The sequence below is a fragment of the Physcomitrium patens genome, chromosome 2, assembly GCF_059467195.1.
Source record: "Physcomitrium patens ecotype Gransden chromosome 2, ASM5946719v1, whole genome shotgun sequence".
Taxonomy (NCBI): domain Eukaryota; kingdom Viridiplantae; phylum Streptophyta; class Bryopsida; order Funariales; family Funariaceae; genus Physcomitrium; species Physcomitrium patens.
This window is the reverse complement of record NC_143411.1, coordinates 12,465,818-12,537,906: the sequence shown is the minus strand read 5'-3', so window position 1 is coordinate 12,537,906 and position 72,089 is coordinate 12,465,818. Positions and strand designations below refer to the sequence as shown.

Sequence of the window (72,089 nt, the reverse complement as noted above, 5' to 3'; positions counted from 1 at the left end):
TATGCCCCGATTCCTTACAATTCCTACAAACTGGTACATAATCGTCACTGGCTCTAGGATTGGGACATTCATTGGTATAATGGCCAATCTGTCTACAACAGAAACAACGAATTGGTCTTCTTGTATCCCCATCAGGCATATTAGGTGTCTCCACCGGTATATACCTACTAGGCTTGTTCCATGTAGGGTTAGAAAATGATCTTGGTTGTCCCATTGGAATGCAGGGAACTTGGTTAGATGACGTCGGTGGAGCATATTGTTGATACCTCTGCTGCTCTTTGCCATAGTTTTGGAGATTTGATGCAGACCCTTGATTAAAATTGGAACTTTGAAAGTTATTGAATGCTTGATTTTGTCAATTAGATCGATTTGCATTCCACCCAAACCTATTTTCCAATTGAACTTGATTGACATCCCAGTGGATTGGTGGGATCATGGTTTGATTATTGATCTCTTCTTGCCTTTACAAATTCCAACAATTAGCTGCTAAGTGCTTTCCTTTGCAAAATGTACATTGACCCATCATTTATGAGGGTGAAGGGCATTCTGTTACCAAATGACTGTGGCCCTTACAATTATTGCACCAAACATTGGTTCCAGTATTGGTAGGCTTTTGCCTCTTCTCGTTATCCTTGGCCATATTGACGGCCATTTCTTCCATTTTCTTTGTCAGGTTCAACAATAAGGCTTCATTGGAATCTTTTGGGGCTGGTATTATTGGTAACTTTGTCGCAGTTAACACTTATTATTGATATGGAAAATAGGAAGCATACGCTATTGTCATTTTCGGTGGTATAGCTTGCAATGAGGTGACATTAACTAGCCCCTGAATATTAGCACTGGAATTGGCCTTAATATCTAACATCCGAGGATAAGCACCCACTGATCCGTTCCAAGTCGGATTTTGATAACTACCTTGAACTGGAATCAACGTAGCTCCCGCAGTTAAAAACTGATCATAATGGCATTCCTTCCAAACCTTCGCTCTATTAAGGGATGCAGACACCATAACGGGTTGAGCTTCTTTCATAAACATTTTTAACTTTGGTAGTTGCAAACCATTGATTAATATGGATAAGATAAATGCCTCCGGCATTTGATGATTTGACCACTTATTGAGTATATTAGCCACCCAACCATAATATGATTCCACCGCCTCCCTTAGGATCATTTTGCTATTCATTAACCTCTCTCGAAGACGATCTTCAAAACCGATTGGCCAAAAATGGGTTAAAAATGTATTCTTCAATGCTTCCCAATTCGAAAATTGATCCACTGGTTGGCGGTTGTACCATTTAAACGTTGTGTTCTTTAAGGTTGCTGGCAACCATTGTAACCAAATATCTTTGGTTCTTACATTATTGGCTACACATGTTGTCAAAAATTGAGATAAATATTGATCGAGATCCTGACCCGGAAAGCCTCTTAAAGTAGGTAATAGAGCCACACTCGTTGTGCGGTCGCTCATGTCACCTTTTTGTACTGCTATTGAAACCGCTTGACCACCTGTCACCATTGAAGAGAACAATGTGCCACTTAATCTCTTATTAAAATTACCATTGCCTTTCTTAATTATCTTTTTTAGACTTTTTAACCTCCTTAATTTACTATTATTATCCCTGAATAAGTTTATTGGTTGAATTAGAGGTGAAAACGATGGATTTTGAAATACGCTGAATTGGCCTTTATTGGCAAGCAATTTATGCCATTCTATGGAACCAGTTTTTACATAATCGATAGTTTCTGCTATTGGGAAGGTACCCAATGGAGTACCCAATTCTTTTGTATTTCATCCACTTGCAGTTAACAAGCTCAAGAGATATGCTGGACTCTTGATAAAATTTCTTGCGAGTGCTGTTGGTAATTTTCTTAATGGTATATATGTTTGAAATATTAGAGAACGGTCAGCTTTCGGATATGCTCAGATATGCCGACAGGCATGCAACCATGGCTTAATCCAACTTTGTCGACGCTTCTTTTTTAACTTACGTTCTTGCTTATTTTACAACAATTCTCTTGCTTGCGTTTTCTCTTGTCTTTCTTTTGACTCGCCTGTTTTTTTTACTGTAATGTTCTCATTCTTGATAACCATAATCTTTCAATATATACTACTGAATTTGCTTCCTATTTCTCATCTACTCATCCGGCAGTTAATTCCTAACACTCAATGCTATTGTTAATCTCCAGCAGCGGCGCCAAAAATGTGATTGTCGTTTCACTTATTCTACAATTTTTTCTAAAATAAACATGTATAGGAGAATTCGAATACACGGAGAGACTAAGCGCATGAGTTTCACTTGTTAGAGTCACACAATTAACTGTATTTGGAACCACTAAAACACTAAGAAACACTACAATGCTTCTTCCCAGTAACAATACTCCTTCATCAACTGATAACTACAATGTGCAACCCTGCACTCTCAAAAGTCCACTCAAAACTCAATAAATTCCATTCAACACTAGGAATAACAGACTTCACTCCAACCAATCTGAATTCACAGAATTCCTGTAATCATAGACTTCCTCTGTCAAAACACATACACACAACTTTCAATAAACAACAATCATAATCTTCCATCCATAATCAATCTTCTAATAACTTTTCATATAATTCAATCACTCAATACTCCAATTACATAATCAACAACTCATAAATCAATCTCTGATTTATTCCACAGACTCACTTCTCAATATTCAGAAACTATCCATTATTCTTCAACAACAAAGAAACAAAGAGGAAGCACCAAGCTTAACCCCGGCTCATGACTATCATAGTCTGGTACCCTGACAAACTTCTAAAACTCCTATATAATTGCTACTGATTTCTAAATTCTAACTGTAATCCTATAATAACTGCTTTTAATAACTAAATCAATCATCCATCCTCTTAAACTGACTATTCTATGAACTATTAATCTATTTTACTAATATCTTACAAAAATGAACTAATATCTATTCTACACTCTCATTGGCCTTTTAGTTGTCAAACTATCCTAGTCTTTTATCTCCCACATGCATTATCATGGCATGCCATTAATATAATCAGTACTTCACCAGCCACCACATATTGTCTGAGTAAACCATCTATTCCTCGACAATATAATCATTTTTTATAATAGTAAAATGAGTGCTATTAATTCTAATCTTTTGACATTCATGTTTGAAAATTTTTTTTGAAAATTGATTAGAATTCAAAAAAATTTCAATGTAATTGTACCAAGTAGGATGGGCAGAAATGATAAAAAGGGATTCATCTATCAAGTTCTCATCAATAGGAGTAGGGCTTAATTTTTCTTTTAACCTTGAAAAATGATCAACTTGGTTATATAATTTTCCAAGTTTGTATTCTATCTTGTAGTTAAATTTTCATAGTAATAATATCCATTGAGCTATACAACCACTCAAATTTATTTTATTGATTAGATATTTGAAGGCCATATGGTCAACAAAAAATATGATAGAATTTAATAAAAGGTAATGTTGAAATTTCTTCATAGAAAAAACCATGGCCAAGCACTCTCTTTTTGTGGTACTATAATTTTTTTTTGCCACATTTAACTTTTTGCTAGCAAATGCAATAGGATAATCTTTATGCCTACCTTTCGTTGCTTGACATAATGTACTACTTATTACTATAGATAAAACATCACAATAAATATAGAAAAGAAGATCTCAATTAGATATTTTTAAAATGGAATAGGAGCTTAATATTATTTTTATCTAATCAAAGGCATCTTGACACTCTTTTGTCCATTCAAACTTAATCAACTTTCTTTTGAGGTTGGTAATATGTGAAGTTTTTATGGCATAATTGGAAATTAATTTTCAATACCATCCAAGACATTCTAAGATCTTTTCCACTCCCTTAATATTTATAGAAGGTTGCATTTATAGGAGGTTATATTTTAACTATGACTTCCTTCTTTAGAAACCATATAATCCAACAGAATCTCTTTTTTGACTACCAAGTATATTTTGTCAAGATTTAAAGTAATTTCTATTTTTCTACACCTTTCTAAGGTTTCTTCAATATGTTCTAAATGGTCCATGGCATTGAATTGGGTGCTAAAATCATCTATAAACACTGTCATAGATTTGTAAAGAAAATTTGAAAAGGCAAAGGTTATGGCTTATTGGAAGGCAAAAGGAGCATTACAAAGTCCAATAGGCATGACTAAAAAATGAAAGTACCCCAAGGAGTGGTAAAATCTATTTTATAGTAATCTTTTGGAGCTATAGTAATTTGATTGTAATCCAAATATCCATCTATAAAAGTATAGGTTTCATGACCTGCCATTTCATCTAAGATACTAATAATGAAAGGAAGGAAAATATGATCTTTTTAGGTGTGCTTTTTGAGTTTTCTATAATCTATGCATACTCTTAATTTACTATTTTTTTTTATTTACAAGGACCATAGGAGAGACCTAATCTATTATTTCTACTAACTTAATAAAACCAACTTGTAACAACTCTCTTTGAACAATTAATTGGAGTTGAGGATTCATTCATCTTTTCTTTTGTCTAATTTCCTTGGCACCAAGAATAAATGGAATATGGTGTTAAGCCATCTTAGGTGGTATACCCTTCAAATCCTTGTAGGACCATGCTAAAATGTCTTAGTATTTTATGATCAAATCATGATATCTAGATACCTCTTCTTTATTTAAATGAGCTCTAATTTTAATATTTTTGGACTCTTCTCCTTTATGAAAAATATCTATGAGTTTCCATTCAGATTCTTACATTGGAAAGTATTTCAAAGAATTCCTATACTAATCACTAGGTATAGGAGGATAGTTGACAACTCCATTGCTAACTAAAATTCCGGATGAAATATTTTGAAATCTAAGAGGTGGTACTAAGTCATCATCTCTTTTAAGGACCTTGGTTTCTTCTTCTAATGTTCTATCTATGTTAATACTAAGAGCATGGATTTCCTTGATTTTTACAATCTCCAACATACCTTCTAAAAAATTAATTGATTTACAAAAAATTAGAATTCGGATCTAGATGATTGTTTAGCCATTGTTTAAATTGTCCATCATCCTTCCAATGATATAAGTTGGAACCAAGAATTTTGATTTTCTTTGAATCCTAGTCAATTGAATTAATTACCTTTATTAATTTACCTTACTTTTTAGATTATTGAGTATCTTTTAACAAATGATTGGAATTAATTTTTCCATGATCAAGGATAGGTCATATAGAGATTTTGGTTCTATTCTCTTATAGGCCAAAAGTAATGTGGAGCTTGTCTCTCCTTCAATTGACTAAGGCTTTTGAATCCCTCAACCATGGTCTATCAAGCAATAAAATAAAGAAATCCTTTGATGTATGCATTTGAATGACATGATATATCAAGGTTTATTCTTCTCTCTTTATCCAAGTTTTATAATTTTTAATTTGGCCCATTGGAATAGATGGACTTTGATTTATCATCTTGATAACAAAAAAAAATAGGCTAGTGATATTTAGTCCTAGTTTTTCTATGGTTTAGAAAGGCATGATATTCAAACCACTACCACCATCTATAATGGTATAGGAAATTATTTTGTCGACAATAGAAACTTTAATTTTTATTGCCTTCACCTTAGTTTGTTTAACATAGGTATCTATTTTTGCCGTCACCTTAACCTTAGGCCTTCTATGGTTTGTCATAGAAATGTGAGTCTTTAGTGCCTTTTTAACCATTGAAAAAATATCCAATAATTCAAAAAATATGATATTAGTCCTTAACTTGCTAAGATCATCCTATAAATTGTATTCTTGTACATTGGATTCTTTTACATCTTTGTATTGTTGAAAAACTCGAAACATTGGAATTTTGAAATCCTTCCAACTATAGTTGTTTGGATTAACACTTGACTTGTGTTTAATTCCAAGATTTTGAAAAGATAATTCTTCTATCAAAGGATCAAATTTCACAGATTTAGTCATGTTGGTTTGAGTTCCCTAAATTGTATCCTTTGTGATTCATTTTAAATCCGAGAAACAAGGTAGATTCTCTGAGATACTATTCTTCTCTTTTTGATGGATAAGTAAAGATGTGGCTCTAGATCTAGTCATTACTCATAGAACTGATACCATAAGTAGGTTCTTTTTCTTTGATTGATTTTTTTTCAAAGCTTATTAAATTTAATTTGAAAAGAAAAGATTGATTGGTATTAGGTTGGACAGAATCTTAAATAGGTTTCAACTTTCCTATAGGCTGAGGCACAAATCTCACTCCTGAGACCCTTAATCATATTTAAGTTGATTAGAAGAATTTTGACCTTGATTAGAATTTAATAGAATATATCAAAAAGTTATTTGAAGCCTACTAGGTACATTTTGATTTTGTTGATTTTTCTCATAGTCATAATATAAATTTGAAGGCATCAAGTTATTATCTATTGGAGGTTGTTTTCGTTCTTTATGATTGTCAAATGACTATTGAGGATAATAACCAGGTGGAGGTTGTAAAGGAACTACTTCATTTGGTTTTCTATAAAACTCCGTGGGATGGTTACCACTACAATTTCCACACTCCACTTGGTTTTCAATCTAGTATTGATCAATAGATGTTTTTTTCCACAAAATATGTAGAATTCTATCTATTATCTTGCTTGATTTATAAGACCTTGGTTCCCAGTATTAAATCTTTATTGTTTCAAATTATATCTTTGAAAGATATAATTTTTGTGTGGAGAGGCATATGGTTGGAAATGTTGGTCTTATGGAAGAATAGAATTATAAAATTAGGCCAAATGCCCTGATTGCGCACATTGAGTAGACCATAATTCCATTGTATGTCTTATTGATTCAATGGAAGGTGCGAGAGGATTGGAATTGGAATTTCTAGCTAGTCCAATTACTTGTTCTGTCATCAATTTTATTTGATGAGAGATTTGGATTTGGAATTCTAATTGGTATGCCCTCATCTCTTTTTGTAAATCTTCTTTTTACCTATTATCTTCAATAGGATAAATTAAACTCAATGAAGGAGGTGGAGGCCTACTATTTAATAGTAAAAGATAGGCTCCTATGATTATAGAAATAAGTGGCGGTTAGTCATGCAATTGAAAGATTAATACATAATGATTTTTAGCATAGATGGGTATGAAGCAAGAAATATTGTGGTCTTTTTTATACTCTTTGTTGATTTGTTCTACTTCCTTTCCTACATATTTGGCCACTATGGGGTCCTTAAGACATTGTCACAGACATACATAGGTACTTTAGTAAATACCTATATGATTAGGTAGAAATAGATAAAATTAAATAAAAGTAGATTAATTTCATAAGACCTTTTAGACAAGCTTCTTAGAAGATTTATAGAAGCTTCATAGATGTTGTTTTGACTTTACATATGTTTCTAGTAGATTGATAGGTTAGAAAATTGGTCAACAAGTTAACCATATATTTGTAGCTTGTGGAACAAGCTAACTATGTGGCGCACATATAAAAAACTTACTTTGCAAGTTAAGATATGAGTACTACAAATTCAACACATTTTGGAGGTCCTATAAAATATTGCCACACAACTCTTAGTTAAGAGTATATATGGAGGCAAGAGTGGAGTCTTCTTTACTATTATCAATGCCTTTTTAGTCCTTAGTCTTATTTCAAGACTTTCTAGTCTTCTTATTTTTTGCAATAGGCATTCTAATTCAATATTATATCATCTTTGATTAACTTTCTAGTTCTTTTTAATGATACATGAGTGTATTAAGGATTTTTTTTTCTTGAAATTCATATCCTTGATAATTTAACGAGAGTGCTAATCTATTGTTTCTATCTTGTTTTAGAAGTGAATGGATTATCTCACTTTTATTGTTGTATTTTGAAGATTTTAGAGTATCCACCTTTAAATTAAAAAAAAATCTTAACACTGATCTTTTCTTTTAAGAGAGTGGATTATCTTTTTTTGTAGAAATTTTTATTAGAGGTTGTGGATTACTCTCATCTAATTTAATTTTTTGAATTTATTTGAATTATCTATAGAAGGATAAATTATGGATGCTATTATTAGTGGAAGTGAGAATAGATTTATAACTATTATAAATCTTTATGAACTTATTAATTCTCTAAGAGTAAAAATCTTATGTATTTTTAATGTGAATCATGGAAGTATTATACCTACGCCTATGAAAGAAGTTCAAAGTCTACAGTAAGAAGTTGTGTAATTGAAGGAAGCAAGTAGATCAACCTTACAATCAAATCTAGAGAGTTTTGTTTCTACAAATATGATAGCGACAAGGATTAATATGCCTCGGAAGTTTAATGGAATAAGATCAAAATTTTGAAAATTTTTGCAACAAGTCAAATTCTATATAAGATTGTATCCTTTCTAATATCTAGATGGATTTACTTAAGTTGAATTCATATGCACACTTCTATCAAGAAGTGCTCTTTTTTGGTTTATACTTTTAATGAAAAAAGATTCACGACTCCTTTGTAATTTGAATTCATTCCTAGAAGTATTCATGGCTACATTTAGAGAAAGTGATTGAAAAAGAATAGCAAAGAACAAGTTCTTATTTTTATGATAAGGATCATAATCAGCCACCATATATGCTACTGAATTCTAAAACCTTGCTTGCAACGTGGACTGGAATGATAAAGCCCTTATCAATGAATTTTAATATGAGTTGAAGGATAGTGTCATAGAATTGTTATTAACAATACTAAAGAAAAAATCTTTAGAAAAATTCATCACTCAAGGCATTATATGTGACAGTCAATTATTTAAAAGATATCAAGAACAAAGATTTAGCTAAAAAAGAACAAATCAAATAATGACGATAGCTCCTAAATTTTTATAAATTTATTCATTAAAGCCAAAATTAATATAAATTGATTCGGTATATTTTAAATCTTTCATAGAGCAAGAAAAGATTCAATGACATCAAGAAGGCTTATACTTATATTGTGGAGAAACTAAACATACTTCTCAACATTATCCAAAGAAATAACTCAATTATAAAATGAAAAGCACAATTGCCAAAGAAGACAATATGTGAGAAAACGAATTACTCTAGTTACAATAGAGAACATGCGGTTAAAATCATGTGCAATATCTAGTAAAGGTCTTATTCTCTCCTCAAATCCCTCACCTTTTTTCACAATAGAAGTCTATTTAGGACCAAAAAATCACAAAGTCTTAGCCTTATTGGATTCAAGAGCCTCATCTTGTTTTATAAATGAATACTTTGTCAAAAAACAAGATATATCTTTAGTTAGGAAAATCAAACCTATGCATATAGAAGTAATAGATAGACGTTCATTGTCTTTTGGAGATATTATACATGAAACTATTCCTATAGAAGTAGCAACTAGTGGTCACAATAGTTTAGTAATATTTAATGTAATTAAATCTCCTTCTAATCTAATTATTTTAGGATTATCATGGCTAGAAAGATATAACCATCAACTACACTAGATTTCTTGCAATCTTAATTTTTTCCACAATTTAGCTCAAGGTCTTGCTAGGTAAGTAGAAATCCATAAGTCTAGTACATTCAAACTATTATTGGTAGGTACAAGAGCTTTCATGCATGTCACAAATGAAGGGCTAAATTTTGCTATATATGCCATGTCTATTGGTAATAATGAGAAGGTATCAAGTAATATTCCTAACTAGTATTAAAATTTCTAGGATGTTTTTGAAAAGAAAAATACAGATATTCTTCTAGAGCATCATCTTTATGATTGTTCCATTGATCTTCAAGAAAGAACTCAACCACTATTTGGACCAATCTATAGCCTATCTCAAAATGAGTTGGCTGCACTCTAAGAGTATATTGATGAGAACTTGGCTAAGAACTTTATATGCAATTCTAAATCTCCAACTAGGACTCTTATCTTATTTGTAAAGAAAAAAGATGGATCTCTGTAGATATTTGTGGACTATCAAGGACTTAATAAGATCACCATCAAGAATAAGTGTTCTCTATATTTGATTTTAAAACTTCTTAATTAACTAAATCAAGTAAAGATATACAAAAATAGATATACAAAGAGCATATAACATGGTCCGCATCAAAGAGAGAGATGAGTAGAAGACTTCTTTTTGAACTAAGTATAGACATTTTGAATATAATATCATGCCTTTTGGATTCAGAAATGCACCAATTGTAAATATAAAATTCATTTATTAATCTAATTACAAGATGGCTTTAATTAAGAGTTCTTTGTAATACGTGGTATGAAGTGAAAGTAGCAAGAATAAAAATAAAAGAAGCAAAAAACAAAACAAGTGGAACAAGTGCAATCAAGTAATTGTATACTATAAAACTAATCTCAGTTTGTTTATTAAGTTTTTACCTAGTAAAAAATAAAAAAATAAAAATAAATAATATATTTTTAGAAATTTAATTTTTATCTTTTCAATGGTATAAAAAATATATAAATCCGAGTTACTATGATTAAGCTATGAAGGTTTGAAAAATAATAAGTAAATAAATAAAAAGTTAAGTAAATAATTTTTATGTCAAAGATAACTTGTTTGAAAGATCAAGAATTCAACCTCACCAAGGCTCATAAGTGGTATATATGGGTTTTCTAAAGAGGCCTTGAGGCCTTAGTCTTATCTTCCTACCTATATCTAAGGTGTTACAACCTATATGAGATTTGTACACCTCCCTTCCTACAAGGATTAGACTAGCTACTAGTCCTCCTATTTTCTACTAGTAAAACTCATTTTTTTGCATTTTTGACTTGACCATGGTGTTTAAAAACATCTAATTAGCCTAGAAACCTTCCAAGGCCTTTAATTCTTGCTCCAATTCTTCATAATGGCTCCCAAAGTAATAAAACTTATTTTTACCAAATTCTTGGAAATTTCTCTAAAAATTCCTAAAAAATTCTAAATAAATTCTAAATAAATTCTAAATTTTTTATAATGGTTCTACAGTATTAATATTAGTTTAAGGCTATAATTTCCTATCTTGATGATTTTTATAGTAATAAAATTAATTTAAATCTATTATAAATCCTATTTCTATATAACTAACTAAAAAGATATGAGATTCTTTTCCATGATTCTTTTAACTACTAACTAAAATTTATATTTTTTCTTATAAATAATACATATAGATAAAATTCCAATATAAATATTGAACTTAGTAAATATTCCTCAATATTCAATAATAAATAAAAAAATACTAAATCAACTAAGATAATTGCCTCTAAGACTTACTAAGACTCCATTTCTTCTCTACTAATACTATTTTCCTTTATTTAACATCCTCTAAGCACATCTTCATCTAAAAAATATAATTTTGTCACTCTACATTTATTCTTTTGTCCTAAACCAATTAGTGAGTTAATTTGATTATTCCCACTAATTATTTTTTAACATCTAATAAATGATGTCTTTTTTGAGTTTCTTGATGATTTTATCATTTGTTATTTAGACAATATTTTAATCTATTCTAAGAATACAAAAAAGCATGAAGTTCATATTCATTGTGTATTATAAAAACTAAAAGATATAGGATTAAATGTAAAGATGGAAAAGTGTGTATTGTATACTACTGAAGTTGAATTTTTAGGATACATCATTTCCAATAAAGGCCTTGTGATGGATCCAAAGAAAGTCCAAACTATCATAGATTGGAAGATTCCAAGAACAATAAGAGATGTACAATGCTTTTTAAGCTTTGTTAATTAATATTGAATCTTTATAAAGAACTTTTTTCAAGTTGCAGCTCTACTTATACATTTCACTTGTAAAAAAAAACTTGAGTAAAATAAAGAAGCTGAAGCATCGTTTGTTGCTTTAAAGAAGGAATTTTTTTTTGTACCAACTTTGTATCGCATCAACTTTTTTAAAGGATTCTTTATAAAACAGATATATCACACTTTGCTTTGGATGCAATATTATCATAAATAAAAATAGATAATAAATTCCATCCATTAGTATTCTATTTTAAGAAATTTTCAATAGTCAAGATTAGTTATGGGATCCACGACAAAGAAATTCTTGTAATTATGGATTCATTCTAAGAATGGCATCATTATCTAGCAGGCACTTCAAGTCTAGCCATAGTACATATATATTACAAGAACCTCGAGTATTTTATGCCAACACATATTTTGAATTGTCGCCAAGCCCGTTGGAGTATGTCTTTATCAAGATTTGATTTCAAGATCACATATCAATCTAAAAAATAATAAAGTTTATCACATGCCCTTTCTAAATACTCTTATCTTATATCAAAAGAAAGTGACATATCTTTTGTTCAATAAAGAAAAATCTTCTTAAAGATAGAGCATTTTCATCTTCAAGCAATGAAATCAACATTGATTGTGGATTTGACCTTTATTAAATAAATTCAATCAAGTATGTCCTTTGATCCTCTTCTTCAAGATATCAAAAATCTTTCTTCTAACTATCATAATATTTCAAAGTTTGAGTTTAAAAACAACCTACTCTATTTCAAATGACACTTATATGTTCCAAAAGGAGAAGCATGTTCACGTGTTCTTTAAGCACATTATGACTTTTCAACAAGACATTTTAGATACAACAAGACTTTAGAGCTTATATCAAAAGATTTTTGGTGGTCGCAAATAAAGAAGGCAATAAAAGACTTTGTCTAGTCATGTGACATTTGTTTAAGATCAAAAATTCCTTGTCATTGATTCTATGGACTTCTCCAACTATTACCTATATTTAAACAACCATGATCACTCATTTCTATAGATTTTATTACAAATCTTTTAGGTTCATATTCATATGACTCTATATTTGTAATTATAGATTACTTCACTAAAATGGTACATTATACAAAATCATATACAAAATCTATTTCATGTGAAGAAATAGTTAAGCTTTTTATTCACAATATCTATGGCTATCATGGATTACCAAAGGATATTATATCATATAAAGAGATTCAATTTGTATCAAGATTCTAAAGGTGGATATAAAGCTCTCTTTTGCTTTTTATCTTCAAATTGATGGACAAATAAAATAGATGACTCAAGTTCTATAGTATTTGAGGTGCGCCAACAACTATCATCAAGATGATTGGACAATTCTTTTGTCATTTGTAAAGTTTTCATACAATAATTCAATACATTCTTCTTTTTAACAAACATCTTTTTTTGCCAATTATGGTTATCATCTAAAACTTGATACTTTTGATTTTTTAAAAGTGGATAATCTTGCAAAAAAATATTTAGTAAATCATTTGTCAAAGCTACATGCAAAAATGAAGATATAATTATTAGAAGCTTAAGAATAACAAAAGATCAATTTGGATGCCTATCATAAAGAGTATCCACAATTCAATGTAAATGAGAAGGTATAGTTACTTTGTTGTAATATCAAGACTACTTGTTCTTATGATAAGTTGGACTATTGTAAGTTGAGATTTTTTCCTATTTGTGAACAAGTCAATTCTGTTGCTTATTGATTACATCTATCGCGGTCTATAAAGATCCATCCTATATTTTATGTGTCTCTTCTTGAGCGATATAAGACAATAAATATCTCAAGAAGAAGACAAATGCCACCTTTTCCTACAAGAGTGAATAATAATCAAAAGTTTGAAGTTGAAGAAGTCTTAGATTTAAGGTGGCACCAAAATAGATTAGAATAATTTATTCATTTGTATAGATATGATATTAGTGAACATACATGGGAGCTAGTAAAGAATCTTGTAAATACACCAAAGAGAGTTGAAGCTTTTTATTGACAACATCTATCTAAATTAAGATAAAAAAATAAAAAATCTTTGCTATAAAAGAAATAAGATCAAAGGAAGATAACATTTTAATTTCTAGCTTCCTTTGTAACTTTTATGTATTTGTGGCCCTAAGAAGATGGAGAACCAATAACCAACAAATTCATCTCAATCGAGATGAAGATCCTCAAGAACAACATATCATTCTTTAAATAAATGGCGAGATACGACATGTTTGGTATCACAACCTTAGAAGAGAGTTTCAATGTTTGGTGATTTTATTAGAGATAGGAACAACTCTTAATGTTGTTTCAAATATTTTATTTGAAGGAAGTTACAAAGGTTGCAACAACAATCAAATAACATGGTAGTCTTTTTGTCCTTGTATGAAATACCATCAATAGTTGAAAGGACCTATTAACTATCTTCAAAGAGAAGAAAGATTAGAGTATGTGAAAAATATTATTTATCACATGTTAGATTTCTTCAATATATAAAAACCTCTTCTTGTTCTTGATAGGCATGCATGAAGGATTGCTTTAATGATTTTTTCTTTGGCAAATCCTTGAATGAAAAAATGCTTCAAGGTATTGACAATGAGCAAAGTTCCTACAAACCTTGTCACCACTACTTCAAAACGTCAAATATATGATGTAATATCTTCATTCTTTTCTTGTCTAAGGAAGGATTTAGTAGTTAGGGTTGTATTTTGCTCTACTTCATACCAAATTTTTTCTAAAAAGACATGTTGAAACATATCTCAACTTAAGAAGGTATTAGGAAAATGGTTTCCATATCAATTATATGCTCCTTCTTTTAATGTGGTTGAAAACTACACTAAATAATAACAGCCATTTCTTATCAAACACATAGTAAGTGTTTCTATGAAACACTTTACGTGGGCCAAAGGATCTTCATCTCTTGTATCCTTGAAGATAAGAAGATCAAGAGGCATAGGTGCACTATTAACTTCCTTGAAAACTCGTATAGGAATTAATTAGTATAGATAGTGGTCCTTCTTGTTCTATTCTATTCGGATCTATTGTTTTCTGTGGTTGAAGCAACTGAACACCTTCTTGATCCAAATTACTTATATTATCTACCAAAAGGTTCAAAAATAATTTTTTTGAGTTTTCTTTAAGGTCTTCTAAAGAAAGGTCTTCAAACTCTTGAAAGAAGTTTTTAGGCATATTTAAATCAGATCTAGGAATCAAAGTCCTAATATTTGGCAGGAAAGGTCTAATAGTTCTTACAGACTTTGGATTTTTCAAAAATTTTACTAATACATATTTATGAGACCTAATAGACAGGTGCATTAAACTACTACGATCACAATGTCATCTCTAAAAATTAAAAATTAAAATAATTAACAAGTCAGACATAATAACTTATAAAATTTAGATTTTATTATCTTATGTTTATCAATATGCAATCTACTTAACTAATCCTTCTAATAAGAAAGGGTAACATTACAAAAATAACTTAAAAAAAAGAATACTTACTTGAGTATTATTCCAAGCAAGAGTTTTTTTTTTTTTTTTTTTTTTAGATTATTATACAGAACAACCTTGTGTGGAAGTGATCTTAAGCATCATTCAATGCAAAGATATTCTGTTGCTTGTAAGAAGCTTGACTTTTCTCTTTTTTTTATTATTTATACCAATGTAGTTAAGACATTATCCTTTACTTGATTAACAATAAAAAATATTAGATAAAAAGGATTCTTTACATGCATCAATCCATCTTGAAGGAAAACTCACTTGGTTGCATTACTAGCAACCTTGTCACTTATTAACAAATCAACACCAAAGATTTTAAACAATCCTCCTAATCAATTATGAATTGGAATAAAAAAAAGAGTCTTAAAAGTAGATTCTACTTTAATCCAATATTTCCAAGTGCTAAAAGAAGGAATAGATGACTACCTCTTCTACTTCTTCTTTCTAGGTTTTATCTTCCAATATTTTACTCCTTGCTCCTTGCTCCACATGTATGCGTTAAAATTTTAAATAATTGAAAAAATTCACAAATACTAAGAATACTTATTTGATTTTTGATTTTTTTTTTTTTCTTTCTTATTTTTCTAATACCAAGTTTCTTATGAAATCTCCTTGCTCTTCAACCTACAACTTATGTTAGTTTAATAAGAAATTGATTCTTCCAAAAGAACTTACTTTGGAATGTAGCCTTTGAACTTGAATTCTTTTCCTTCTTTGTTTGTCTTCCACCTCTATCTCTTCTTTGCTATACGTTTTTTCTTCTAAATATTTTTATTGAATTTTTGATGAAAGAACTCTTGAAATATTAATGAAAACTTCTTCCTATACTACACCTATGAATAGGAGGGATATAGTGGGTGAAAAAGGTGATTAAATCCTTCTACCACTAGAGAATTGCCACCAACAAGGAATTCACAACTAAATGAAAGGAAAAGATATGAAAAATAAAGAGGGTGATTAAATCCTTCCAACCACTAGAGATGGGTCCTCAACAAGGAATTGACAAAGATGAGAAGTAATAACCAATTTGAAGATGAATTCCACTTTTGATGAAGATCCTCTCTAATCCTAATTTAATTCTAGTCCTTAAAATAATTTTAGCTCTTTAACTAAGCTTTCTTCTACTTTGCTCTAAAATTCTTCAAGCTTCTTCTCTAAATTGAATTCCTATATAATAAGCCACGATACCAAGAGATTATACTAACACAAGATAAAGCAATTTAGAAGCATACAACAATTAAATAATTACCTTCAAAGCAATCCTACGACTTATAGGATCTCCCTCCTAAGAAACATACCTAAATATAAGCTAAAATAAGCCTCCACTACTAAAAAGTTTATTATAGTTCACAATAAGTGAATTAACTATTTAATCCTTAGAATTCTAGTTCATAATTAAATCTTAATCAATTCTCTCTTAACCTCCTTAAATCACCTACGTGTGAAGTAGAAATAACCTCTATTAATTGGAATTATTCCTAACTCATAAGAATGGAATTAATGATGTTATTTTGACAAATTATAGCTCTTATTTAATCCAATTTAGTTCATCCAACAACTCCTTAATTTATCTAAGTAATCAAGCCATTCCTACTACCAATTCATACATATAACAACAAGCCAACTTAAAATGTTATGCAAATTTTAAAATCATCATTATTACTATTTTATTTATTTATTTATTTATTACTATTATTATTATTAATTTTATTATTTTAATTTTGAATTAACATTCACCCACCAATAAAAACTCATCCTTAAATGATTATTCATCCATAGTTAACAACTCATCCGTGATCAAATATTCATCCAAATCCTTATTTTATTTACTTATTTCTTATTATTATTTTTTTTATTTTAAAAAATAAAAAATAAAAATAAAATGAAAACCTAATTTCTTCTTTCTGATCTCAAATTCCTATGTCTAACTTCCATAACATCGCAAGTGTGATGACTTCGAGGAGGTATGGCAGCCGATCCAATTTTGCCTGGAAGTCGAGAGTTGACTATAGACATGCTGCTCCACCTTGGATTCCTTTCCACCAAGCAACGACCTCCGCTGGGAATAATACAAGTCCCTCAATGTCAAACTTCTTCCACCTAACTTCACGTGCAAGGATCGCTCCAAAGACTCGATGTAGGGTCACCTTGTAACAATTCAGCAGCTTCCCACTTAGAGTTCTTCAAAAGGATATTGAGTAACTGAGGACAAAAGTCCACCTCAGTGCCCCCTGCAAGCTCTTACGGAGTCGATGTGTCATGAGTGCCCTTCTCGACTCCGTCCTCGTCACAAGAACCCCAAAAATTTGATTTCATTCTTGAATTTTGGCTGCCAATAATGTCTCCCTTCTGCTGATATGCTGATAGAGGTGCCGGAGGACCACATGCCGATGTCACAAGCAGCTTGGTGTACGAAGCAACACTTCCCACCACGATCGGTTAGTATCAGATTAACAAGAATGCGTTCAGGATTGGGGGCGGGCTTTCAGTAAGCCTTCTACTGCAAACGTTCACGCTACAGATTGTTTTCTCAGCAGCACAAAGCAACACCGCGCAATACCTTTACCCATTTTATAGAGAGGGAAACCGTCATACTGAACTTTCGCAGCACCCTGGCACGTGAAGGAAATGGAATTTTTTTTTGAAGCGCCCGGAGCTCGTGAAGACGTGAAGAGAAACCGAAAAAAAACAAGACAGAGAGAGAGGGATCCAGCGACCGGATCCCTATCGACGAAGACGAAGAGGCTGCCTCCATTAAGGGGCAGCCTCTCGCCACCTTGGTCACCTTTTAACTTTTTTATTTTTATTTCTTTTTTATTTCTTTTGACAATGAGGGCTACTTCCCTTGGTCATCATGGAAATTTGTCTTAATAAATTCTATCCTAAGTTGCATATTCACTATGAGCAATCTAATTTCTAATTTTTCCTAAAAATTCTACTACTAACTCATAAAATCTGTGATCCTAAGAACAATAAGTGCATTTTTATACTAAATACCCAAGTGAGTTAACTCAGTGATTTACAATCCTCCAAAGTCATGCCTTCATTCAACCACTTGAACTTGGAGGTAGTAGATCCTTTGCCACAAGAATCAACACTTCTATCACTTTTTGGTTGAAATATGATTTATTCTTAGCTTTTTAAAACTATACTTTATCAACTCTCTAGCAAAACAATTCTTATTGCTTTAGAGCTTATGAGCAATGAAGACGAGCCTTCCAAAATAGAGCTACTAAATAGTGAAGGCAAAATACCACCCTTCACTAAATTAGATGTTTCTTTTGCATAAAAATTCTAAATTCTAAATTTTTTATGTCTAAAGAAGTACAACAAAAAGTACTAATTTAATCTAAAATTTCAAAAATTGATTTTAAAAATTAAAAGAGAAAAAATTAGAACAACTAAGTCAATCACAAAACCTAAAAAAAATTTAGCATGGCTCTGCCCATCAACAAAAAGAGAGAAAGAAAAGAAGGCTTAGCCGCTCAACCCATTTATATAATTTTTTAAAGTCCTAAAAATAGTTATAATATCTCCACCATTGAAATCCCATGAATCTAATCAAGATCTATAGTTCATAAGGCCTCTTAAATCTAAATCCGATTTTAGGACTAAAAGCTCTTATAACTATCCAATAAATATATTTTGGATAAAATTAATGCCGCCATTGTATTTAAAATATATTTTTACTCAAAAACCATCTCTTTGCTTATCCAAATCTATGTAAAAATATAATACTTATGTAGATTTAAAGAATTATGACTTGAAATTAATTAAATATTTAAATGCTAGAAGTTAATTATTAAATGATATTACAATTTTATCAAAAAACTTGTGAAAGTTGTACCACTAAATTAAACTTAAAATTTTCTTAAAGATTGTGGATTTTAAAAAATTAATTCTTATACTAATATTAATTTTTCTTTATTTAAAACCTTTTAAATTAACTTTCATCTAATAATTACAATTTGGCACTTTAAATGCATTTTTTCCCCTAAAAGAACCAATAAGTTGATTTAATGACTCACAATCTCCTAGAACTTAGATCTATAGCTAAGTTTGAGTCATACACTAAGATTTAATATAGATCTATATACAAAATTAGTTGATCTATAATATCTACTTCTTGATTTGATTCAAAATTGTCCAAAATAATACTAGATCTTATAGATAGGATACTCATCATATATTATTGTAAAGCTCTATATATTATTTTTAAAACATGCTTCCTAAATCTTCTTATTGGTCTCTCAATTCTTCTTCTAACCTTCTATACATATTGCTACTACTCTCTAAAAGAATAGTACTATCTTCCACACACATACACTGTCAAGGACAAGAACTTGATGAAAAAGTAATTCAGACAAGTGAGCCTTCTTTCAAAGAAAGGTAACAAAATATAAATAAACAAGTATGTATATTGAAAGAGAAACTAGAATGGCTGTTGCCAAAGTCTAGAAAACATGAAGACTCTTGAAACTAGATTGGAAACAAGAAAAAAGTTGATAAGAGTAAAGAAGGCTTCACTCTTGTCTCTATATATACTATCTAACTAGGGGCTATGAGGCGACATTCTATAGGACCTCCAATATGTATTGACTTTATAGGACACATGCCTTGACTTACAAGGCAAGTTTTTCTATGTGTCGACCACACAGTTAGCTTAGTCTTCAAGCTAACAACATGTGTGGTACATGGCCAACTTTTTGACCACATTTTTAATCCAAAAAGTTAATTAAAGACACCTATAAAGTCAAAGCAGCATCTATGAAGCTTCTATCAAATACTATAGAATTAACTTACTTTTATCTACTTTTACTTATTTTTACCTATTTATATATGTAATTACTAGCTTACATGAGTATCTCTATGACATTACCCCCCTTTCTAGGGACAAGTTCTGTGAGGAGCGATCATCATATGTTAAAAAAATCTATGATGCGACGAATTATATTCATCACATATTCTGATCCTTGTTCTCTTCGAAGATGATTAATAGGGCCTCTCAACCATTGGTAGTGTCCCATACCACAACGAGAAGATTACCTAATTATTTGATTATTGTTGAGGCTTTCATAACTTTCTTCAAATAGAATATTTGGAACACCATTAAAAGTTGTTCCTACCTCTAGTAAAATCACCAAACATCGAGAGTCCCTTCCCAAGTTGTGATATCAAACACGTTATATCTCGCCATCTATTCGAGGAAGAACATGTCGTTCTTGAAGATCTTCATCTCGATTGCATCATCTTGAAAGTTATGACAATCATAATGTCTCGTCTAGCAAGTCAGCAAATAAAGGCTATTGAGTCAAATCCGCTCGTTGTTGGTTCTCCATCTCATTAGCATCATAACTATAAAAAAGCTATAAACAAGGATTGAAAGTAGAACTTTATCTTGCCTAGATCTTGTTTCTTTTATAAAGAAGATTTTTATCTTAATTTTGATAGATGTCATCGATGAAAAGCCTCGACCACCTTTACTATATTTATAAGATTCTTTACTAGCTCCCATGTGCATTCACTAATATCATATGCATGCCAATGGACAAGATATTCTAATTTATTTCAGCGTTGCCTTGAATCTAAGACTTCTTCTACTTCAAACTCTTCATTATTGTCCACTTCTATAGAAGGAAGTGGAGCTTGTCGTCTTCTTGGTATGTCCACTGTCTTGTATGGTTCAAGAAGAGACACGTGGAATACTGGATGGATTTTCATTGACTTTGGTAGATGTAAACCATATGCAACTGGATTGATTTGTGCAGAAATAGAAAATGGTCTAAGTCTTTGATAGTCCAACTTATCACAAAGACGAGTGGTCTTGATATTGCGACGAAGTAGCCATACCTAATCACCTAAGAGGAATGGTGGTTGTTCCTTTTGATAGACATCCATATTGACCTTTTGTTGTTCTTGAGCCTCTTTTAACTGCACCTTCATCGTTGCATGTAGTTTGGATAAATGAATCGCCAAATCTTTCGCAACAGGATTATCAACTTTTGAAAAGTCAAAAGTATCAAGTCATAGATGATAACCATAATTAACAAAGAAAGGTGTTTGTTTTGTAGAAGAATTTACCGTGTTATTATAAGTAGACTCTACTAATGGCAAAAGAGTTGTCCAATCATCTTGTTGGTAGTTAATGGTACATCTTAAATATTGCTCCAAAACTTGATTAACACACTCCGTTTATCCATCAGTTTGAGGATGGAATGCCGAAGATAGTTTTATATCCACTTTTAGAATCTTGAAAAGAGTCCGCCAAAATCTTGATACAAATTGAGTTCCCCTATCTGATATAATATCCTTGGATAATCCATGATAGCCATAGATATTGTCAAGAAAGAGCTTAGCTGTTTCTTCACTTCTAATAAATTTTGTACATGGTACAAAATGTGCCATCTTGGTGAAATGATCTACTATCACGAATATAGAATCATAAGAACCTGAGATTAGAAGATCCGTGATGAAATCCATAGAAACAAAAGACCATGGTTGTTCTGAAATGGATAATGGTTGAAGAAGTCCAAAAGGTCAAAGACAAGGAGTTTTTGATCTTGAGTAAATATCACATGATTGTACAAAATCTTTGACTGCCTTTCACATTTGAGGCCACCAAAAATCCCTAGATATCTGCTCCAAAGTCTTATTCTATCCAAAATGTCATGCTGCTTTGAAGTCGTGACGAGCTTGAAGAATATGTAAATGTGCTTTTTCTTTTCAAACATATAGACGTCTTTCGAAATAGAGTAGGTTGTTCTTGAACTCGAATTTAGAGGGATCATGAAATTTAAAAGAATTATTCTTGATATCATGAAGAAGAAGGTCTGAAGACATATTTAATTGGACTTGCTTGAAAAAAGTTAAATCAATAGTTAATGTTGATTTTATTGCTCAAAGATGAAATTACTCCAGCTTCAAGAGAATCATTCTTTGTTGCTTGAAAGCTACATTTCTTTCTTTTGGTGCAAGATAAGAACGTCTAAATAAGGCATTAGATAATTCTTGTTGTTTTCTTGGCTGATAAGTAATGATGAACTCGTATCTTGATAAAGACATGCTCCAACGAGCTTGACGATGATTTAATACAAGTGCTGACATGAAATACTCGAGGTTCTTGTGATTCGTATACATAATGTCCGGACTGGAAGCGCCTTCTAGATAATGATGCCATTCTCAAAAAAAATCCACAATTGCAAGAAGTTCTTTGTCATGGATCTCATAATTGATTTCTCCTGCTGAGAATTTTTTTGATTAAAAGGCTACTTGATGAAGTTTGTCATCTGCTCCTATTTGTGACAAAACTGCATCCAGAGCAAAGTTTGATGCATCTATTTCCATAAAGAATGCTTTGGAAAAATCAACATGATACAAGATTGGTGCAGAAACAAACACTGTCTTCAAAGATTCAAAAGCAACTTTTGCTTCTTGATTCCATTGGAGTTTGACTTTACAAGTCAAATGTGTAAGTGGAGTTGCAACTTGAGAGAAGGCTTTCATGAAGATTAGATAGTAGTTGACAAATTCCAAAAAGCATTAGACATTTCTCACCGTTTTTGGGATCTTCCAATCTATAATAGTTTGAACTTTCTTAGGATCCATCATAAGTCCATCATTTGAAATGTTGTAACCTAAGAAATTGACTTGAGTAGTATGGAATACACACTTTTTTATCTTGGCATAGAATCCCGCATCTCTTAATTTTTGTAATACATGACAAACATGAAGTTCATATTCTTTTAGATTCTTAAAATAGATCAAGATGTCATCTAGATAACAGACCATAAAATCATCCATAAACTCTCGAAAAACATCATTCATTAGATGTTGAAAAGCTGTTGGTACATTTGTAAGTCCAAATGGCATGACATTGTATTCAAAATGTCCATACCTAGTTCAAAACGCACTCTTCCATTCATCTCCTTCTTTGATGCGTACTAGATTGTATGCTCCCCAGAGATCTATTTTTGTATAGATCTTAGCTTGATTGAGTTGATCAAGAAGTCTAGATATTAAAGGTAATAGATACTTGTTCTTGATGGTAATCTTCTTGAGTCCTCGATAATCAATATACATCCGCAATGATCCATCTTATTCTTTACAAATAGAATTAGAACTCCTATCGGAGATTTAGAATGGCATATGAAATTCTTGACTAGATTTTCTTCAATAAACTCCTTGAATTCAATCAACTCATTTTGTGATAAACTGTAGATTGGTCCAAATGGTGGTTGTACTCCTTCTTGAAGGTCAATTGAGCAATCATAGGAACGATGTTCTGGAAGTGTATCCGCATTCTTTATTTCAAATACATCTTAAAATTCTTGATATTTCCTTAGAATGTCATATGAAGTCTTTGCACTATTGTCGTATAACGTGCTATCTTGCTTAAAAATGTACCAAGCGTTCGGCTGTGGAAGATAAAATATTATTTTGCAAGTATCCAAGTAGGCTAGTGAGTTTCAACCATCTAAATACAACTATTTCGGATTTCAATGTAAAAGCTTAATCCCATTACAAAATGCTTAGAAATACTATTTTTAATAATTTCAAGAAATTATAAGTACAAGTCTTTTGTTATTTATTAGTTTTATTTTTTATTTTATTTTATTATTTATTTTTATTTTTATTTTTATTTTTAACCCTAATCCTAGACAGCGAGCTTCGACAAGCTGTAATTCACAATATGACCATCTGATGGTTGTAAACTTCTACCACTAGTTTCTTTGCAAGCCTTCCAAATGCTCAAGAAGTTTCAATCCAATCTAACTTACAGGTTGCAAGAAAACCCCGTTAATCCACACTGATGTATCTTGACCGTCACCTAGAAGTCCTCCTCTTTTGTACCTCCATAATCCCGCTTTATAGTGGTACTTTTTTAAAATCCTTAAATCCTTCAACAATCCTTGGCAATGGTTTTTCCCTCAATCTATCTCAATTTTGTTCATGATTAGGAGGTATTATTAGAAACTGTACAGCTTTCCTTCCATCTTCACTACATATCCTTGTATAAGCAGAACCATTGTCTAGTACTTTTGTTTCCATCCGTGTTGCCGTAATATAAGATTGTCCTAAAATCAATGGATAAGACATTATATCTTGAACAAAAAAATGTTGTTCTATCGCAACATCTCCAATCCAAATTTTGACATTTGGAGAAGCTCCATATAATTCACCTCGTGTATTATTAGTTGCTTGTATTGACCATCTATATTCCATATCAATTGGCCATTTTTGCTTCTTATAAAGATCCTTAGATATAAGATTTATTTCAGAACCATGGTCAATTAAAGCAACAATTGGTTCTTCTATATCTCCTACTTTCACCAATACTTCAATAGTTGTCATTGTTCAATGTTTCCAAGTAAAATGGCTTGAAGCTTCTATTTCCTTATCACTATAATCTTTCAAACGTACTCATTGATTATATCCATTCTTTTCATTTGTTAATTGCTTGTAACCATTATCATCCTCTTCTTCATCTTTATATAATCCTATATCAATACCATGACTCATTCTAGCTTCGCCCATTAATTGCCTCTTTTGCTTAATACTGTCAATGATAACATCATGAAACTCCTTCTTTGTAATTTCCAAAATTTCTTTCAATGTGAATTCCACCTTAGCATTTAATATATGTTCTTCCAGCACCCCTTTTAAATTTATTGTCACTTCAATATCAAAAAGTAGCTTATAAGCAATTGGTTTACCCTTATCTTTTGGTTCCTTTGTTTTTTCTTCCAACGATGCTGAAGTATCCTTTATAGGAAATTCTTGTGAAACTACCTCACGAGCCTTGTTTCCTCGAGTCTACCTTTTAGAAGAATTTCTTTCTCTTGTATCATCAAAATTTCTTCATCTCTTTTCTTCCATCAAAGCTTCATGTTGGTTTTTAGCAATATATGTATGAACTGAAAGAGACTCAATAAGATCTTCCCAACGTGTTGCACCTTGTATTGTAGCTACAATCCTCAATAATGCTTCCCGAGGTATTTTTTCCTTTTGCATTGTAGAAATGGCAGAAGTCCAAAATTTACTAGTTTCTATACTTCCACCAAAGTCATCATCTACTCTAGTACCATAACTTGTACTTTCTCGTGATGCTACTCCATGTTCTATTAAGTAATCTTGATGCAATGCTCTCATATCTCCTTTGCCAAAATTGGTTTGAAAGAGATTTTCTATATCTTTTAATGCAAACTTTCCATCTTTTCAGCAAATAATTCCTTGTTGTATCATATTATTAAATTCATTGCAATCTTTCCTAATATGCGAAATGTCCTCACACCAGATACATCTTTGTACATACCCTTCTCTTGAAACATTCTTCAAATTATTTGTAGAAGTATTTTCTTCAAGTCTTGTCAATTTGATTTGAAGATCTCGCATTCCATGTATAATTTCTTCAATCCCCATCTCTCCTTTCTTCGATAAAGATGTTGAAGGTTGAACAGTAGGCATTGTTGGTCGTGTTGTATGTACTGGAATTTTAGGTGCTTATACTACTTTTGGAATATTACTCCTATCCTTCCTCCTTTCTCTTTTTGCAAGCAAACCTACTGCATTTTTAATATTTTTCCACTATATTGTCAATCCTTCATCTTCCTCTTTGTCTTCAAGAAGCAACTCCAATTTCCCTTATAATTCTCTATCAGCAGCTTCAAGAAATAATTCAACCTTCTTTGGCTTTAATGTAAATTTCTCTACCTTTCATAATTGAGAATACTGCATTTCAAATTCCCTTAGTAGCTCTGTTGCTTGTAAATTCTTATTAGGCCACTCAATCTATTCTAAAAATAGTTTCTTAGTAACACAATCAACGTCTTCTAAGAAATATTCGTCTTTTAATGCATGTAAAAAAATCTCTCATGAATTTCCATAATACTCCATAATTGAGGTAATATGTTCTCTTATCTCCTGTATCATGGCTAGTCCAAATAATTCAACCATATTCTTCTCAAAAATCCGATTTAATTCCATTTTCCAAACATAACATCTTAAATACTTTGAAATATCCCTTCCATCAAACTGGTCAATTTTATTGACCACTGCTTACAAAGCTTTGGTTACTAAAGCTTCTTTGCGATCATTGCTTTGTTGTTCTTGCATAGATAATGATAAGGCTTGAAACATACTAACAATGGATGGATCCATGTACATACCCTGTCTTTTAGAGGAAACTCTACTAGAAGCTCCATTTGAAGCTCCTTCCAAAGATCTTTCAAAATTTTTATTTTTGTTCTCCATAAAATAAAATAAAAATAAACAAAATCCAATACCTTCCACCTCAAGCTTTTACATCGAGTTCACTACTTATGTCGTATTACATGCTATCTTGCTTGAAAATATACCGAGCGTCCGGCTGTAGAAGATAAAATAATGTTTTGCAAGTATGCAAGTAGGCTAGTGAGTTTCAACCATCTAAATACAACTATTTTGGATTTCAATGTAAAAGCTTAATTCCATTACAAAATGCTTAGAAATACTATTTTTAATAACTTCAAGAATTTATAAGCACAAGTCTTTTGTTATTTGTTAGTTTTATTTTTTATTTTATTTTATTATTTATTTTTATTTTTATTTTTATTTTTAACTCTAACCCTAGACAACGAGCTTTGGCAAGCTGTAATTCTCAATATGACCGTCCGATGGTTGTAAACTTATACTACTAGTATCTTTGCAAGCCTTCCAAATGCTCAAGAAGTTTCAATCCAATCTAATTTACAAGTTGCAAGAAAATCTCGTTAATCTACATTGATGTATCTTGACCACCGCCTAGAAGTCCTCGACTTACCATGCCAAGTCACCTTATTCCAGCCGGTAGATCTCCAGATATTATAGAAACCCTAAACAACTCCAATCTGCTAACTTTCGATATCTCTTTACACTAAAGGTCAAATATCCTCTATCTGTTGTGATAGATTAACACAACTTTTTGCATATACTTGGCATACTCAACCCTCTAGACACCTCTAAATTTCAACCGCAAAAGTTTCTCCTATTTCATAAAATAGTCAAGAGTATCAGCCTTAATTTTATTACAAAAAAAATCCAAATCACCAATACAAATACTGACTTTCAACAACGATTGCCAAAGTTCTCTCAAATCCTATGAAACCCAATTCTATACCTTTCAAAGGAGCTTGAAGCTAGCTCTCCGACCCCACAATCTTGATCTCCGAATGCCCCTTTCTTTATCCTCTCCTTCCTTTTAACTCCGTGTGGTCCTCTTTTTTCCCGCCTTGGACTTTGAATTAGAATAGCAGATGGCACTTCCTCGGAATTCCTATCTCTAACAGGATCTTTCTATGGAAACGATGTTTCTCCCAAAACGACATAGAGAATGAAATAACTTAAAATTGAACCAAAGCTTCCATATTTGGGACCTCATTGGATTGCCCAACCAAGTCAGGTCTCATACTAGGTAAGGAGTCCATACCAGGACCTAGATTAGATATCTGCATAATTGAGTCAAATTAGTCCTTCACATCAGACTCACCCAAATATTGAATTGATCCTTTCTCCTTTTATCGACTCCTAGTAAGAACGGCTCGGACTCATTCCACCCGATTTATTGGAGAATCTTGAGGACCTTGATTTATCTCCTCAATTTTTCCTTGGCTTTGGATCTGTTGATCCCGTTTATTGAAATTGGACTAAGCATTACATTACTGACAAGTATGCCTTGTCTGCTTGCAATTCCTATACATTGGTGCGTAATCATCACCGACTTTGGAATTAGAACATTCATTGGTATAATGACCAACCTGGTCTGCAACGGAAATGACAAAGTGGTCTTCTTACACCCCCATCATGCATATTGGGTGTTTCCACCGATATATACCTACTAAGCTTGTTCCATGTAGGATTGGAAAATGTTCATGGTTGTCTCGTTGGTATGGAGGGTACTTGGTTAGATGATGTCGGTGGGCTGACATTAACTGACTCTGAATATTGGCACTAGAATTAGCCACTGTTTCTAACATCCAAGATGACTAAATATTAATAATATCTTTTTTATTTATATTTTCACTATATAGTTGTGTTATAACACGACACCATTAGAAATGGATGTGGCATAAATAATATATGGTGAATCTTTCATAGCAGCATACAAGAAAGCTTTTGCACCTATAAACACGGGTTTAATTGAACTGCACTTATGACTCTCTACTTGATTAACTACACTAGTACTTATATTTTTAGAGAAAGTAAGAGTTTGAAAAATCCAATCTATTTGAAGGTTGTATTTTTTTAACCACGATAAACCTAAAATGACTGGATTAGAGCGAGATCTAATGATATTAAATACTACAAAGCTATTATGACCATTGATTATTACTTTTATAGGAAGGATTTTGTAAGTGATATCTCTAGAAGACAATGGATGACCATCTATGACTTCTACATGAACATGTTTAGTTTTCTTTACTACAAATAGGTTATGTCTTTTAGTAAATTCTTCATCTAAGAAACACATTGAGGCTCCTGAATCTTACAAAGCACAGGCTTTGTAATATTTAGGTCCTAGAATAACATTTAATGTAAAATAAAGAGAGGGTTTTGAAGAGAGAATAGGACCTTTACTAGATGTTGTACAAGGTTCCAATCGCACGGTCCCTATTATAGTTGGACAAACTCGTTTTTTGACATATTGTCTTCTTTGACAGCCATACTCCTCATTTTGTGGTTGCGTTGTTTTTTTGGACAATGTTGAGCAGTGTGTTTTGATTCTCCATAATATAAACATAATCTTTCTTGATGACGACGAGTCTTTTCTTGTTGAGTAAGAAGTTTGAAATGTATTGCATCGATTTGCATATCTTTTATTTCTGAAGATATGTGTTGAGAAGACATAGGTGTTGCTATTGAATTGTAATAATGTTGAGGCTTACTTATGTGACTCTTAGATCGAAATTCAAAAAGTCGATTGTCACATTTTACAGCAAAATCAATTGCTTGACTCAATGTTTGAGGATCGGATAAATTGAGCATCAATTTTTTTACTTCATATTGTAGTCCATAAAGAAATTGGCTAATAAGTGCAACATCATCTTACTTAGTATCAATCGTAAGTTGTCAAAATTATGAAATATATATTGTTACAAATCGATTTTCTTGTCGCAAGATATGGATCTTATTTGTTGTAATACAAATTGTATCATGTTCTCCATACATAGATCAAAATTCTACCAATAAAGCTTCTAAATTATCCAATATTAGATCTTGTCATTCAAGAAAAGATGAAAACCATGATAATGCAGAACTAGAAAGTAGTGTTCCAATAAACCTGACTTGTGATCCTGGAGTTGGATAGCTTTGGGGTTGAAGTTCGATTGTCAATTGTACTTGATTGATGAATCCTCAAAACTTTAATCTCGTACCATCAAATTTCTCGGATAAGACAATTCTTGGTTCGAGAGAATGGTATTCCACCATGGGAGAAGGAGCACGATTTGATGTAGATGTTGAAGCAACTCTGACCATCTCTACATCTCCACTTTTTGTTATTCTTGTTCTTCCTTCTGTTGGTGAATTAAGTTGATGCATCACAAGCATTAATTGCCTCAGTTGTTCTTACATTTGTGTCATTGCACTCTTCAATTCGACAAGCTCTACCATGGTAACATCTAGAAAAAAAAAAAAAAAAAAAAAATGTCTAATATTGCTCAAGTCAAGTAAGAAAACGGACTTGAGAACAAAGAAAATACTAAAAATAATATCAATTTAAAAGAGGTTAATCTGCAACTCTTAATACGCTTATGTCTTATCAAGAAAAAGGGGTAATCTATTCTTAATCAAGAAAAGACAAAGCTCTGATATTGTAAGTGTACTCTTATCAATCTGTCAAATGCAAAAACTCGATGAAAAAGTAATTCAAACAAGTGAGCCTTCACTCAAAGAAAGGTAACAAAATATAAATAAACAAGTATCTATATTGAAAGAGAAACTGGAATGGCTATTGCTAAAGTCTAAAAAACATAAAGACTCTTGAAACTAGACTGGAAACAAGAAAGGAGTTGACAAGAGTGAAGAAGGCTTCACTCTTGTCTGTATATATGTTATCTAACTAGGGGCTACATGGCGACGTTCTATAGGACCTCTAATATGTGTTGACTTTGTAGGACACATGCCTTGACTTACAAGGTAAGTTTTTCTACGTGTGGGCCATATAGTTAGCTTGGTCTTCAAGCTAACAACATGTGTGGCACATGGCCAACTTGTTGACCACGTTTCTAATCCAAAAAGTCAATTAAAGACACCTATAAAGTCAAAGCAGCATCTATATAGCTTCTAAGAAGCTTCCATATCAAATACTATAGAATTAATTTACTTTTATCTACTTTTACTTACTTCTACCTATTTATATATGTAATTACTAGCTTACGTGAGTATGTCCTTGACACACACATATGAATCTTTCAAAAAAAAGGTTGGAAGTCTCTTCCTAACTCTAAATCCTAGTTACTATAATGGCTTCAACTTTTATTCAAATTGAATCCTCATCTATTTTGGCCTTCATCTGTATTGGTCTTCATCCAATTAGTTAAATACAATTGTTATAAATAATATAGTAACTATTTAAGATCTTTCTTCACAATAACAAGGTTTTATTGGTCCAACTAATTGATTTGATTAATATCTAATTAAAAAATTTTAGTTTAGATTGACTAATATAATAATTTCATAAAAATATATTTTTAAAAGATCAAATTAATTCCATTCTAATTAAATAATTTTAGATATTATAATTATTTTATTTAAAGAAAAGATAGAAACAATGAATTTATAGTAGCTTATACTAGTAGATCAAAGAAAAATATTAAGACATAATGTAATTTATATGAAGAAGATTGCTTAGTTGCAGTTTTAGTAATTATATTTTTAAAATTATTTATATATTAGAGAATTTTTCTTAATAACAAATCAATATCATTTTAATTATTAATAAAATTTAATAAAATAATTCCTAAATTTTCTAAGATGTATCTTTATGCTACAAAAATAAGACTTTAAGATAGTACATATGGCAAGATTGATAAATACAAGCACAAATAGAGTGAGTAAAAATCTATGTCAAAGCAAAAAGAATTTTATAAGAATTAGGTGGCATATTTGAAAGAATAAGAAAGAATTTTTAAGATAGCATTTATTATTATTTTTTATTTTTTTGACAATGAATAGAAAATTATTATTAAAATAATAATAAAAAAAAATATTAATGATATAATATTAAAAAAAGAGTCTATGAGCATTAAGCATATTTTAAAAATGAATCAATATTTGATTACCTAAGAAATAAGGAATTATCACTTGATATGATTTTTAAATAGAGAGACAATATTCTACAATAAGCTAAAAGGTTTGAGTAAGAAAAGACTTATTTACTTCAAAAAATATTAAATGTGATTGATAGTCTCTCTTTCAAATAGTAATATATCTTAAAGTATCATAATATTGAATAATAATAAGATTATTAAAAGCCATAAGCATAATATATTGAAATAATTTTATTTGTATATTACATACTTCTATTTTTAACTTTAACTATTACTTGTATATTATATTTAATAAAAGTTGAAAAGATTGATTATTGTTTACACAACAAAAAAAAAAAAAAAAAAAAAAAAAAAAAAATGTGGCCAAAGAAGTCTTCTTGCTGAAGTAATATTCTATAGCAAGTTCTAATCCCTATTTATATTTCCCAAGAGCTTTCTTGACAACCAGTACTATGTATTTTTTCAACTTATCTACCTCATCATTATCTCAATATGTAGTCCTATGATCAATAAATGCTTGCTACAAAAAAAACTTGAAAATCATCTAAGAATTCTTTGGCTTGATCAATTAATACTTTAGTTGGAGCTCCAAAACAACTTAGAATTTAATCTAAGAAAGCATAAGTTAATTCTTCACTGAATTTACAAAGTAATCTCACCAAATCTATACATTTTGAAAAGTATTTAATTGTTACTAGCACATACTGATTATGTCTCTTAATAATAGCCAAAGTCTGTATAAAATCCAAATTCTATCAATCTCCTAAATTCATGATTGATAAAGGTTGGTGCATTAATTTTGTACAAAACCTTGTCACATACTCAATATCTAAAAACAATCCATTATACATGTCTATGTATATCAACCTGCTAATACTAATCTTATAAAAGATTATAAATTTTTTAATTCCAAAATATCTTAGTTCATCCTAGATTTCTTGCACCAACTTTTCACATTCTTGTAATCTTTGTAATAACAAACTATATCAACTACATTTGACATAATAGCTAGTAGAGTCATTTTAAGGATTAAGAAGGTACTTTCAAGTTATGTATTGGAATTAGAACATTAAGATGAAAAAATTTAAAAAGACTATTTTAATAATTATACATCTTGTTATTTTCTCTCTCTATATATATATATATATATATATATATATATATATACCAATATAAAATCTTATTTGAGTATTATTTTAGCTAGCTTAAAGTGCATGTTTTCAAAGACCTCAAGGAGCTACAACAATAATTCAATGTAATGTTTGTTCAACAAGTTGACAAACAAGGTGTTTGATACTACATTTAAATCAAATCCCTATTGAAAGATGGATATGTCTAAAATGTAATGAAAAATCTAAAGAAAGTTAAGAAATTAATAGAAGTACTTTTAAATTAAAGTTATCAACTTTCTACCTTAAGATGATGTTGGTTGGATGCACCATCATGAAAGGGGCTTCAATAATATTATAAGGAGCAAATAAAAGTTGCTTCCATGGCCTCAACTTTGTAGGATATCTCTATCTATTTAGATTTTTTTTGTATATTTTTATTTTGGTGGTAGTGGTGTATGTGTATGTAAGGTTATACTACCAATTTTTTAATTGAAATGTATATTGAGCTACAACTCAAATAAGACTTTGATTTGTGCTCTATGATGTATTATCTAATACTACCACTTGTACCTTTGAGATGCATATTTATAACCAAAAATATGTTAGTGTAGGTATAGTTTATATTGATTCTATACCATAAAATGTGTTTTGCACACAATATATTAGTGCAAAACACACAAATTAAGTAAAGAATGTTGCCAATACCACTATAATTTTTGTTACTGCCTAAATAACATGCCATCTACTTGACATATTTCTTTAGTTTCTTTTATTTCAACAAACAATTTATTGTTGAATTCAATTAAATTTAAGTGTTTTTTTTTAATAATAATTATTATAATACATAACTTTTTGTAAATTTTAATATGTGTACAAAATATCATATCTGTGTGCATTTCATGTTGTATATTTTTAATTTTACAAATTTAATTTTTTTAATAGATTTTAATACATATATATATATATATATATATATATATATAGTTCATAAATACAATGGAATCATCATGATATCTCACTATTAAATTTTAAAAATAGTTCAATGCTTAGTATATTACAAGATTATATTTAGTTTTTTAATTAAATTTAATTAAATATTTTTGTAAATCCTACTAGTTGATTTTGCTAGTATGTCTGCTAAAATATAAAAACTATATATGTGCATTTTTCAATATTGTGATAGTAAACAATTAAAAGGATCATTTCTAATGCATAAATTTATATACATTAATTAATGAATTTTAAAAAATAAAATAGCTTAAAGTAAAATTGCACAAAATACTTTAACATCCACCTTAAAGGACGGGTAATTCCAGCGATTTTGAGTTTCACAAAATCTTTACGAGAGTTATTTTTTCCAAGATCCATCCCACTTTCATTCTGTTTAATTCGAGTGATAAAATATTCTTAATTTAAGGTAGTAAAATATTCTGTACCTCCTATTTATAATGTAGTCCAACACTTCGTGCCCAGACTTCAATTTCCTGTGGACAAAAAATAGATTTTTTTTAACGCTCAATCACAAATTAGGTCACGCTGATTACGACGAAGAACGGGCGTCGGATTCATTCACGTTGGTTAACTTGTATGGTTCCGATGAGAAGCCCACGCAGGTTCCACCGTGGAACTGGCACAAACTTGAAATGATGCTTGTTTTCCGGCACGGATAGCCAATTCCGCGCAGAATAGCCCCTGGAATGACAGAGTGGAGGCAGATTATGCATTCTCATGACCGTTGGGCGGGAGAGTTTCCCTGCGGTTCCCGTAGCTCGCCATTCGATCCCTCCAATTTGTTTTGTTTCCTAAGCTCTGTCGAGCCTCTGGTCTTTGTGACCGTTGTCTCAAATTCCTGCCGAATGCGTAGTCACGCCATGTTTCGTCTTCCCGCTAATGCTGCTTATCTTCTAACTCTACAGTTATTTCTCTCCCCTTGCATCCGAAATAGAGCTCCTGGCAACTCGTTCTGTACCTGTATCTGAGAGAAGTCAGTGGTCCTTTTGACTTGTGAAAGCGCTGTGATTGTTTGCGATTTTGCTAGAGGCTGTACCATGTTCAATTTTGTCATCGGTGGATGGTTTCCTGTAGAGGTTCTGTGCCGCAGCACTGGAAGTAGTTTGTCTACTTAGTTTTAGTGTATTGAGGATAGGTTTGAGAGCGGTTGTTAATCCTGTTGCGAGGTGCGATTGAGTAAACCGGAGCGGTGAGCGGCACGGTGTGCGCGTGTGCAATCTTGGAATTGATTTGATGTGCTCAGTTGGAAGACGAATTCTGCCTCCACTCCATCTGCTGGTGAGGGAGAGTTACAACATTGAGAACAGGATTAAAGGAGAACCTACGTAGTAGGCCTATGGTCTCAGCCATGACTGTGGCTACTGAGAGAGGTGGAGCTACTCAGTTTGCGCGAGTCAAGAGCGGGGAAGAGAATATCTATGTCACAGTCCGAGTTAGGCCTCTTAGCGCAAAGGAGGTTGCGCGTTCCGACGTTTCTGATTGGGTGTGCTCCAATGGCCATACCATAGCATATAAACATGCGTTACCAGAGCGATCACCCTTTCCTGCTGCGTATACATTTGGTGAGCTACAACTTAATCGTTACAGAGATTCCATTTGTTCATGCATTTATTGAAACTCTGTGCGTTTCCCCACTCGTGACAACGTTACCTTCGAATAGAAGACGGCGCTGGCTCGGTTCAGATTCAGATTCATGGTGTAAGCTTTATTGCCTGTGATAGAATTTATAGCTTCGAGGACGCCTGAAGCTCTGCAGCACTGCTGAGAACCGCTCAGTTGTGAGTTGAATGCACAGTTGACCACAACTGAGCGGTTATTACGGTAGCACAAGAATTGAGATTGACCAGCAATGTGTGCATGCAGATCGTGTGTTTGGGCCTGATTGCCAAACACTGAGGGTTTATGAAGAAGGAGCTAAAGATGTGGCTCTTTCAGCCCTCACTGGTCTCAATGGTAAGCATGTCCTCGACCAAATCCTCTGATAATTTCTTGCACTTACCTTCTGAAGGCAGTAGAAGCTGCAAGATTTTGTAACCTGAAACTTCTTGAGCTCCCATGCGTGGGTGTCAAATTTGTTCTGAACTTGGATCGTCGCAGCTACGATCTTCGCATATGGGCAGACCAGCAGCGGGAAGACTTTCACAATGAGGGGTGTCACCGATAGTGCTATTGCAGACATTTTTGACTACATTCAACGCGTATGTCTTCTACTCTGTTTCAGGATAGGAACGTGCCCCTCTTTGTATTTAGTTACATTCTATGAATGTCAACGAAATCGGCATATTTTTCTTATTGACTTGAATTGCTATGTCCTATTCGCGCTTTATATTAGACTATATGTTCAATTTATATTAAGCTCTTATTTCCAGTACCCAAGCGCTGAGGTGTTGATCATTGGAGTTTTGTACGAATTAAGATTTCCTACTGCTGTTTCGGCTTGTATGATCAGTACCGTAGCAGAACGTATGCTTCAAGCTCTTTTTGTTACTCTCCCAATTACGAAACAAAATCCTTCTCTCAGTAGGGATTCATTAGTGTCATGCTTTCCAGATTTGCTCAAGGGCATTCTTTATCTTACTTTTTACAGAGCCCAGACAGGGAGTTTGTGCTAAAAGTTTCTGCACTTGAAATTTACAACGAGGTGGTGAAAGATTTGCTGGCCACTGAGGGTGCCCCTCTGCGGTTGCTTGATGACAAAGAAGTAAGTCAATAATCCTTCACCTTGTCTATCTATGGCGGAGAACATTGGATGCCTCCTTTCGTTTCAATTCTCGTCTATGCGTTTCATATATTCTACTTGTTGTATCTTGTGGAACGTACGTGCAACTAGATGAACCACTCGTAACTGGATGATTCCATGTTGCAGAAAGGTACTGTTGTGGACAAATTAAAGGAGGAGGTCGTACGTGATATTAACCATTTGCGGCAGGTGATAAAGATTTGCGAAGGTAAAGGAACCTTGAACCTTAATAATGGAATATCACAAGTGTGAGACTCCTGTTCATAGATCAATTCCAGTCTAGGGCCAAAATGAATTGCATGCATTTTCATCCTCACAGTGATACAGAGGTTATAGCATGTTTTCATGTTTCATTTCTGCAGCTCAGAGACAAGTCGGAGAGACAAGTCTAAACGATGTATCTTCCAGGTCCCATCAGATCATTCGATTGGTACACGCTCTCCCTTAAGACCCTTGTATTACTTGAGTTCAGCAATTGGTGCGGAGGCGGCTAGTGGGATTGGTTTATCCTTACGCAGCCCTGCTGGGGTTGGGTCCTGCTGTCAGGTATGAACTTCTGGCTTGTTTGTGCAGACAGTGGAGAGCCACCCATTTGGAGTTGCTCCAGGAAGTACAGCAACCTCTTTAATTGCGAGCCTGGTAACTGTCGGGTTCATCACATCTATCTAAACACTATGTTCGGTTTAGTATGAGACCAGCGTCATGGGAATAGGCCTTCCGCCTCTGTTGACGTACATTCAATGGTCATTAATCTAGAGCACTAATTCCTCTTCATTTCATTACAGAATTTCGTCGATCTGGCTGGAAGTGAGAGAGCATCACAAACTAATGCCGATGGAGCCAGGCTGAAGGAAGGAGCTCACATTAACCGCAGCTTACTAACCTTGAGCACTTGTATTCGCAAGCTCAGGTACACACTATCTAGAGCTCTTGCATCTGAAACTTGCGAATTAGTTAAAGAACCAGCATGTGCATCCTATTTTCATTTAAATCTTGGTATGCCTAATATTTAATGCTGAACTTGAATTTTAATCCGTTGCTTCCAGTGGAGGAAGTAAGATCAAAGGGCATATACCGTATAGAGACTCAAAGCTGACGAGGATTCTACAGCATTCGTTGGGAGGAAATGCAAGAACTGCTATTATTTGCACAATGAGCCCTGCCCATAGCCATGTTGAGCAATCCCGCAACACCCTTGCATTCGCAACTAGGGCGAAGGAAGTAACCAACACCACCCAAATCAACATGGTATGGTTCCTGTGCTTGTTTTGCTCGAGGTGTCCGCGTCTGACAAAATATTACATTTTCGAATGGGGTCTATATCTGTGCTAATCCGATTGGGCCTGCTCTCACTATCATACCCGTAATCTGAACAGGTCAGTGTAGCTCTAATCCACATGCATGTATATGCTTAGATGCTTCTCCCCTGAAAGTATGAAGACCCCTACACAGATGATCAACACGCAGATTCTCGAGCCCTCTGTTAATTCTCCAAAATTTCTCATTATGTTCTTCGATTCTCATGTAACTGATCGTAACCGTGTTCTACGTCTGAATTACAGGTTGTATCAGACAAGGTGCTGGTGAAGCAGCTGCAGAAAGAGGTGGCTAGACTGGAAGCCGAGCTGAAAATACCTGATGTAACTCCTGCTGATTCAGCCTCATCTGAAGCACTTCTCCAAGCCAAAGACCTCCAGATTCAGAAGGTTTGTATCTCTCTACATCGTGTGGATTTTGGTGTTCCCACTTGAGTTGTGAGATCCGGCCGCCGAGCTTGTGTACTTAGACTGGAAGTCCCACAGATGGAGGAAGAGCTAAGGGAGCTGCAAGTCCAGCGTGATGCTGCACAGGCCCGACTTGACGAGGTCAGCAGGAAGCTGGAGGCCGAAGAGTTGGCCAAAAGGCAAGCTGAAGAGGCAGCCAAGAAGCTTGCCGAGCAAGCGGCGCAAAGACCTGTAAGATCTAACGATTTATGTCTCCATCTCACAACTTGATTTCCGATTTAATATCAGAGAGGATGGGGTCCGTAGTCGATTATCAAAACCTCATTTCAACTCCTAGACTGGAGCTGTAAGCTACTAAGTAACTCCATTCACGTCGTGTGCATGTAGCCGTTAGCGCCGGGGCCTCAACCCATTTTCCGCACACCTCTGTCAATTGCGACGAATCGAAGAAGGTGGTCTGATTCGGGCGATTATCTCATCCGAAAATTCGAGGAACAAAACCAGCAGCCCCACACACCCCCTCGCAGTGTTCGACCAAAAGGACCAAACATGTCAGTAAGACAATCTACTGCCGCGTCTGTAATGCTAGTGCAGGAGATCCGCAAGCTTGAAAATCTGCAGGACGAACTAGGAGAGGACGCTAATCGAGCTCTTGAAGCCCTTCAGAAAGAGGTTGAATGCTTAAGGATGGCTCAAGCTGGCATGAACCATGACGCTGCATCTACAGTCAAGAAACTTCAGGAAGAAATTCAGACAATGCACAGCCTTCGCGCCACAACCTCGAGGTTAAAGTGCTTGGATAACAAGGAAGATATAGCCAGTCTCCGCCAGTCCATAAGTCTGAACCCCGCGACTTTGCGACAAGAGCTCTCTAGATTGGGAGACAAGGATAAAACTGACGCTGATGCTGCCATAGCAACATTAGAGGAGCAATTGGAGAGTGTACAGAGGTCTTTGGACAATTTGATTCTTGCAAACGAGGCACAATCGCCGAAGGTAATCTTCATCCTGCAAACTTGGCTTCCCAGATGAATTAACTGATGAAGAACGAACACTCGTATCAACGCATCTGATTGCTTGCAGTCAGGACGAGTAATCCGAAAGAATAGTTTACACGCGTTAGTTTGTGTTGTTGCGCCTTCTAGCTCTAGTTATCCATTTAACCAACTGCGAATGCCACTTATCTATTTTTAAAACTTTTGACGCTGTTGAGGGCGATCTTCTGGTCATAACTTTAGGACAGAGTATCTCTTACTGCAAATGGTTGACATTTGCATGCTTCTTGATCTACGTAATGTGTAGGATGTTGGACAATCACCCAGAACACCTGCCCGCAAGAAAGATGTCCCCCCAACGCCCTCGACCGCCATGGCTAGGCAACGACTTACTGCTGATATGCCTTGCTCTCCAGCTGCTCGGAGGAGTTTGAGATATAGTAATGTCGAGAACAATGAAAACACGCCCCCGCGAGTCCCACGTGATAACCATCCCCAAAACGGAGCAGATCACGGAACACTTCGAGGGAACGGAAATCATAAACAAGGAGCATCTCCAGCCAAATCCGACCTTAATTCAAGCCTGTCCAAAATGAGCCCTGGTGGTGCCCACAAAAGATCCAATTCAGTGGACATTCGGAAAATGCAGAATTTGTTCAAGACCGCAGCTGAGGACAATATCAAAAGCATCCGTTCCTATGTCACGGAATTGAAAGAGCGTGTGGCGAAACTTCAATACCAGAAACAGCTACTTGTCTGTCAGGTAAGTACAAGGATTGTTCGTATATCAAGCCACTTCTGACGCATACTTCTGGTCGCAAATCTATACCTGCTGTTCAGGGCTATCCCCAGAAGTTGGAGCCTCAATGCGCTCAGTCCGTTGTGATGTCTCACTTCCAATCTCTCATTGCTTCTTGATACTTGCAATAGGTTCTTGAATTAGAAGCCAGCGGGAATGGAGACGAGGAAGGAGATGACGATCTTAATGATGATGAGCTGGCCATGGAGCCTGTACAATCACCAGGCAGCTGGAAGTGTCAATTCGAGCTGCAGAGGGCACATATCTTCGAGTTGTGGGACTCATGCAATGTCTCCATCATCCACAGAACGCAATTCTATCTCCTATTCAAGGGAGATCCTTCTGATGCCATTTACATAGAAGTGGAATTGCGCCGCTTAACTTGGTTGCAGGAGAACTTCAACGCCGAGTCTTCACCGTACCAACACAATGTCAACAATATTGAGGAGCAATTAATACCTGCTAGCCCGAACTGTGGTAACAGGTAACAACTTGCCCTTGACTAACATTACATATCTTGCATTATTTTTGACATCAAGACTTTCTTCCGATCAAATCTCTCAGGAGTACCCAGGCTCAAGTCTTCATTGGTTCACGTTGCAGACACTAACATGCTGCTGAATGAACAACTAATTGATTTGTGCAGTGCAAGAAACCTGAAGAGGGAAAGAGAACTTCTTGCGAGGCAGATGGGACGAAGGATGTCGGCTGAAGAAAGGGAAGACTTGTTCATGAGGTGGGGTGTCCCCATCGAGGGAAAGCAACGAAAGCTCCAGCTAGTTTACAAACTGTGGATGGACCCTCACAATCTGGGTCATATCCAAGCCAGTGCTGAAGTGGTAGCGAGGATCGTGGGCATCATCAATCCTGGGTCTGCCCCCAAAGAAATGTTCGCCCTCAATTTCGCTCCTCCCAACCATGCGGAAAGGCCAGGCTTGTTCGGATGGAATGGTTTATCAGCTCTTCTCAATTTCTAGCACTGGAAAAAAAATTCAGGTGAAGAAAATTGTTGGTGGTCATAGTTAGTAAATTTAGCTCAGTCATTGACGGAGGAATGATAGATTTTCCTGCTGAAGATTATTCAGTCCTCCGTTCCTTGAGAGGAAGACTTCTTATACACTATTGTATATGTATTTCAGCGTTGATTAAGCACCCACTTTAATCGCTGCGATTTTAACTGGACCAAAATTCGTGCCATGTGCACCCCATGTTTAACAGTAACCTGTCGAAATCCTCTCTCCAAATACTCTTCCGTTTTGTACACGTTTTTCACTGCAAATAGAAAAATTGTATATAGTACATCCTCAATTCTCATTCACAACTTGCTGAACTGCACATAATCCACCGCTTATCGTACAACTTTCAATCGAAAATTTTAGAAAATTGGCATTCCCGCATGAACATCTAACATGTCATCGTCACTAAGTGAATTTAATCGACGTAACTATTGCAACTAACAGCCTTTCCAGTTGACACTAGTCCTTTGAATCCTTATGAACAACATGCTCTCTTCAGAAGCCCTCCGGAGCATTGTGTGACCACTCATTGGTAAACCTTATTGGACTTCTTTGCGACACTTTTGCTCTGTGAGGAGAAGTCTTCATTATCAAAGCCCTCAACTTCATAATCAAAATCACCCTCCCAGAATGCTTCACTATCCTCATCCCCATCGCTCTCCCACTCGATAGATTCTGAGGAGGTAAAAGCTGACACATCCGAATTCGGTCGCATAGTCACGAATTCCGCATGATTCTGATCGTGTTGATCCAAATCATCCTGACGTTCTTTGATCAAAGCAGCCTTGTCCGTCCACTGCCTGTGCGCTTCTGCAGCTGCCATTTGAGCCCTTCCGCTCGCCACTTCCTGCCATGAGAACGAGATGTCTGCATGTCTACTAAGTGTCATTGTGTCTCCTATTACAATCGTTTGCAAGTTCCGCATGCTTGCAAGCCTCAGAATGTCGGTGAAGTCAGAGTCGTCTGACACTAGGATGAGGGTTTCTAGACCTCTGTGACAAAAACAATACCATCATTTCGAATTCACAAATGTCGTAAAAGAATCAAAATCAAAAGCACGCACTGATGGAAGGGCAGTCTCGAAATTCGATGACTAACAAAACCTCTCAATATACTAAGTCGCAGGAAAACTCGATCTCTAGAAGAACTGCAAATTCCCGCACCAAATATCACTTGACAAACCACTACTGTTGCTGATGGTTTCAGGAATGTTTCTTTGTGGGAATAAGGTGAAGTGAGAAATTGAGACTAGGGAGCACAAACGAAGAATTACCTGTTGATGTAAACACTCATGTGCTTTATGAGCGCTGCATCAGCTGCCTGGGGTCGGTCCTCCACAGTTCTCACATAAACGCCCGCTCGTCTCAGCTCGGGAGCAAGGCCGTAACCTAGCTTGGGCACCAGGAGCTGAGAAGCGATGGCCTGGTACTTGTCTTCTTTCTGGGCCAGCTTCTCCATATACCTCTGTTTCTTTCCCCCTTTTAAATGCTTCAAGTGGCTAATTCTTTTGTTGCGTTCTCTCTCGTGCTGCCCCTTGAAATGCCTCTTCAGCTTAAAATATGTATCGCACTTTCTCCCACAGTACTGGCACCTATAAGGTTGATAGGGAGTCGCAATTCCCTGGACTTCCAGCGAATTCAACCGTTTCCTTTCCTTCCTCTGATCTCGCACCCACTGCGGCACATAAATGAATGCGTGACGATTCGCATAGGCAACCATATCAACAACGAGCCCGAACTCACCAGCTAGGTCTCTAAGTCTGATAGCTGCCTTGTAAGGCATTACCCCATTGGGCGGCTTGTTGTCTAAATCCCAAAACACTCCCACGGTTCTTTTCTTCTCTACTTCTTCGTCTATTTGGACTATGCTTTCCTCACTTGCCTCAACATCATCGGGAGTGTCGTATACACTACAGATAAGATACTTCCGCCTTGAAATTATCCTTCTCGTCGACAGTGTTTCCTTGTGAACTTCTAGAGGTCGCCCAGTAAAGGAGCAAAATATCCTAGTTCTTCTGTTGTTCCGAATCTCAGAAATTGAATTCACAGCAGGAAGAATTCCTCCCCAGATTACACTGCCGAAATTAGAGAGTATCGCCATGATTACTCTCCGTGATCTCAAACCAAGCGGCGACCTACAATACCAATCAGGTCCAACGCAAGTCCCCGCGTGACACCTAGGTCTCTCATTCCCACCGTTTTATTCTGAGGTCGACTGGACAATTCAACAGCCGTCGGGTACAGAAAACACCATAACTAAAATTGCCTCACAAATCCTTCGGCACCGAACTAAAGGAAAAATCTAAGAAAACACCAAATGATTCCTCGCATTGAGCCGTAGGGAAAGCAGAAGAAGAGGAAGAAGCAGACGAGAGAAGTCTAAAAATCGGTGACATGGACGACCAGGGCACCGCGATGCCCGCCTAATCTTCAAACTACATGCATTGTCCACCAAGGCTCACGATCTCCGCGAACAAGGTGACAGAAACTGAAGGGAATTCAAAGTGACGCGCTGCTTGCGGTGCATTACAATCCTTCGAGGAATTATTGAAACCTCTGACAACAATTTGCTTGCCAAAAACAAAATGTGGCGTGGATTTGGAGGAACACTGGCAAAAGGAGAGAGACGAAGTTCCCACTTGAGAACGGGTGGGGAACATGGTTCCCTTCATACCCACTCTTGCGCTAGGACTTGGCTTCATTTACTAGGTAAGGCTCTTGAATGCTTTGTTTGTCATACTTATGATAGATGCCAAAATAATCTTGTGAATTGTAAGGAAAATCTTTCTTTTTCAAAATGATGGTTTCATTAAAACCTTTGAACAAAATCAACTTCTAAAAGTTTCTACTATGGTCTCAAGATAGTTTTTTGAAGGCTTTTGGTTGAGTATGTGTTTGTGCTATGGTCTCAAGATAGGTTTTTGAAGGCTTTTGAAGGCTAATTAGTACTTGAAAAAGATAATTAGGTTTGGTGATGAAAATAGCATATAAGAAAATAATTTTTTTATATATTATATTTTTATTTTCTTGTAATGTAATTTTTTAAATGAATTTAATTTCTTTATTTATATTTGTATTAAATGTAAATTAATTTCTTATTTATTCTAAAAATTATATGAGTGTACATGTATGTGTATTTGTAAATTGGTGTTATTCATTTAAGAAAAAAATGACAATGCATATGAATTAACAAATCAATTATTTTGAAGATTATTGTTATGAATTTAACAATGTTTTAAATTTTTGAACTCTTGTGTCATCTTAAATTTTTTTATAAACAAAAAAGCTTTGATGTATTTTTTTTTAAATGTAATATCATTTATGTAGCAAACCTGAATAATTACATGTTTGAAACAGAATGTATTTTTATTCAATAACAATAGAATCTTATGAAAATGCCAAATCAATACAAAAAAACTGTCACATTTACTTATTTGTTCATCCATTATTTGGGGTTACAATTTGTTATTGAATCAAAAAGTTTTCAATCATTTTCATAATATGTTTCTGTTCCTATTCATACCACTATATGATTGTTGTTAAACCAATGAAGATAACATATAATTAAATATAATGTAGTAAATTCTAATAACTTCAATAACAAAGTCAAAATTCTTTCTAAGTATCCTTGCATTGGAATACAAATGGAATTACTGACTTTGCAATCAAGACTTTGTCTATTAGTCACGTCCTATATCAACACAACTCAAATATTGCTTTAGTTCAATCTATTACTCATTTAGAATTAAACCATGACCAAAACCTTCGTGAGAAAACAATTTACTTATATTTAACTAGTAAACATGTACTTCAAAGAACAGCAACGTATGATTAGTATAGCTACTAGGAAATGTCATAATGTGGTACACAACAAATACAAATATGAGATTTTGCTTCATTTGACTTCATATTTAGCTAAAAAGTAAAGTAATCAAAAAGAAGAAGCACTCATTACACAACCTTAAAAATCCCCAAGAAGGTGCAAATTTATGAATGCTAGCTGAGTATGACCAAAGCATGCATAGCTTGATTAGACGAAGGAGGTGGTTGTAGCATAGTTTGCTACTACAAAGTGGCAAACAAGTGATGCTTATAAAATTTTGGCTTATACTCGAAGTGCAGTGGTGAGATACTCGTCGATTAGCAAATCCAGAGCATATTTTTCAAAAACTTTGTCAAGAGTAGGAACCAGATGAATTGATAAAGAAAATGCACAGTGTGCACAGAGAATGTTGCAGATTGTGCTTTGGAAGCAACAGCCACAAAGGGGAACGAGGATGCCGCAACTAGATTGTGCATCTGCCATCACGACATGAATAACAATTTTTATTTTATTTTATTTTATCTTATTTTTCCCTTCACGAAATAGCTCGAATGCGCGACATATAGATTGTTTCTTCCGAAAGTTGAGCGTCAAATAGCACTTAGTGAGGATAAAAGCATTCTTTTATTGGTTGGAGTTATTTGAAAACAAATGGATGTCGACTTGCATCTTGATGGAAGCAGTCTGAGTCAAACGCCGCATCATGGAAAAAATTTTTGTACACAAGAATCTCCATTTTCAATCTAGACCTCAGTAATGCAGTGCTCTTTCCACCAAGACTAATGGGCTAAATATAGTAATTCCCAATTGAGGTGATACAGAAGTTCGCAAGTACGATGCTTTTGATAATACATCTGAGAGTCGGGGATGAAATCTCTGACTCTGTAAATGACGTTTAATCGTCCGAAGACCCTGGAAGGAGTCTAAGTCGTGAGGAACCGCCATCCAATTCATTCTTTGCTGAGCTAGAGAAAAATCTTCTGGTTCCTGCACGACGTTAATCAGGAACATTAGTAACCTGCCAGGCAATTGGTATCATAATCAATGGGGTACTGTATCAACAACAGAAACTTGCAAGCTGCAGCTCTCATACACAAGCATTCAAAATTCTAGCTCAGGAATAACATTTTTAACTAACTCATCACCATCGCCAGAAAAGAGTGTGTTGCGAGGCCCTGACTATGCTGTGTCTTGCACCAAGACGACTACTATAAAACGTTCTTTGATGTCAATAAAGCCAGTTTCCACAAATGTTCACAGAAAGAATATGAGCCTAGTACTGAATTGGCCAATTTCTTCATAGCTGTTGCGGATTTTCTAGACAAATGCAAATTAAAATTCTTTGTCGCATAGAAATCTGAACCGCAACAACTGACTCCTCCCAGATTATGAGGATGTTTTACCTCCAGAGTTCATGCGAGAAGGGACGACCTCGGCATATGAGTTGGTCTCTGTGCCAAGACTGCTTTGTACCCAGCCCCTTCTTCCATCAAAGCCGTCGGCAATGATCCAAGCGTTTTTGAATCCTAATCCTGATAATGACTTGGCAATGATTTTGGCGATATCTCCGTTCCTGCAGTGAATGATATGTAGGGTCAGTGTCCAAGTCAAAGTATTGTATAGATGACTAAGGGTTAACAACAAAGCGTAACAAACTACTATGTAGAGCCCAAGAAGAGGCTGTAGTAGTGTCATATAAGACACCATGACCATGGTTCGAAAAGCAAAGTGCAAAGAGCCGAGATAAAGAAACGCTTACGAATCTATGATGACGATGTTGGAACCTTTGTCAAGTCTTTTCATGGATGCGATCTTGAGGGCAGTAATCTCTGCCTCAACCTTGCGGACATTGCGAATTTGCCCCCTAAGTTTCCCTGCCAACTCCTCAACTCTGTCTCCAAACAAAACTTTCAGGTTAGTAGACAATTTCTTAAGGGTTGAACCCATTGTGTGGAACATTTCAGGCAGAGGCCACATAGTACACGCTCGCACAAGGCGTACTGTATCACATGGCTTTACAATGCCACATTTGTCGCTGATGAGGAAGTCGAAGTGGTGTACAAAGGAACTTACGAAATAGACAAGAACTTGTTCTTCACGTTTCTTGGCAAGCTGGGTACACCAGACTTGGTCTTTTCCTTCTCGCTTCTCACATCAATAAGAACGTAGTCTTGCTTCGTCAGAAGATCTAAAGCTTGGGGAGCGGTAAGTTCACCTGCACATATCATATAAATGTCATAGTCTTAGCCAACCAAGAGAATGTAGTGATTTGTGGGATTCATCGCAATATGTACAAGCTTTTTAGTAGATTACTCTAGCGACGGTAAGAGAGGGTATGGATTTTCTAATTGACAAACCATTCGGGGATCCTTGTCCCTCCAATAGAGGATCCGTTACAGAAAGCAAAGCATCGACAGCCAAGGCGCAGATTCCAATTCTATCAACAGTGGCACACGTACCCCGGAATCCCCGCACAGCGGTGGAAACATTCGAAAGCAAAGGAGGAGCCAAGAAATACAAAAGTAGTAAGGCTCCAGCTCCTGTGGCTAACACCAGGGGGTCTGAGGATAACACGTTGTCAAGAGTGCTTGAAATTGATGGCTGAGCGCTTTCAATGTACTTCTCAGCCTGTCCGGCTGCTTCGCCAGCAACGCTAACTGCTGTCTGCGAACATTCGCAAGGTGCATTTAGTACAACACACAATTCACCCAAGACCACGTTCAAGAGAGGAGAATCAATTCATGGCGATGTGGGCACACATAGGCAGACCAAATAACAATCAGGAATGAGTTTTGATGAAAGTGTCAATGAGGGCGACATCATTTTGTAATGGATGTAATGAGACGCAGTAAAGTCTACTGCTAGATATTTGAAGGTATTTCTTATGATATTTAAAGTTACCTTGGCGACATCCAGTGCAGGTTTCGTGTCAATGCCGTTGCTCTGAAGGGCCTTCACTGCCTGCTTCTCTAGGTCTGTTGCAATGGGTAAGACAGATTTGTACGCGTAGTCTGCAGTCTGTTGGACGTAAGGAGTGGCAACGTCCACAGCGGGCTTCACGGAGGTGAAAACTTGTTGAAAGACGTCCTTGGATGCGTTGAATACGTCAACTGCTGTTTGGGCCACTTGAGAGGCAATCGATTCCATCTGAAGCAGAGCAGAGTGCTCTCGTCAAAACCAGAAATACAAAGGAATGTACATAATTAATTTCACTTGTGAATTGAGAGGATATCTCAGAGGAAGATATTCTTACTAGCACTCCTTTGAATCACAATGATACAATCACAATGACACCTTCGAATCTCGGTTGGTCTAGTGAACAGAAGCCGACAAGATTGAGACACGCATCTATGGCGTAGGGTCTCTCAACGAGATTTTGTGCACATATATGTTTACGAGTTGTTGTATCCTTCTTTCCGAAGAAAATAGAAGGAAAGTTGAATTATTTCGACAGATTGTGAGACCTTGCGACTTACAATTCACAAGGTACATAGGTGAAAATTCTGACGGGGACTCTCTTACCTTCAAGACAGTTCCAGTGACATCTTCGCTAGTGAGGGCGTTCGCTGCACCGGCATCAGCCAACACAACGATGGAGGTGATGGTGGCTGGCGTCGTTACCGCAAGGGTACTATGCTCGTCCTTCACATGGGCTCTCACTGAGAAAGCTGGTCGTCTGCATTTAGATAACCCTTTTGCACTTCGGAGAGAAACAGAATTGTCAACGAATTGTGAAGTACCAGCCAATGAGCCGCTCATGCCAAGCACTTGCATAGTTTTCATTGTTTGGGCCATTTCAGTCTCTTCTCCCGATGGCACAGGCCCCTCACGCGAGAGAAAGAGAGTTGTTGAAGCACTTCAAAACGCCTTTCTGATATACGACGGGCTTCAATTCCGCAGTCTGTGGTACGAGAATCCACATAAACTTATCAGAAACAAACAATCAATTGCACAACACAACACAAGCCGTGAACTTTGATCACTAGAATACGTTCGGCACAGACTTCTAGTCCCCATTGCTACAAAGAAGGCAAATGCAATCGTCCTACCCCAATCGTGTTTCGCAAGGTCTATGATGGACACTAAAAGTACAAAATTCAGAATTCTAAGATAAGAAATTCCGCAGTTTCGTAACCTCAAAGAATACCTGGGTACCCAGCACTTGGTCTTGCCACCGAAACACTGCCCCAATATCAAAGACGAAAGGATTAAGAGCTTCTGTACCCAAGTTGATTTTAAGAGATCTATCTAGAAGTACAGGTAGTGTTGCATTGTACTACACAGTTCTGCAGATTGTGGTCGAAGATTGGGATCAAAGAAGTGGTGCGTGACCCATCGAGAGATTCACCCTGGTGCTGCTTCATTCTCCTGCGCTTTCCGTTTCTGGTTCATGCTGTACACAAGATCCAGCGGACCTCTAGAGTAGAGCCACGTCGGTCAGAGCATACCCAAATCTCCCCTCTGGTTCTCCGAAGGGCTTGCGGCAACTCGCATACTCTCCATGTGAAGTTTTAAGAGCTAGTAAGTTACCCTGTGGGGAAGTTACCCTCCAGATATCCAGTCTGTACTGGGACCAATCATTTGCTAGCGATTGTCCATGTGCCCAATTGCTTTATCTTTGGCGGCAGAAATGACGCTAATCACATTTGGCTGATTGCGAAGCTACTCAGAAATTTGTCTAAATCCTGCCTCTTGCCGTAAGCCTGATTCAGTGTGCTGTGTAAGAGAAATGGAACAGGAGATGCTTAAAAGGAAGAGGAACGAGTTAAATAAGTTGGGTAGTTGCTCTTGTGAATGTGGCGTTGGAGGTCGTTGGTTGTGCAGCAAGTCCAACCACTCGTAATAGCTCATATCAACTAGCAACATCGTCAAAAGAACTCAGATTGAAGTTATTTTCCAATCGCTGGCCGTGTTCATTAACTGGTTCTGCGTGATTTTGCTAGTTACCTAGGTTGTTCGGAAAATTGTTCGCTATTGTAGGGACATGACCGTGCCAACATCTGGTTTTTAGGGCATGTGGAATGACGACATGAGGTGTACAAGGATTTTGTTTCACGCTTTCGGGAAGTCACGCCGATAACTTCAAGGAAAACGCTGCTACCCCAGAATCATTAGCCTCTGGTGTGGACGGTCCTCATGGAGAAGTCTGCTTCCCGTTGTGTTTCAGATAGCTTTCTGGATGTACACGTTGAACGTTTCGTCAATAGAACCCAGTCAATGTGCTGAACCAATCTCGTCTGCATTTGACTGCTGTACAAAAAGATCTAAAGCATCTGATGCACAGAAAGAAGACAGTGTTCAAAAAATGATTAGCTACGCCTGCATCTGGGTCGGCATCCTAACGAAGGACTCTTATTTTCGGTGACCGAATGATTTGATGAAGGGGTCGCTCTGAACATTGGGGATCAAAGGCAAGGATTACTTAAACTATTTTTCTGTACTAAGTTCAGCCGACTTTGGTCGATGATGATGTTTTGGTGAAGTATCGTACTAAGTTCAGCCAACTTTGTATGAAATGCGCCTCGTCTGCTTTCCACTTGCCAGGAGCTCGATCATTCCAGTCTACTTCATCCCGTCAAAACCAACTATTCCTTCGCAACCCTTGTAGAAAAACATTAAATTCAGCAAAATCAATTCACATTCGCGAGTGTTCTATTCAGTTCCCCCGACAAGTGACATCGTAGTTTGCTCTCGAGGAGATTATGAAAACTGAGTTATTGGTTTTGCTGAACAAATCCATGCTTCAAAACTCTGCTCTGATTTTAATTGCCGATGGATCATAATGAGGTGGAACAGCATGACATTCAGCTAGAGAAGATTCTATGAAGATGGAGCAAACAGAATTCCCCACTCTACAGGGGCTATGCCTTCTGTATACCCAAAGAGCTTCACGTACACGACAGGAACAACGAGTACATACTCAAGTAGTGCCATCCTTGTTTACTCTCGATGTCGTCCCCGCAGACGACTTCATTCCTGTTGCGAATAACTAAACTGCAACAAAATGAGGCGATTTTGCAAAATTGAGGCTATGAAGTTCTTGAAAATCACGACTATGGAAGAAGATGAGTATACAGCGCACTTCAGGCATGATTGTATTGTTCAAAAGAGGTTTAAGAGGTAATGCCACGAAGAAAGGCCAGATGTTAGGACACTTCTAAACTGTAGAAACATTAACAAGTCCCAGATGAACCAATTGTAGCAAGTCGGCACATGACGAATGTGTCCCAAAATAAATGAGTCCATGCACAAAATGAAACAAAATCAGAGGATTCAACGTTTTTCACCACACGCGATTACGATTTGGATGTAGAAGGAATTTTGCACAGAAGGCTCTATTAACATTATCAAAGAAAGCACTGTTTTACAGATCCGTGGCCTATGGAAAAAATTGATAAATTACCAGATTAAGTTAAAGAAGTTGTATTCTTGCGTCAACCATGTATACAACACAAGGAACTGGCTCAGCCTTCAAATAACAATCGGCATTAATTTGTAGTGTATCCAACCCACAGAAGAAAGAAAGCAACTATGCCTAGGTGACGAACTCTGCAACAAAAGCACTATATTCCTCTAATAACCCCAACATAGCAAGAAACCTCTCTCCAAAAAAACGAGATAATACTTAACATTACACCACACGATACCACGAACACTACTCTGTCAAAAAATGAGAAACGAATGGAAATGCGCAGTTGAGAAGCGCACAAGCCAACAGCAACACAAAAGCTGAACCATTTCTAGGCCTGGCATAAACAGATCTGAGGAGGATTCACTCTCAGCGGTGCGACTACTACAATGCGTTTTTCTTGGGTTCGCAATGTTACTTCACGGCCTTGTTTTCCGCACATATCTTGTGCAAAACTTAGCACAGCACCCAACTGGACTGCTGGATGTGTTGCTCTTGTTTCCATGGCTTGAATTTCAAGTCATTACTCAACTGGTGATGCTTCGTGATTATAACCAGATGTATTGTATCTCAGACAGTATGCAGGTGGTTCGAGTTCCATTGCTCCTCATGGGATCCGCACCTTCGTGGCTGAGACTCATGATTCTTCTACCAAATTAAGTGCCAGGTTTAAAGGCAATTTGCGCTGATTCTATTTCGGCAAAAATCTGTTTTGATCAAGAGAATTCGAAGCTGCTGTCAGCTACTTGGGTCCGGTTCTGTGTGCTTGTGTAGAAGCAGAAATCACATAAGCCCACAGACAGCATCTAGCACAACGAAGCTCACAAACGAGCTCGGCGATCCTGAGGAACAAAGGACGGAGATAGAGGGGAATGAAAATTCAAGCACGGGCAAAACCGGCAGGGTTCGGCAAGAGGTTCGTTTGGAGATGTTTAACCAGCAGAAACTAATCTTATCAACAACACACATCAATAAGTGTTGCGTTGATAATTAAAATGTGTTTATTGTACACTTCAATCTCTAAAGTAAATATTCCACAACTTTCTGACACATGATCATCGATAGCAGATACAGAATGCGCTGCGCAATCTCCCTCTGAAGCTCCTTCAGTTTGCGTCATCACGCCCAAACTACAAATTCCTCGTCTAAAATCCCCACAACTACATGGTCTTCATAGTGGCCTTCGCCATGGTTGGACCTCCCCAATCACCCACCGGAAAAACAACATGCAAAGGAATCCAGTTGCACGCCGGCGGCTCGCCGCAACTCGCACGAATTGTCTTCAAGAGACGATCCGTTCTCTCAAACGCCACGATGCGGGGTTTCTTCGATGTAGACACAAATCCCAAGTGGTAATCCTGGATCTCGACAACTCCAAGCACTGTGGGATTCCGTTCGCAATGCGACTGATGCTGTCAGCGAGTGAGGATGAGGTGTGCAGGATTTGTGGTTTCGCCGACGGCTACAATCATCCAAGTGGACCGGACAATTCGCATGCCTGTGATTCTACCAACCCGCATGAGTAATGGCGAGCATTTTCAATTGCGAGTATTTCCGATTGTGGATATGTCAAAGAGAGTATGCATGAGCATCTGTAAAAAACTAACAAGGGTACCCCATACACTTTATTATAATTGAATTCTTTGGTTGGTTTATTGGAAGAATTAATAACAATCGATTGATAATCTCATCTGAAAATTTCCTTCTTAAAAAAATGAGATAAAGACCATGTATACAACTGTGTAAGTAAAAAATAATTTATCAAAAATGTACAATTTTAGATGTTGCTTGGGTTACATTCAAGTTATTGGATTTGTAATGATTTTTGGAGCTTGATTTTAAATAATCTTAAAGGAAAAGTTAAGTGAAAAAATAAAAAAATAATTATAATTTTGTAGGTGCATGAAAGTATAAAATGACAAATGGAAAGTGGAAAAGTTGGTGTATGTTTTATTTAAACTTTGCAGATCTATTCGAGAAATCATGAGAACTTAACCAAATCCGAAATCTTAGATTTATAAATGACTACAAAATGTTAGATCAGATGTTAATTTCAAAATTTAAAAAAGTGAAATTGTAATTTGTACAATGGACATCCCCCTAATGCTCTTTAGAAAAAATAATAAAAATGAAAGAAACGAAGTGGGTTTAAGTGATATCATTCAATGCTCTTCACATGCCAAGCAAGCCGTCTTTGGGATGTGGCGCATCTAGCTACGTGACGTGGTTGATGACATCAGCGTTGGCTGAGTCGCAGGGCGACACGTCAAGATTCCATTCGCAGAGGTGGACATAATGCCAGAAACTTTGGTTGACGACCGGTGCACGATGCATGACGGCCTTGGAGGCGTCACTGGTCCGGGTATGCATGGAGAACACCTCAGGGGGGTTTAGGAATCTAGTGGACCTGACACTGGCCGCAGGGTTTTTCAGCAAAAGACAGCGGCGCCAATTCCCATTCCGGTTCCAGGTTCTCCACTTGGAAATTTTTGCGCCTGCATCGAAGTAGGCACCTCATCCCGGGGGCCATTTGCATTTCTCGTGTCGTTCTACACACGCCGAGGTGGTTTGTTGCGGCGAGGAGGCAGAAAAACGGACCGCGTTTCATTGTAACAAGGAGACTTCTCAGGAGTGAGGCTGCTTGGTTTTTAGCCTTCACTCTGAGATTGATCTTTGCAGTCTGAAGCAGACTGTTGGTAGGATTTTGAGCTTTGGTGGAGTTAGTTAGTGACAATGGAAGGAGTTCGCATGCGTGGTGCTGTCGCAGCCGCAATGCCAGCGGTGGAGGTCGCATCGACCTCAGCTGGCGCTCGTAAACATGCTTCTCGGCGTGCAAGAGTGGCGCCCCTGCAGTCGGCCTTTTTGAGCACCACCGTGCCACTTCCGTGCCCTTCTAAGACCTGCATATTCCCTACCTTGCGGTGTGCCGGACGGGCTGTTTCTGTCTCTGCTGCGTCGGGGGACAGCTACTCCAATTCTCGCAGGACATCGGAGCCTGTGCCAGAGGTGTACTTCTATAGCCCCGGTGCTCTGGGGCAGACTCCACCTGGTGGAAAGCGTATTAAATGGGAGATTGGGAGTGTGGCCGGCGAGGTCAAGGAGATGGCCCCTTCATCCCCAGATGCTCCGTTTGCGTCGTGGAGCAATTTAGGGTTTAACGGTGGCAAGCGAAAGGACCTAAAGAAAATCCTCGTACTGGGAGCAGGTCTGTTAACAGACCATAACTCCTTTCTCGTCTTTCATTCCTCTGTCTACAGTCGAGCACGTATTCCTCGTCATTATACATTTGATGCGAAAACTTGGTTATGCTTATTGCTTTTTCATGAGATGTTGATTCTTTAATGGTTTATCTGTGAAGCTTTAAAGTTGTCACTCGTAGGCAGCATTAGATCACTTGTGTGTGGATTGTGACCATTTGTCTAGCCTTGCGAAGCGCTGTCAATGTACTGTCTAGTGAAGCTATCAGAGTTTTGTAGTTTGTTGACTGGCTGTTGGAGAAAACTCAGAGGTTGATTATATGAATTATTCTCGCGCTGGTCATTTCATACACATGCGGATTTCAAATTGAAATTGAAATATATATATATATATATATATATATGTTGTATTTGTAGTTACTGATGATTACTGATGGCGCCTTTTAATATGACAGGTCCTATTGTAATTGGCCAAGCCTGTGAATTCGATTACTCAGGAACTCAAGCATGTAAAGCTTTGAAGGAAGAGGGTTATGAAGTAATCCTCATCAACTCAAATCCTGCCACAATCATGACAGATCCCGAAACCGCTGATCGCACATACATCACTCCTATGACCCCTGAACTCGTCGAGAAGGTTCTCGAAAAGGAGAGGCCTGATGCAATTTTGCCTACCATGGGAGGACAAACCGCTCTAAATCTTGCCTGCGCTCTGGCAAAAAGTGGAGTGCTCGACAAGTACAACGTTGAATTGATAGGTGCTAAACTAGATGCTATTGAGAAAGCCGAAGATAGAGAATTATTTAAGAAAGCCATGGCTAAGATCGGAATAAACTCCCCACCCTCGGGTATTGCGCATACTATGGATCAGTGCTTTGAAATTGCTGAGAGAATTGGTGAGTTCCCGCTAATTATCCGGCCGGCGTTCACCCTTGGAGGCACTGGTGGTGGTATCGCCTACAACAAGGAAGAGTTCGAGACAATTTGCAAAGCTGGTCTTAGCGCAAGCATTAATTCGCAGGTGAGCTGTAGACTTTGTATCTAGCACTTGATTGCCATCATCTTACGTCATAACAATGGCCATCATCTTACCGTGGACAAAACGCTCGAGTCAGCATCTGCACGGCTATCGCCTCTCTGAAGATTTCTGGTGTGGGTTTTCTGGATAGTAATGTATCGGAGAACTAGCTACGTTTTTATTGGTTGGTGCCCCTTGTTTTGTGCATCCAGACAGAGTCAACATTGGCGCTGGTGCACGTGAATTTTTTTCGTTCATGATTCAGATAATTAAGCTATCACAACACTAGATCACTTAGTCCAGTAAATGTTGTGAACCATCATTGTGTGCATACTGAAGTTGAAATGGTTTTCTGTAGGTTTTAGTTGAAAAATCTCTACTAGGTTGGAAGGAGTACGAGTTGGAGGTGATGCGAGATTTGGCCGATAACGTGGTGATCATCTGTTCAATTGAGAATATTGACTCCATGGGTGTCCACACTGGGGATTCTATAACTGTGGCTCCTGCTCAAACTTTGACAGACAAAGAGTACCAACGCTTGAGGGTAATGTTTATCTTTTGTTTGCACTGTACTTGTCCTGATGCGGTTGTGATTCCTTGCGTGTTGATGTTGGGCTTGAACATGAGGTGGTACTCGACGCGGAAGTTGGCGTTGTGTACGTGCTCTACAGTAACCTTGTGCGGTGTTTATTTGTATGCAGGATCAATCAGTTGCAATCATTCGGGAGATTGGTGTAGAATGTGGAGGTTCAAATGTGCAATTTGCTGTGAATCCCAAGAATGGCGAGGTCATGATCATTGAAATGAATCCTCGAGTGTCTCGGTCTTCAGCACTTGCATCCAAAGCTACTGGTTTCCCAATTGCTAAAATGGCAGCGAAACTGTCTGTTGGATTTACACTGGATCAAATTCCAAATGATATCACGAGGAAAACTCCAGCCAGTTTCGAGCCCTCGATTGATTACGTTGTCACTAAGGTACAGTATTCATCTTCCAATGTGTTTTGTGACCTGTTTGATTGGAGACATTGTTCATTTTTAATGCACTAGGATGTCATCATGCTGAAATGAATACACTAACTCATCGGATTTCGTGTCTTTTTGGAGTTTTACAGATTCCACGATTCGCGTTTGAGAAATTCCCTGGTTCTCAGCCAATCTTGACTACGCAAATGAAGTCTGTTGGTGAAGCTATGGCTATGGGGCGGACGTTTCAGGAGTCGTTTCAGAAGGCGATGAGGTCTTTGGAGACGGGGCATAGTGGTTGGGGCTGTGAGAAGGTCAAGGAGCTTGAATGGGACTGGGATAAAATTAAGTACAACTTGCGTGTACCCAACCCTGAGCGTATGTATTCTCTCTATGCTGCCATGAAGCGTGGAATGACACAGGATGAGATCTGCGACTTGACACTCATCGACCCGTGGTTTATCTCCCAGCTGGGCGAGTTGTTGGAAACTGAAAACTTCTTGGAAAGTGTAAAGTTGAGTGACCTCAGCAAAGATGACCTCTACGAAGTCAAGAGGCGAGGTTTTAGTGACAAGCAGATTGCATATGCTACAAAGTCTACGGAATTAGAAGTCCGTGCTTACCGACTTCAACATGGAGTGAAACCTGCTTATAAGCGTGTGGACACCTGTGCTGCGGAATTTGAGGCCAATACTCCTTACTTATACTCTTCTTACGACGCAGAGTGTGAGTCAGCTCCAACTACGCGTAAGAAGGTGCTCATTCTTGGAGGTGGACCTAACAGGATTGGTCAGGGAATTGAGTTCGATTACTGTTGCTGCCACGCAGCTTTCTCCCTTGGGGTACGCGAGTTTGAATGTCCAAATTTTATGTGATACGCTGCACCCGTTACTTAAAATATAAGCACGAGTAAATTCGTATTTTGATTAATAGAACTATGCATAATAGATCCGCACTGAGTTCAATCATGCTGATAGTGATGGAACTCGGGAGCTGTGCAGGATGCCGGATACGAAACTATTATGATGAACTCGAACCCAGAGACCGTATCTACTGATTACGATACCTCTGATCGACTTTATTTCGAGCCTTTAACAGCGGAGGATGTGTGCAACGTGATCGATCTGGAAAGACCTGATGGAATTATCGTGCAGTTTGGTGGTCAGACACCACTGAAGTTGGCTGTTCCTATTCAAGAATACCTGGAGAAGTTCCAACCTGATGCTGCTAGTGGTGAGGGCAAGGTAAAGATTTGGGGGACGACGCCAGATTCGATAGATGCAGCGGAGGATAGGAAGAGGTTTGATGCTATCCTCAATGAGCTTGAGATTAAGTCACCATCAGGCGGAATCGCAAAAAGTGAAGATGATGCTTTGGCAATTGCAAAGAGAGTGGGTTACCCTGTTGTGGTCAGGCCTTCGTACGTTCTTGGAGGAAGGGCAATGGAAATTGTGTACAACGACGAAAAGTTGAAGACGTATCTAGAGACGGCTGTGGAGGTTGACCCGGAGAGGCCCGTTCTGGTTGACAAGTACCTGATAGATGCTACTGAAATTGATGTGGACTCCCTGACGGATGCTGAAGGGCATGTCGTTATTGGAGGTATCATGGAGCATATTGAACAAGCTGGTGTGCACTCAGGTGATTCAGCATGTACACTTCCTTCCCAAAATCTTGGGTCGGAGGCATTGGAAAAGATCCGCGACTATACAACCAAACTTGCTCGCCGACTTGGAGTTGTTGGTTTGATGAATTGCCAGTATGCAATTACACTGGAGGGTGAGGTTTACATTATCGAGGCTAATCCCCGTGCCTCTCGAACAGTTCCATTTGTGTCGAAGGCAATTGGGCATCCTTTAGCTAAGTATGCTGCTCTGGTAATGTCTGGCAAGTCATTAGCGGATCTGAACTTCACAGAGGAAGTTATTCCTCGTCACGTTTCAGTGAAGGAAGCAGTCTTACCCTTCGACAAGTTCCAAGGATGTGACGTGCTGTTGGGTCCTGAAATGCGAAGCACAGGTGAAGTCATGGGCATTGACTTCAATTTTGACAAGGCTTTTGCCAAAGCTCAAATTGCTGCCAACCAGAGGCTACCTCTGACTGGAACTGTTTTCATAAGCATGAACGATATGTTGAAGGAAAAGGTTGTACCTATTGCGAAGGGTTTCCAGGACCTTGGTTTCAAAATTCTGTGTACCGACGGCACAGCAAACTATTTAGGAAAAGCTGGCATAGAAGTTGAGAGGGTGTTAAAGCTTCATGAGGGACGGCCACATGCAGCTGACTTGCTAGCGAACGGAGATATTCAACTCATGATCATTACCAGCTCAGGAGATGCCCTTGATCAAATTGATGGTAGGCAATTGCGAAGATTGGCCTTGGGTTACAAGGTACCTATCATTACCACCATTGCGGGAGCCGTAGCTACTCTTCAGGCCGTTACTGGTTTGAAAGGTAGTCCTGTTGAGATGATGGCTTTGCAGGATTTTTTCGTCCAAGAGAAAAAAGTTGTCGCAGAGGCCAATTAAGTAGATCGTTCTATTATCCGATATTGTAACGTTATAGTCGACAGTGATCATCTGTACTGACTCCATCAAGCTAATTCCCATGAGGACTCATCAGCCAATTCAAAGTTGATGTGCGCCAGAAGTGTTCGTTTGGAGGCATCTTAATGAACTTAGTCACACTTCGAATGTAGTAGTAAGTTCCCTGCAGACCAGCTGTGGTAGATGCTGTGAATTGTGGTTTTTTCCACATTTATCAATTTGAGATTATGCTTTCAAGCATGTTTTCAAGCTCTCAGAACATATTCAACTAATTTATGCTTCCTAGTCCCTGTTCTTTATTCACAGTTCTTTATCCTTTTCTGGAATAATTCGTTCACAGAAGAAACTATCACACGTAAATAAAACATTATCTTTTCATTAGAAATTGTGGTTTTAATTATGTGAAAGGTGGTTTCATTCCAAGGCAAAACGTTGAGTGCCAAATAGAAATTGTCAAAGGAATTATGTTTTTGATGACTTTTTTCGTTAGTTCCTATGGTATGGCTTGCATACTCTTTTTTAAATCTTTGCATACATAGATTTTGGTAATAGTTTAGTCACAAAATGCTTATTTTGTTTTTGTTTTTTGTTTTTTTTATTCTTTTGAAATACTTATTAAGTTGAGTTTTTATATTAATTAATGCTTTATAAAATAAAATGTATCAAAAAACAACTACTCCATCAATAATGCATTGTGGGTTTTTGAATCCATCAAATTAAGACCAATGTATTGTATGCAATAGCTTGTAATTTGTCACAATACTCTATTTCTTGAGTGTGTATGTTTTATTTATTTATTTATTTATTTATCCATAATAGTTATTTGTTCTTTAATTTCAAGTAAGACTAGTTTTTTGATTTTAACTTGGCTAATTGCAAGCTAAATATTTTATTTAAATACCTCTTTTATTATTAGAAAATATAAGGTGATATGAAATAGTTTTATCTGACCTCTATAAAAAATTATGAAATTTTAATGTTAACTTGTGCTTCTATATCTAAGAGTAATAATTTGGTCAATTTGATAAAGCTTATACTAAATCCAAGGGTCTCTATTGATTTATAAATTAATTCCTATTTAATGTAGTTGTATGCTTTAATAAAGTCCAACTTAAGTAAGAATAATTTTTATTTTGATCTTTGAGCCCAATAAATGGCTATATAGGCTTATATCACATTGTCTAGTATATAGTTTAAGAAGACATGGTTTGTTTGGTCTCAATCAATAAATCTAAGAAAATTGTTTAAATTCTTATTTTTAAAGTTTTATAATTTATTCATTTTTTAAAATTTAAGAAGCATGGTTAAGCATTATTTTCTTAAAGAATATACATATAATATAATATTATATTATTTTTATTATAGAATCTTTAATAAATTGAATATAGCCATATTTAATTATATATCAAAGAGTCTTAAAAAACTTTATTACCACCATTATAAAGGCTTAGTATCTTGTTTTCTTTGCTAGTGTTTGAATTACTTTATATAGTTTTATCAACAACAGATTTTTTTCTAGTCAATTTAACAATTAAGCAGTTTGTTTTACAAAAACACATAAATAAATTCAATTATTTTTTCTTCTCTTTCTTCTTAAATTTACCATTTTAGCTCTAAATCTTGTGTATTATACTAGTAAGTATTAATGTTATGTTGAAATGGTGAATTTGAATGAGATTTAATGAATTATTATTATTGTAGAAATAAGATAAAGGCTTTGCTTCCAAAAATCTTCATATAAGATATATTGGATTTTCTAATATACAATATTATTTTTCATAGCTTTAGTTGGGCTCCTATTATGATGGTAGTTTGTTGTGAGAAGGACTTCTCTCCAAAACATCCCATATAATTTAGAATAAGATAGTATAGCTAAAATTATCCCTACTAGAGTTTAATTTTTGAATTATACTATACTATTTTATTGTAGTGTATATGTTTTAGTCACTTCTCTTTAAGGTTTTTTGGAAAAAAGTCCTTAAATTTTTTGCATATGTATTCACATCTATGATCAATTTTTAAAATTTATATTTTTTGGTTTATTTTCTTTTCTACACATTTCTTATAATGTAAAAATCTATTAAATGCTTCTAAAGTGTAGACAAGTCATTTATAAAGGTAATAAAGTATTTGCAACCAAAGTGTGTAGTAGTTTGTATTGGACAAATACTAGTAACATTACTACATCCTTCTATTACATATGAATGTAGGTCATATCCTAAATAGACAATATATGAGCTCTCATTTTTTGTCTAGTTATTAAAACACTTTAATTGATGAAATATGTATTGTATTGCTCCAAAATCAACATGCCATATAGAATTGAACATTTCTTTGATTGATAATGCAACCATGTAAAGCTTATTTGATTTTATGAAAAAAATAGTTTATTTCTTACTATTGTCTTTTTCAATAGTTACCTTATTTTATAATCTTTATTTAGATGTCCTAACTCTTTACAAAAGAAGCATTTCTTATCTATAGCAAGGTTCTTTTTATCATAAGATTTAGAATTATCTTCACTTTTTAAATTTTAAAACCTTATAAAGTTTTTATTAAAATAAAATTTATTTTTTTATTGGAATATTTTATTTTTATATAAAAGACTTAATTTTTATTATTGTAAAATGATATTTGATTATCTTTTTAAAGAATTAATGAGAGATGATTAATTTAGCAGTAAACTTCACATCAAGGCAAGTATTCTTTATCATTAAGAAACAATGCTTCTATCGCTATTAATTGTTCAAGATGTGCTCTAAACACATAAATATGTTTTTTTAACATTCTATTTCATCTTTGAGGTATGTAGTTTATTCTTAAGATATTTTTTTGTTATTACATCTTGAGATTCAAATAATCTTATTTACTCTTTTTGTATTAGATTTGATATCTTGTATGATTGTATATGTGAAACAATACTATTTTCAAAGTAATTGTTATTAATTATAAAAGGCAAAGTATTCTTGTCTTTCCATAAACTTATTCTTCCTAATCCTATGGCAAGTAAAGATAAATCTCTAGAAATAATTTTTGCTATAGTAGGTGCAACAAATAAGGGTTTTGCACTACTTACTATTAGCCATAATTTTTTTTTCTTTAAAAATGAATTTCAATCTATGCTTCCAAAATATTAAAATAAAATCTATTTAATTTAGCAACATGGCTTAAATCTACTTCTTGTTCCATTTTAAATATTAATTTATTGTAAATTTACAAGCTTGAGTTTTATTCGTAGAGCACTTTCCTGACACACGCTCTTTCCATTTTGCACTGTTGTTTTTCACCTGGTGATTTGGCTTTCCAGCTTCTGCACGGCATTACAATGTTGCTTCACGTTTTGCTCGTCATCACCTGAATCCTTAATTCATTTTGACGGGATACTCGCTAGCATCACACACGAACAAAATGCCGTATTAATTATCTACGTTTTAACAACGCATCGAGCAACAGTGGTGGTTGGGCGTTAACTGGATATCCAAGAATGCAGTATCGAGGACTTTCGTGAGGAACTAGAGGAGTTGCAGGGCAGAACCTATCGCTTGAGCTTCTCGGCAACAGACTGCTGTTGCACTGCTCAGCTGATGGTCCTGGCTTCTTCATCCTTGTCTTATCTGGGATATTCCTGTACTTCGGTGCTTCATTTTTAGACTCAAGTGTGAATCTCTATTCCTGGAAAAGGAAAATACAATGCCCGAAATATTCCAGATTATGGATTGCCCTCACAATCGCATCCGATGCCCGAGAAACTAAATGACAGCCTTCAGATGAAAACAAACTCAACTACAGTAGCCACGACTGAACCATTTGAATGGACGCTGCATAAATTGCGATATTTTTTGGTATTGGTTTCTGTGGTTTTGAAGCAGCTTCGATTCATTGGCAACAACCTGGGCAAAAAAGTAGTTTCCGATAACTTCACGGTCATCATCAAGTGGACGCAATGCACCTACGAAGTTCCAGCAAAAACGTCCGGACTCATCTCATCCACTCAAATTTCTTGATCCATTCTTAGCAGACTTCGCTAAATTTGGAGCTCGTCATCAACCCCATAATTAAAGCCCAATGTGCAATTCTTAATTGCATTTTGCTTGCTGCTCTTGAGCCCATTCAATGCTCGCAGAATAGCTCATACTTCCTTGACGAGCTCGCATCCTCAACCATATTACCTACCCACCTAGACTAGTCTTTAATGGGACCAACAGCGTTGCTGTCTGTGAAATTTATGATTATTTCTCCGACATCTGTTCGCAGTTTACTCTTCTCAGTGTTACTCTTACACGTGTCAACTTGTTTCAAGTCCGTCGATTCTTTTCATTACCGACACCGTTATTTATACATTGAACTACGCGAAATGTATCACTGAAACCACTCTCCATCCTTTACCAGTAAGCCCTATTTGTTTTCTTAAAAGCTAACTCTGTCTACTTTACCACATTTCCGTCTAATTACAGGTTACGGGATGTAGAATAATTTGTACCGCAGTAATTGTTCCGTAGATGCATTTTTCGTCACTCGTGTTTCCATTTTCTATTGAAAGAAAAGACTTTACATGCAGACCCTGAATGAATCAGAAAGAAGAATACTGCAAGAGACATTCTTACCTTTAAAAACCTGTTAAGCTTCAGGTCAGGAAAGTCCATCATGACAAGAGTTACTGACAATCTTCAAGAGTTCGCAGCAGTAATATCAGACACCGCCATCGACAACACTTGTGTCAATGCCACCATTGCAAGACATCTGTCCAAGGAGATTCTTCTGGTTATCACACCATTCAGCAACAGTTAAACTTCTGATGGTCGATTAAGGCCGGATCTGGTCACATTTCGGCATCATGATCCCAGTCATTACTCTTGATTCCAAATGGTGTCGCGAAGCTGATTAATCTTCACGAACTCCCGGCTCCATGATCCTCGTCGTCTAATTGCACTCTCGACTTTGCAGTTAATGCAAACTTGGCCCGGATGACGGACTGGAACAGGCTATCTATTTTGGAGCTTGGATTTCATGCTCCTGATGGGAGAACAGAGCAGCCTGTCGTTGGGGTGGCGACGAAGGTCTGGACGGGAGGTAGAGTGCGTCGCACAGACACTTATGTCTTCTCTAACATTGCATCATCAGGTTCGTGTTTATGGTGGAATGTTTGTGAGTTCTTGAATCGTTTATCTGTACCTTTAGTTTGAAAGTCCACTAGCTTTACGTGTAGTCACCGAAGAATTGCAGATAGCTTGTTTCGTGAGAGCAACTGTTCACTTGTAACTGCGTGCGAGCTGGCTTAAAGTTCAGAGATCTGGGAGCATTTCTGAGCACCTCTTGTTGTCGAGAACGTGGAGTAAACCATGTGGCAAAATAGTGCGATGAAATGACTTTGGCAGTGTGTCATGAACAATTTCGAAATCCAACGACTAATATTCTAGTCATTTCATGTTCACTGCATTCTGGAGTAAAATGTGCAACTTCTCTATGCTTGTCGCAGACGTGCTCATGACAATCAAGAAGAAGAATCAGACCTTAGAGATTGCGATGCAAGTTGCAGTTTGGTAATGTGAACCACGCGTTCTGAAAAGCTTCATTTAAAAAATAAAATCACGACGACCCGCGGAGTAGCTCACTGGCGAAGAATATGGGGACGAGGAAACGGGTCAGGGACTCGAGCACACGTTGCCCGACTCTTTTCCACGTGTGCTTCAGTTTTTTTGTAATCTTCAATTTTCTCATCGAGGCACATGCACAGCCTCAACAAAACCTTCAAAGTGACCGAGCAGCTCTGGAAAGGTTCAAGGCCGCAGTTGATCCGGCGGGAAACATCTTGCCGTGGGTCTCCGGCACTAATCCCTGCACCTGGACTGGAGTGCAATGTTATCTAAATCGCGTGGCAAGTCTACGTCTTCCCCGACTCCAGCTCACGGGATCAATCCCTGACAACACCCTTGGAGATCTTGGCCAGCTTCGAGTCCTGAGCATGCACAATAATCGCCTCACGGGACCGTTTCCAGTGGACCTCGCGAGATGCAGCATTCTGAAGGCTGTCTTCTTGGGGTCCAATTTGTTCTCGGGACTACTTCCAGATTTCACCGGCTTCTGGCCACGCATGAGCCATTTCAGTCTGGGGTTCAATAATTTCACGGGTGAAATCCCAGCCTCCATCGCCACTTTCAACAATTTGCACCATCTGGACTTGCAGAGTAATTCTTTCACGGGTAAGATCCCAGCAGTATCATTCAACAATTTGGTGATTTTCACCGTTGCTAACAACGAGCTTGAGGGGCCTGTACCAACCTCATTGCAGAAATTTTCGGTCATAAGTTTTGCTGGCAATGAGGGGCTGTGCGGCCCGCCGACGACAATACGCTGCCCTCCCACCACACCTGCTCCCGGTCCTAACGTGCAGATTCCTGGACCACTTGAGGATACCTTATCAGGTTCCTCAAATGAATCCCCAGCAATGTCATCGAAGAAGCAAAGGCATCTCAACCTCAGCGTTGGAGTGATTGCGAGTATTGCACTGGGCTCTCTTTTGGTGGTCGTCATTATTGTGTTCATTGTTTGCTATTCGCGGCGTGTGGAAGGCAACATTAATAAGGCGCATGTTGGAAAACAAGTGACTCATTACAACGGCGAGGGTTCTTCGCCAGTGCAGACCTCACCTGAAAAAAAGGAAACCTTCTCTGTCACCATTTCCAGCGAACCTACCACTCGTAGCAAGCTTGTGTTCCTTGACCAAGGCAAACGGGATGAGTTCGGCTTGGATGAGCTGCTGCAAGCGTCGGCTGAGGTGCTTGGCAAGGGGAGCGTAGGAACTTCGTACAGGGCTAATCTGCAGGGAGATAATGTCGTAATCGTGAAGAGACTTAAGGATGTCGCAGCCGATCAGAAGGAGTTCGAGACACATGTTGAAAAGCTGGGGAGATTGCGTCACAGACATCTGATGCCGCTGCGAGCTTACTACTACTCACGGGACGAGAAATTACTGGTTACAGATTTCATGCCCGCAGGAAACTTGCACTCTACACTTCATGGTATTGCAATTCTTTCTCCTCTCATGTCCTTCTGCAGTTTCTTTACAAATTAAAACTTGGGAAAGCTTTGCTTGGAGAGAGTCGTGCATTGTTTTGGTATTTGTAAATGAATGTGGTTTCGATGTATGTTGCAGACAACGAAGCCAGAGGTCGCAATCCCTTGGGTTGGGTCAGCCGTGAGAAGATTGCCCTGGGTACGGCGAGGGCGTTGGCTTACCTAGACAAACCGTGTGTGAGGATGCCGCATGGGGACATCAAGTCAGCCAATATTCTGCTGAACAGAGAGTACGAGCCTTTTGTTGCGGACCACGGCCTCGTGCATCTTTTGGATCCCGCAAGCGTCAGCCCATCCCGGTTCATCGGATACAAAGCTCCGGAGGTAACCGACATCCGCAAATTCACGATGCAGTCAGACGTGTATAGCTTCGGCATTCTGATGCTGGAACTTGTGACTGGACGAGCACCGGAGCGAACTATTTGCAAGAACGACGCTGGTATCGACCTTCCCAAATGGGTCAGATCTTTTGAAAGACACCGCTGGATTTCCGATGTGGTCGATTCGGAGCTGAAGAGAGCTGTAGATTTCGTCGAAGAGGATAGCTTGAAGGTGTTACAGCTGGCGCTGTCATGTGTCGATGCTACTCCTGAGAAGCGACCGAAGTTGGAAGAAGTCGTGCTCCTGTTGGAAGACATCACCCAGTTAGGACACGTCAATGAATCTTCCGTATGCCCGCTTGCGGCTGCGGCTGCGGCTGCTAAATCCACCGGCAGTCCCTAGGACACAAGCTGATCGGCAATGTCGATGCCGCGGCGCACTTGTCCTTTATCCTGTTTCGTTGCGGATGAGAACTGGTCGATTTGAGGGCAATCCGCATCATATACTGTTCCATGCCACGCAGCTGTGCTGAAAAATGCCACTGCATTCATTTGATTCATCTTTGCAATGGAATTCTGTTGCCAAAAATTAGAAACTAATTTATGTTTGGTTTACTCTGTATTCGTCCTGTGAACACGTATTAGTTAGTCTTAGCAAACAAGTGAAGATCTTTGTATTTTGTAGACACAGTTGCTGTGCATCATCCTAGTGGATCTGCCTGCCATTAGACGTGATTTTGTATTACTTTTTGGTTGAATTATCACTTCTTCAACTCCACATGTCCATTCGTTGGTAAGTTTGCCAGTGATGTCCCAATATGAGGAAGCTTGTGACCTGGTTCTGCTCTTCACCTTTAACTAAATCTGTTAAGTCCACTTGGTGAAATTTTAGCTTGACACAAGGAAGCTCCCCTCGATACAAGGAATTTCTAAGTGCAACTTATCATTCCCTTTAAGATCTACTTGTCATTTCAATTCGATTCCTGCATCTCTCCTTGCACAAGCTCATCTCACGACCAGTTCGGAAGCATATTCTAGATTTCAACATGTCACTGCAGGTCTTATTGAAACTCATGACATGCGACGATGACTTTTCTGATATCCCACACCATCGTTATAAACTGACCGTTGCCGACTTTGACAGCCAATATGAGCAAAGTGCCCAGGCCCGGGACACAACGCGAAGGATTATTTCAACACAGTAAAACAGCCTCCAAAGTAGCTACCCGATCTTTCTCAAAATCGCAGTCTTCGTAGGAGCCTCCATTTGTCGAAGCAACGAGCTAGGTCAGACTGTAACTGCAAGGAGGTAGGTTGCGCCACTGCAACCTCACGATTTGAGCGGGGGGATTCGACCTCACTGCTGCTACGGTGAGCATTCCGGTCCAAACTAGGTCGACGCCTCAATCTGGGCCTATGCCCTAACTTCACCGCGAGAGGCACACCGAGACTGGCACGATGGTCAAGCAACTGATCCTATGGGCCACATATTTATGGGAGTGTCAGCGATTTACACGACGAATGCATATCCTTTTTCCAGACTCCCTTTTGGATAACTGTTTGTTTGCGTATGTCAGGAGTTGCAGGTGGTGGTCCAGACTTCGGCGATGGGTCCGAGTGGCACTGCAAAAGGCTCCGAGAATCAACGTTCCAGATTCCGGGCTTGTCATCGACAGACTGGTCTGTGAAGGTCAATATCTTTGAAAATTATTGCAAAGTGCCCACAGATCATCAAAAGGACCCACACACTTAAAATCTCCCTCTCCACACATTAATCCATATTTGCAATTATGATCCAGTACGTTACTTAATGCTCGATTTTCTGGATTTATCTTTTTTCTGTTTTATTTGCTGTTTAGTCCATATTTTATGGAACTGTACGTATGCACGAACCTGATTATTTTTTGGTTTTAATTTTTTGAGTGGCTGATATTATTTGTTTCATTTTTTGAAGAAAGTTCTGATTTTGAGTTTTGATTTACTGAATGTGTTGTGTCGAAAATCAAAGGAAGTTTTTTACCGTAGTGAGGCTGCGTGTATAAACTATTTAATGAATTGATTTGAGGAATCAAATGTTAAGTATTATTCCAAAAGAACTCAAAATGGTATATATAAACATTTATCACAAAAATTGATTGCATGTTTTACATTCTTATTTCAATTATTGTTGGTGGTATAAAATGTTGTTATGAAACTAAAGTTTTTTATTTTAATTCATTATATAATATAGATATGATTTTTATAAAATAGAAAGTAAAATACATATGTTATTATATTATATTATAATAGATTAATTTTGAAATTATGTTTAAAAATTATTGCAACAATTTTAAAACTAATACCACTCAAATTTTAATGTATATACATATTGATACAAAACAAAAAATTCTTATGAAGTTTAATAAAAATAAAAATATATATAATGTATTTATGGTTGTCACAACTTAAGTTTTAGGTGACCTAATAGTAGAAGATGAGTATGAAATCAACCTTTACTTTATTGCTTGTAGAATTCATGTATGTATTTGTGCATAAATGATAAAACTACTAGATAGGATTCATAAAACTCAATCATATTTTTATAAAAATTAAAATTTTGATATTTTATTAACCATCTAAGATTTATCATTTAATCTTTTATCTTAGAAGATTTAATATTTAATATTTTTTATCATCTAACTACTTATTCATTTTATATCATTTTATTTTTTATTTTTTATTGTAATTATATATTTTTTTCATGTATATGAAACTAGGTTAATTTACAAATGTGCATGTTGCTCTAAACTTTAATATTAAATACAAATCTACTTCTTTGAATTTAAGTAGTTCATTGACATATAATTACAAAAAAGATTAAATATTAAATCTTTTGAAAAAAAATCTAGATAATAATTTATCTATAAAAATGTATAGATTTTTTAAAAAACACTTTTTGAATTCCTTATTGTCTTTGATTTGTGGCTAATTTATACAAATTAAAATTGATCTAATCTTAATTCAAACAAACTTGTGAACATTTTCAAAATCTATATATTAGTGCTTCTTGTTTATAGGATGTACAAAGAAAGATTAAAAACAATATCTTTAAGCTAATTTGTAATTTCTAAGCATTTATTGCTACCCTTCTTTGCCAAAATAGCCACATTAACATAGATTCTTTGTATAATAGATGTCTATATTATTTAAATAAATATAAGTAAGTCGAAGCAGGTAGAAATAAGTTATATAGATAGTAGCTTCATTTAAAGAAATCTAAGAAATTTTTAGATACAAATATAAAAAAATTGATTCTTTTAAATATTCCATGTGGCTTTTATAACTTATATTATAAATTTTTACTTCTAAAAATCCATATTGTAAGTTATATATTAACTTTGGATATTATACTAAACAAATGTATGTTTTGTCAACAAAATTATTAAGATTAAAAACATACAAAGTTAAAAAAAGAAAAAATATAGAGAATATAAAAACTTAATATTTAAAATTTATATTTTGGAATTTCTTTTAATTAAACATGGTCATCTAAGCTTTGGTACTATGGAAATAAGATTCAGACTATGTTTAATCTTATCAACATCCTTTTTGTATTACAATCTTAATTAAAGACTCTTTGGTTTCTTTGTATTTAATATTAATCATTATAAATATTTTTTATCTAATATATATATATATATATATATATATATATATATATGTCGACTTTGCTTACTTCCTTATTTTTTAATAATACAAAAATTATTGTTTACTTCCTTATTTTTATATTCATTTTTTTTTTTTGTGATAGTTTCTGTTTATTTAAAAAAAAAATCTAAAATATTCTTTTCTAATTACATTGTAAATATTAGAACCTTGCACATAATACTTAGTAGGTAAAGAAAGAATAAAAGAAAAAATTATAACTTTTTAACAATTAATATAATAAATAAGATTTTAGTTGATTTAAAATATCTTTGTGGCTATAAAATATTATTAATATATGATAAAATAGCCTTGATTTAATATCAATAACTTAAAAATCTTTTTTTATGATTAATGTAAAATTTATTATTTATTTTTATCAAAACAATAATATTAATTAACTTTTGGAGGTTATTATGAAAAATTGGACCAAGTTTGAAGAATCTTTACATGTATCAAAGCTAATTAGGTAATTTGAATGACATAATAAAGTCAAATTTGTAAAACAATTAGTTTTAATAGAAGAAAGAAGTGTAGCAAAATATTTGTCTTATATAGGGAGTAGTATCTTAGAAGTAAGTAAGAAGATGAATACAAGGTCTAAATGCTCTTTTAGAAAATAATTATACCACTTGTTAACCAAAATCAAACTTGAATTCTTGACTAAGTTATTAAATCATTCTTCACATAAATCACTATTATTTTATTATTTTATTATTTATTATTTACTATTATTTTTAATATAACCTGATTTTTTATATTAATTATAATTCATGTGTTTTTTTATATATATATATATTTTTAACAAAGTAGAAAACATTCTATAAAGATTTTTAAATTTTATTTTTATTGTTTATCATTTATTAAGTAAAATCTAATAATATATTGTCTCTTGTTTTGATTGGATATTATTATTATTGTTTTATGTCTATAGTTTTACTTTTCAATCAAATCACTTGTTAAAAAACCTCTTAAATAAAACTAATTTGTTATCTATATTGAATTTTAAATTCTACTTTCATAATTATTCCTTTTAAAATTGATAATATTTCTATAGCATGATTTTTTTCTTTCCATTTCTTGTATAAAACTATTTAAGTTCTTATAATTATGCAAAATTTATTAAAAATAAAAATATCATAGTATAAATTAAAAAAATGAAAGACTTGATGGTTGCTATACATTAATATTCTCTATCACTTCAACCAACTTTAGAAGTAATTACTTAAAAGACAAAAAAATAATAATAATTAATTTAAAAAAGTTATCACCTCAAAAAACTTATATATTTGTAATTGCACCAAATAAAGAATCAAAAGTTGTTTTTATAAAGAGCTTTGATAGTGTTAGATCTAAATTTCAAGCATTTATGAACGAAGTATAACTTTTAATTCAATTCCAACCTTTTAGTTAGTCAACTTCAGAATCTCAAATTAGATTTATTAGAAATTTATTTAATATGTATATTTTCATAATTTTTATTGTTTTTAGAATAAAATATCTTAAATTAAAAAATTGATAGCTTATTAGTAGAATTTTAATTTATATATAAAAAATATGATGCACTTTGTATATTAATTAGTTAAATCGAAGTTATAAAACAAGTTTTTTATTTTTTTTATTTCATATATATATATATATATATATACACATCATAATTCTAAAAACTAGTAATTGATGTTAAGTAGGACAATGTTGAACCTATCAATCAATTCATTTGGAAGTTACAACATAATATAAAATATTGTTATTGAACTTATTTGATTCTTAGCTATTGACTTCAACATTTGATTTTGTTGCAAAAATTGATAATGATTTTATTAAATTCCAACAAAATATTTTTAGGCTTGTACTACAATGTTTTTTTACTTTTATAATATATAGTTCTATTAATTATAATATAAAACTAAAAATAAATATGAAAGTTTAGATTAATTTTAATTTTTTAAAACTTCTTAAAATGAAAAAAACTTGATACCAAAAAGAATGATTTTAATTACATAGTAACATATCAAAATATATTGCTCAATATTGTTTTAAGAAGAAAAAATAGGATTAATATATATATATATATATATATATATATATATATATATATATATTTAAAATATGATTTATTGGAAATAATTATTAAGTAATATTATGAATTAGATTCTTAAATAATATAATCTAAAGAAAGCACTGTTATATCTTTTAGTT

General features: G+C 35.5%; 5 protein-coding genes across 6 annotated transcripts; 3 read left to right on the top strand and 2 right to left on the bottom strand.

The window, feature by feature from the left end:
* Window positions 1–34,403: 34,403 nt before the first annotated feature.
* LOC112278709 (kinesin-like protein NACK1) lies at window positions 34,404–41,060 on the top strand. The gene is made up of 15 exons (XM_024512356.3): window positions 34,404–35,143; window positions 35,445–35,534; window positions 35,679–35,779; window positions 36,169–36,282; window positions 36,448–36,529; window positions 36,684–36,751; window positions 36,895–36,960; window positions 37,107–37,231; window positions 37,368–37,569; window positions 37,884–38,027; window positions 38,124–38,276; window positions 38,433–39,041; window positions 39,348–39,803; window positions 39,971–40,323; window positions 40,486–41,060. The coding sequence occupies exons 1-15, from the start codon at window positions 34,918–34,920 to the stop codon at window positions 40,814–40,816; spliced, it is 3,120 nt and encodes a 1,039-aa protein (XP_024368124.1). The 5' UTR covers window positions 34,404–34,917; the 3' UTR covers window positions 40,817–41,060.
* Window positions 41,061–41,199: 139 nt separating this feature from the next.
* LOC112278710 (uncharacterized) lies at window positions 41,200–43,434 on the bottom strand. Its single transcript, XM_024512358.3, has 2 exons — window positions 42,129–43,434; window positions 41,200–41,847 (listed from the first exon to the last, which is right to left on the bottom strand). The coding sequence occupies exons 1-2, from the start codon at window positions 42,953–42,955 to the stop codon at window positions 41,382–41,384; spliced, it is 1,293 nt and encodes a 430-aa protein (XP_024368126.1). The 5' UTR covers window positions 42,956–43,434; the 3' UTR covers window positions 41,200–41,381.
* Window positions 43,435–45,282: 1,848 nt separating this feature from the next.
* On the bottom strand, window positions 45,283–48,999 carry LOC112279044 (calcium sensing receptor, chloroplastic). Of its 2 annotated transcripts, none has more exons than XM_024513102.3 (8): window positions 48,825–48,999; window positions 48,200–48,578; window positions 47,579–47,824; window positions 47,137–47,341; window positions 46,751–46,892; window positions 46,437–46,568; window positions 46,081–46,250; window positions 45,283–45,664 (listed from the first exon to the last, which is right to left on the bottom strand). In XM_024513102.3, exons 2-8 carry the CDS (start codon window positions 48,470–48,472, stop codon window positions 45,573–45,575), a joined length of 1,260 nt encoding a protein of 419 aa, XP_024368870.1. In that variant the 5' UTR covers window positions 48,473–48,578; window positions 48,825–48,999; the 3' UTR covers window positions 45,283–45,572. The 2 variants fall into 2 exon arrangements, with proteins under 2 accessions (XP_024368870.1, XP_024368871.1); XM_024513103.3 differs by having other exon boundaries at window positions 48,727–48,909.
* A 4,526-nt stretch (window positions 49,000–53,525) lies between these two features.
* Window positions 53,526–59,061, top strand: LOC112275723 (carbamoyl phosphate synthase arginine-specific large chain, chloroplastic). Its single transcript, XM_024506336.3, has 6 exons — window positions 53,526–54,291; window positions 54,739–55,304; window positions 55,660–55,845; window positions 56,003–56,278; window positions 56,416–57,108; window positions 57,268–59,061. Exons 1-6 carry the CDS (start codon window positions 53,820–53,822, stop codon window positions 58,792–58,794), a joined length of 3,720 nt encoding a protein of 1,239 aa, XP_024362104.1. The 5' UTR covers window positions 53,526–53,819; the 3' UTR covers window positions 58,795–59,061.
* Window positions 59,062–63,684: 4,623 nt separating this feature from the next.
* Window positions 63,685–66,984, top strand: LOC112295967 (putative inactive receptor kinase At2g26730). Its single transcript, XM_024548024.3, has 3 exons — window positions 63,685–63,933; window positions 64,289–65,831; window positions 65,966–66,984. The coding sequence occupies exons 2-3, from the start codon at window positions 64,436–64,438 to the stop codon at window positions 66,607–66,609; spliced, it is 2,040 nt and encodes a 679-aa protein (XP_024403792.1). The 5' UTR covers window positions 63,685–63,933; window positions 64,289–64,435; the 3' UTR covers window positions 66,610–66,984.
* The last annotated feature ends 5,105 nt before the right edge of the window (window positions 66,985–72,089 follow it).

Excerpts from the sequence above, each read along its gene's own strand:
- LOC112278710 (XM_024512358.3), bottom strand. The coding sequence starts at position 42,955 with ATGGCGATACTCTCTAATTTCGGCAGTGTAATCTGGGGAGGAATTCTT. Across the intron at positions 41,848-42,128 it reads ATGAGTGTTTACATCAACAG|AGGTCTAGAAACCCTCATCC; the intron begins GTAATTCTTCGT and ends TTTTTGTCACAG.
- LOC112295967 (XM_024548024.3), top strand. The coding sequence starts at position 64,436 with ATGGGGACGAGGAAACGGGTCAGGGACTCGAGCACACGTTGCCCGACT. Across the intron at positions 65,832-65,965 it reads CTTGCACTCTACACTTCATG|ACAACGAAGCCAGAGGTCGC; the intron begins GTATTGCAATTC and ends TGTATGTTGCAG.
- LOC112278709 (XM_024512356.3), top strand. The coding sequence starts at position 34,918 with ATGGTCTCAGCCATGACTGTGGCTACTGAGAGAGGTGGAGCTACTCAG. Across the intron at positions 36,530-36,683 it reads GGTGATAAAGATTTGCGAAG|CTCAGAGACAAGTCGGAGAG; the intron begins GTAAAGGAACCT and ends TCATTTCTGCAG. Across the intron at positions 38,277-38,432 it reads AGCAAGCGGCGCAAAGACCT|CCGTTAGCGCCGGGGCCTCA; the intron begins GTAAGATCTAAC and ends GTGTGCATGTAG.
- LOC112279044 (XM_024513102.3), bottom strand. The coding sequence starts at position 48,472 with ATGGCCCAAACAATGAAAACTATGCAAGTGCTTGGCATGAGCGGCTCA. Across the intron at positions 46,569-46,750 it reads AACAAGTTCTTGTCTATTTC|AGTTGAGGAGTTGGCAGGGA; the intron begins GTAAGTTCCTTT and ends GTTTGGAGACAG. Across the intron at positions 45,665-46,080 it reads TTCTCGCATGAACTCTGGAG|GAACCAGAAGATTTTTCTCT; the intron begins GTAAAACATCCT and ends AACGTCGTGCAG.
- LOC112275723 (XM_024506336.3), top strand. The coding sequence starts at position 53,820 with ATGGAAGGAGTTCGCATGCGTGGTGCTGTCGCAGCCGCAATGCCAGCG. Across the intron at positions 55,305-55,659 it reads GCGCAAGCATTAATTCGCAG|GTTTTAGTTGAAAAATCTCT; the intron begins GTGAGCTGTAGA and ends GGTTTTCTGTAG. Across the intron at positions 56,279-56,415 it reads TTGATTACGTTGTCACTAAG|ATTCCACGATTCGCGTTTGA; the intron begins GTACAGTATTCA and ends GGAGTTTTACAG.